The sequence below is a fragment of the Aulonocara stuartgranti genome, assembly GCF_965226115.1.
Source record: "Aulonocara stuartgranti genome assembly, chromosome: 19".
Classification (NCBI taxonomy): Eukaryota; Metazoa; Chordata; class Actinopteri; order Cichliformes; family Cichlidae; genus Aulonocara; species Aulonocara stuartgranti.
The window spans coordinates 21,116,464-21,179,717 of record NC_138955.1 but is presented as its reverse complement, the minus strand read 5'-3'; the positions used below and the strand labels follow the sequence as shown (position 1 = coordinate 21,179,717).

The 63,254-nt window shown below is 47.6% G+C and overlaps 3 protein-coding genes across 6 annotated transcripts; 1 reads left to right on the top strand and 2 right to left on the bottom strand.

Annotated features, from left to right (window-relative positions):
• The first annotated feature begins 2,628 nt into the window (after nt 1–2,628).
• On the top strand, nt 2,629–38,210 carry pxdn (peroxidasin). Of its 3 annotated transcripts, XM_082516775.1 has the most exons (24): nt 2,629–2,744; nt 5,280–5,344; nt 11,574–11,645; nt 11,871–11,942; nt 14,681–14,752; nt 18,913–18,984; nt 20,147–20,218; nt 21,422–21,591; nt 23,361–23,478; nt 23,566–23,735; nt 24,778–25,050; nt 25,134–25,409; nt 26,511–26,623; nt 26,830–26,986; nt 27,591–27,699; nt 28,357–28,514; nt 29,882–30,888; nt 31,088–31,584; nt 31,669–31,803; nt 31,893–32,101; nt 33,271–33,382; nt 33,921–34,053; nt 34,329–34,442; nt 35,136–38,210. In XM_082516775.1, exons 1-24 carry the CDS (start codon nt 2,664–2,666, stop codon nt 35,259–35,261), a joined length of 4,383 nt encoding a protein of 1,460 aa, XP_082372901.1. In that variant the 5' UTR covers nt 2,629–2,663; the 3' UTR covers nt 35,262–38,210. The 3 variants fall into 3 exon arrangements, with proteins under 3 accessions (XP_082372901.1, XP_082372900.1, XP_082372902.1); XM_082516774.1 differs by lacking the exon at nt 5,280–5,344 and having other exon boundaries at nt 2,696–3,085; XM_082516776.1 differs by lacking the exons at nt 5,280–5,344; nt 14,681–14,752 and having other exon boundaries at nt 2,696–3,085.
• Nucleotides 38,211–48,780: 10,570 nt separating this feature from the next.
• ccr6b (chemokine (C-C motif) receptor 6b) lies at nt 48,781–55,423 on the bottom strand. 2 transcript variants are annotated; one of them, XM_082517014.1, is made up of 2 exons: nt 55,227–55,423; nt 48,781–50,617 (listed from the first exon to the last, which is right to left on the bottom strand). In XM_082517014.1, exon 2 carries the CDS (start codon nt 50,606–50,608, stop codon nt 49,505–49,507), a length of 1,104 nt encoding a protein of 367 aa, XP_082373140.1. In that variant the 5' UTR covers nt 50,609–50,617; nt 55,227–55,423; the 3' UTR covers nt 48,781–49,504. The 2 variants fall into 2 exon arrangements, with proteins under 2 accessions (XP_082373140.1, XP_082373141.1); XM_082517015.1 differs by lacking the exon at nt 55,227–55,423 and adding an exon at nt 50,940–51,222.
• A 2,027-nt stretch (nt 55,424–57,450) lies between these two features.
• Nucleotides 57,451–63,202, bottom strand: LOC309694926 (interferon-inducible GTPase 5-like). The gene is made up of 4 exons (XM_082515196.1): nt 62,551–63,202; nt 59,822–59,896; nt 58,885–59,450; nt 57,451–58,784 (listed from the first exon to the last, which is right to left on the bottom strand). The coding sequence occupies exons 3-4, from the start codon at nt 59,447–59,449 to the stop codon at nt 58,162–58,164; spliced, it is 1,188 nt and encodes a 395-aa protein (XP_082371322.1). The 5' UTR covers nt 59,450; nt 59,822–59,896; nt 62,551–63,202; the 3' UTR covers nt 57,451–58,161.
• Between the last annotated feature and the right edge of the window lie 52 nt (nt 63,203–63,254).

The window sequence follows — 63,254 nt, the reverse complement described above, 5'->3', positions numbered from 1 at the left end:
CAGGAGGAGGACCCGGGGTCGACCCAGGACAGACACCTGACTGTTCCCCCCGATAAGTTTGGTTGGGAGAGGGAGGTCTGGGCTTCTGCGCTTCATCTGCTTCCCAAAGACTTGACCCTGGATAAGTGGAGATGGGTGGATGGATAATTTGGCTCCTGTCAGCCTGCAGCTGACAGTGAGGGCTGTTTCAAACTGTCACAGTAAATTGAGTTTCATTGTTTCACATTAGCTGCAGGCTAATAGCTCCACCTGACAGTTCGGACTGGATAAGACTGGCTGCCCCTCAGAAACATAAAGTGTGATTGTCAGGCTGGTGGGGCTTCTTTACTGGAGATAAACATGTTAGCAGAAAGGATCAGAAGTCTGATGTGGAACTCAGCTGTCTTCAGTGTTTCATCTTTGCAGTTGAAACCTGATCAGTGTTTCTGGACTCACAGACACGTTTGTTTTAATGTTTGATGGGAAGTTCACGGAGCCCGGAGAAACCATGCTCCTGCTGCGAGGTTATTCTAGAGACTGAAACTGGACTGGAACTAAACCGAGGCGTTTCACTTCCAGGAAATAAAAAGCAAAGGAAACTTTTGAAACAAAAAAGAGGAAATTCAAACACAAGCTATCGATTTTCTAGAAATAAAGGTCTGATGTTGCTGTGAAGTCGTGCCGCCACATCCTTCATGGCTCGTGTCTCCGAGTCTCTGAACTCTGGGAGCGACGGCCCTGCGGTTTGTTGCTGCTGTAAGTGAAGCTGGTCTGGGAGTTCTTCTCCAGCTCCTTGGCCAGGTTGGAGCTGGTGGCGACACTGTGCTTGTAACCAAACTGTGGAAATAATGATTGGTCATGTTTTAGCCAAACTCTGGGTTTAGTTAAAAAGTGGGCAGACAGAAGGCATGATGGGACGAGTCAAGGAAAAAATGATACTGTAGGTACATTTACGAGGTGCATGAGCAATTCTAAGTTACCCTTAACTTCAGGTGTTTTACAGGAAAAGAGACACAAATTCTTCTGTAACAGGTTTTAGGTACTCTGTAATTTCCTGGTAATTTAACCAAAAAAACAACAACATATCATATGTATGCTGTACTTTTTTCATCACGGGGCTTATTATGAAGCATCTGAACCTTGTCTAACTTCTGGGTATTTTACAGGTAAGGAGACGCAAAGCAGTAAAATTACTTACACTATAATTTGTGTCTCTTTGGCTGGAAACCACAGAAAAGATAGTACTACATAAAATTACTTATACACTTAAATCACAGTATTTCTTTGTTTCCTGTACAAACCTGAACTATACCTCCTTTTTCTAGTGCACACTTGTTAAAGTATTTGTTGGTAAATATAATTATACTGTCATTTCAGATGAAATAAGTTGACGTTTTAATTACAGGGGAAGTACGCCCTCAGTCGCAGGCTTTAAGGTCCTGAAGGACCCTCCACGTCGTCTTCTTACTGTGGAATTTTGTTTGAGTTGCCACTAAATAAGAAACGAAGAATGAAGGACAGTAAAACTGAAACTAATAAAAACGGAACAGAAAAAACACTGATTAGAAAGAAAAGTAATAAAGCTGTTCGGCTGTAGGAGCACAGAGATCACTGCACAGACACTGAGCTCATTATTAGGAACTTTAGTCACGTTTAATATGAACATGCATAATTTGGAAGAGCGGATTTATGAGTGGAAATCAGAAAATAATTAATATTAGCTCAATAAAAACACATTTAAAACACCCGTAATAATAACTGAAGATAGTGACGTCATTACTTGCTGGTATGTGCTGTAATTCGTGAATTTTCCAGCAGATGTCAACAAAGCCAAACGTTTAACCTGTGGCTGCTTCACTGTGCCGATAACACAAAGATGAATAGAAATAATGGAAATGACATGAATGTGTCGTTTATGGTTGACAGAGCGGGTGTCCACTAACTGTGGACAGATTCAACGCCTTATTTTCAATCATAACTATAATTAATATCATAAAATAAAATGTTCCTTTACCATCATCATCATTTCAGCCTCGGGAGTGGACGTCCCAGTTCAAACCAGGAAGAAAAACCCTGAGAGCCCGTCTGACTCTACAGGCCTCAGTCAGCAGGTTAAAGGTCAAAGTTCATGACAGCACAATGAGAAAAACTGACCCTGCAGGAGAACGCCTTTTCCTTTAATAAGAACATGGCAGCACAGCCTGGGTTTGCAAAGCTGCACCAGAACAACATCCTTTGGACTGATGAGACCCGAGTGGAGACTTTTGTCCAGAAGATCAGCAGCAGAGAAGTGTAGACAACACCTGACCTGCTGCCTTGTTGTTCGTGTTTCCTCTGCAGCTCTGTGTGTGCATGTTGTACAAATACAGTTATGATTATGAATGACTGTCTCCACATGCTGAAGTCTTTTCGTGCACACAGTGTTGGTTTAAAAAGTTACTACAATATAAAAGTTGCTGGAACATAAAAGTTACTACAATATAAAAGTTGCTGGAACATAAAAGTTGCTGGAACATAAAAGTTGCTACAATATAAAAGTTGCTACAACAGAAGTTGCAGGGATGTTGGAGCCGTGAGCTCGCTGAGCGATGGTACTGCTGCATATGATCTCCTTTAGAAGAAAGCGGGAGGACTGTGTGTGTATCCGGCTGTAAACATGTTTGTTTCTGCTGTGAAGTTCTAACATGCGAGTGCACGGGGCGGACTCCCTGCTGCCCCTGCCGGTGGGCAGAGAAACTGCAGCTTTGTCCTGCTCAGAATCATTGGTCGGTGAAACTTCAGAAAGTTTCCTTCATTGTTTCAGGAGCTCCGCTCAGAGAAGGACAGCCGGGCTGCGAGCTTCCAGCCTGCGTGTGTGTGTGTGCTGCCTCTCCTCCTCCTCTCTGAGTGTGTGTCTGTGTGTGTGAGGGGGCAGCTGGTCGCTCGGCTCTGCTCGGTTAGAAATGGCGCTGCGGGCTGCGCTGCTCTCCTCTCTGCTGCTGCTCTGCGCGGTTCGGCGGTTCGGCCTGTGCTGTCCGAGCCGCTGCCTGTGTTTCCGGACCACGGTGAGATGTATGCATCTGAACCTGGAGACGGTGCCGGCGGTCTCTCCGCAGACCACCATCCTGTGAGTACTTTCTCCCGGCGGAGAGCGGCTCGATCCGCAAGCCTGCGGAGGGGGAGGCCCGAGACACGGTCCGAGTTAGTGTTAGTGAGGGTGGAGGGGGACGTGTGCACACCGAGCCGTGCTGCTGCAGGTTCTGGGGATCAGAGAGTGCAGGAGAGGCGCTTTTAGGGTCTCCGAGCTGGAGAAGAGGAAATCTTTCAGGACACCGCAGGCTGAGCTCAGGAGGAATCCGATGGATCCACCTTAAAAGTCGATCTGTGAGGTCACAGGAAGCCTGCAGGTCTTTGAAAGAGGTCCAACCAAGCTGGTATGAAGCTGAAGTTAGATTCTGGGGCTTGTGTCCCCCTAAACTGTCCCAGCTGGTGTTTTAGGGACACATCAGCAGATCCTGGTGTTGCTTTTTGCTTCTTGTGTGTTTGCATTTGTACACCGGAGCCAATCAGGGGTCTCGCACCGTTTGTGTTCTTCATATTTGTCCCAGCGACGTTTCCAAAAACTGCAGTTATGTGATTTATAGTTTTTCTGAGTAGAACAGCTCTGACGCTTTGTTCACTGTAAATATAAAATAAATATGAGAAAGATAAACACAGTGAGGGTGGGGGTCAGCTGATGTCCGGGTGGGTGTGGTCGTTTTCTAGCTGTGACGTCAAAGATCTTTGCTTCAGTTTTTTATTGAAAATGTAAATATGTGAGTTATAGATGTGATTATTCTGCTGTGCTTTCATTCTGGGCTTTGTTGAGGCCTGAGCTCGTATCTGACGCTGAGCCCGACCTTCAGGCCGGGTAGGAAGGTTTGGGTCAGAGTATTGGGCTAAAAAGTCCTCTGGGGGGGGCGTTCCCTCCCCAGCTGTTCCCTGCCCAGCTGTTCTGTGAGAGTTCAGTTCTTCCTTGTTTATTGTTTATTGATTGTTTATTTATTTGTTTATAATCATGGTCTCTGCATGCACCTGAATCAGACGTTTTGCCATACCGAGCAGCTCCTCGCTGTTCGGTTGAGGACAGCCGTCCCTCAGCCCGAGTGTGGAGAAGAAGAGCCACGCTGGAAGCAGACTGCACATCGGGAGCACGGACGTTTTTCCACGCTCTGACGGCCATTGTGACCGGGCATCAGGAAACAGGTGGTCTCAGAATCTCTGCATCAAGCACGACTGTCTTACAGCCTCAGCAAGGAGCACAACATCTGATGGAGCGTCCGAGGAGAAGAAACCACAGAAGAAGGATGGAGAGGGCGGAGAGACAAAGACTTGAGAGAGTTTCAGCGAGCAAGGGGGCGCAAACTCTCCCTCTGCTTTTAAAACGGAAGCCTCGCCTCGCACATCTGGATCTGCTCGCTTTGGCGTGTTTGGAGGAGAACCACTGATGCTGTCACGATGCTGCGTCTGCGTGCGGCGCCTCGTGGCGTTTCAGAGACACGTTAGAGCGGCGAGGATGAGTAAAAGAAAGATGAAGACGATTGTGAGCGGCAGCGCTGCTGCCCTTCCTCGTGTTGGCTCGTTTCTCCACAGTGAGCTCTGACCCTGTGGCGGGCCTCGTCAGCACCGACTCCCAGCCTGGGTCAGCTGACCTCTCCCAAACCGAGGCCCTCACGCCCACAGCGTCCTCGCCGTGGCGTAGTGCGTCTCAGTGACCTCCCCTTCCTTCTCTGATTGTCTTTGGAACTTTTTGTTGTTCATGTTTTTCTTCCTCTGCCATGAAAGGACGGAAATTCTCCGGCATGCGCTGGTCAGCATGTCGTAGCGGCTCGGCTCAGCGGGAGAACACACAGCTCCACATCTGTCCGTCCCAAACATGTGGCCCCTTTGTCTTTAAGCGGGCACGTCATACGCCGCACTATAAATAGCTTCATCCAGGACAAAGGGGGCAACTCAGCCAGGCGTGCCAGAATTAGCCGTTCCCTGCCCGTCAGCCCTCGGCGGCGGCGCTGCCCACATACCCCAGAGGAGGCCTTTCATCTGTGTGTGGCCACAGATGAAAGGCCTGTTCAAGCGCTGATCTCAGCAGGAAGTCGCGCCTGCTGGTCGAGGTGTAAATGCATCTTCAATGCTCAGCACCGGTCATCGTCACCGCTGCGTGTGAGGCGACGAGCCCTTCATCTGAAACTCTTTCACAGTTTCTACCGTGAGCTGTGAGGTGGTTTCAGGACGAGCTCGCAGCTGCTGCAGATTCTTTCTGACCTCCGTCTGTGGCTCCACAGGAACGGCCCCCGAGTCCAGCTGGCGGCGTGCCGTGGGAGGAATTTAAAGTGATAATATCACAGAGGTGGGAGATGATGCTTCACGTCAGCCCGTGTCTGTCCTGCTAAACCTTTACTACCTTGGTATTACAGCTCTGTTCAGATATTTGTGATTAGTCGAAACAGCACACGTGCTGTTCACGTGTTTATGTGAGTGACTGTTAGAGATGATGTTGCTCTCCACGAGCTCCTCCCAGCACCGATTGGTCTGCTTGGTGTGAAGGTGTGGGCTCAGCTGGAGGATGATGATGTTAGAGTCGCAGAAGCTGAAGTTGATGATGTCATGTAAATATCAGGCAGAGCTGACTTTGTTTGTTTAGGCCCGCCTGATTCGATGATGTCACAGCCACGTCAGAGCGTGCAGCGCTGTTTTTTGCATACTTGTCACATTTAAATGTTAATATTAGACAAAGATAACTGAGATAAATACAAAGTGCTGATTTCCTTTATGAAGAGGAAAGATGATCTCTGTGTGAAATGTCTTGTTGAATCTGGGTCACGACACAAAGACCGTCCTGGTTTTGTGCCCGCAGCGTTCCTGTTTGGCTCTCGGGCCTCCACACATGGAGGTTTGTGTGTATTTGTCAGCTGTGTCCTCTGTGGACGCCTGTTTGAGACTCACGGTCTCTGCACATCTTCTCAGGGATTTGCAGCAGTGGGACGAATGGTCCTGTTTTGCCAACATGGGGTATAAACTGGTTGTTTTCGGTATTAGTGGCTCACACAGGGATGTGCGCTGTGAGTCAGCTCGGCGTGCATTCGTGTCACGGGGCTGAGACACTGGTAGTGTCCTCTCCCCAAACGGCCCGATATCTGCCTGCGTGACGGGCAGCGGCGCGGCCGCTGGAATGTGCTGTAGTCAGGGTTTGTGGGGCTCGGTGTCAGCAGCACAGTGGAATGCAGAGCCAGAAATCCCCACAGCTTTGCTCGCTCAGGCCGACCGGCCGAGATACAAACCAACTCCTTGGGTCTCGTGTCGGGGCACAAACCTGCAGTCGCTGAGGGTTTAACCTCGCCTCTCACCGCGCTGCAGGACTCCGCCCTTAAACTTAGAAAGCAGTTTTGAACTTCCTGTTATTATTGGAGTTTGTTTTTACTGGATTTTTGGTTAATTTGAACAAACATTTGCACAGCCGGGCTCTCCGCTGGGCCCCCACCTGCAGCCACGCGATTCATCAGTGGGTCCGTATGGTGCACGTCTGTGATTGGCTGTTTTGGAACACGCAGGCTGATTGTGGATTGTGTGGGGAGCGTGTCGGTCAGTGCACGTGTGCACAGACGCCTCGTCAGGCTGAAGGATGTGTTTTACTCCCAGCTTTAGTTCTCTGCAGGGAGCTGTAACTGTAATCACATTACATCTTTTTGTAACTACACAAACCAACATGCCAAACATGGCAGCTCACATGTTGTGACAGGTCACATTCTTGTTTTTGTGACTGGAGTCTGAAGGCTGCAGTGATTCTTTCAGGTATTTAAAATCATGGGGGCGTGGCCTCCTGCTACAGGTAACGCATGCATAGAGGCTGAACTCAACATCCAGCCTTACGCGGGATGTTTTCCAGATAAATGTCACGGCCATGTTTGGAGCTCCTGCTCTGCGAGGAGGCCGTTATGTACTCGTTTAACTCTGTGATTCGTACAGGCCCGGCAGCCGCTGGCAGCTCGGCATGCAAAGCCGAAGAGCCCGTCGAGCATGGTGAGGCGCACACGTGGCCCTCAGATGCTGGAGGAGCTGGGAGGCAGCCAGCTCCGCTCGCCGTCCGGCTCACGCCACATTCATAGAAACCTGAAATCCTCCCAGCTCAGCGTCAGAGCTTTAAAGAGGCGAACAGAAAATAAAAAGCCAGCAGGTCTGCGAGTCGGTGCCAGACGAGCTGCAGGTTCCTTGAGTGACCTGATCTGGGGTCAGATTACAGGTGCGTGCAGCAGCTGCGGGGCAGACGCCGCACTTTCACACAGGACCGGTTGCTTTTGTCTGGGTTTGTGTGCCCACCAAGTCCTGCATGATAATTGGCTTTGCCTCGTGTTTGTGATCTGGACGCCGGCCACGTCGGCCCCGTTCACACCGCTCGGCTTCTGCTCCTGCAGCTGATGTGCAGCCAGACGGGCGAGAACGTCGGAGGCTCACATTTACTCACCTGTGTGGCTCAGCGGCTTCACCTGGCTGCAGTGCCAGACCTCCACCTGCTGCAGGCCCTGGTCTCATGTGTTCGTGGTCTTTGTGAAGCTGTGAACTGATTTCCTTTCTTCGCAGGAACACCGTGCTTCACTTCCTGCGTGTCTTTGACTGTTTACATGTCAAACGGATCACAGCAAACACAATGACTTCCTGTTACTGTGGCAGAGAACTGTGAGTCGCATTATCGTGGAAATGATTCACAAATCTCAAAGAAAAATTCTGATTAGTCCATGAAACTGGCTCGGTTTCCATACCAACCCATCCAGGGTCACCACAGACCTGCTGGAGGTCATCCCAGCATCTCCTCTGATTACTGAGCGCGCTCAGAATGAACCGAGCAGAGCCGACGATGGTCAGGGTCAGAGGAGCGACTTTCAGAGACTTGTCAGAGGACGGGTGGCTGGATGAACATATCAGCTGCAGTGATTGGCCGAGTCGGTGTTTCTGCCTCGTTCCTGCTGTTTTGCTCGTTAGTCGTTCCCTCAGAGTTGGTGTGATGTGAGGGGACAGGCTGTGTGCAGTGTAGCATACATGGATCTGTTTGAGTGTTTCAGGTCGTTTGATGGGAGCAAACTTAGAAGTTCAGCAGTGGATGAGATCAGGATTTGCCTCCCTGCACTTGTGTTTGTGTACCTGAGTGTCTGAGTGAGCCTCTGTGTGGGAAATGCCGATCTTTTTCCACGCCTCCCTGCCTTTGCTCCCATTGTTGTTCATTTCCCTTTATCTGTGACCTGGGACGCCGTTCTCAGACTTGCTGTTGTGTGGGAGTTAGCCTTGCTGTCTGCCGGTTCCTCGAGGCGTGGGACCGTAATGGCTGTTATCTGACTCATTAAATCAGCTCTGCCACAAATAGCATTAAAATGCTGCGTGTGGATTTTGGGCCGGCCTGCAGCGCTGCGTGGACGTGCATGTCTACAAACACTGTTTACTGAGCGTGCTCCGCACTGTAATTTCCCCCTTTATGGACTGACTCACTCGCCTCCCCTGCTTTTCTCCGGTTTCTCCTCTTTCTAAACTATCGAGCGGCTCCAGAGACCGCCGTGCTCCTCGGGCGAGTTATTACATCCTGTTTGATTGTGTTGAGACAATTGAGGTTTTTGCTTTCGTGCTTGCAGAAGCAAGGCAAGGCAAGGCAAGTTTATTTGTATAGCACAATTCAACAACAAGGTGATTCAAAGTGCTTTACAGAGACATTAGAAACAAGAACAAATAAAAAGCATGATTTAAAATTGAATAAAACAAGCAAATAAACTAACTAACTAGTTAACAAACAAACAAACAAACAAACAACAGTATATAAAATCAAAACAGATAAAATCAGAAGCAGCGTCGACGTGCACGTTGCAAAGCTGCCTCCTCTCTCCGAGCGGGGATTAGACGTGGTTGTGGTTATGATGGATGGGCAGCGTCGGGCTTTGGCGCTCACGAGGGTTTCATTAACAGATCTGCAGACAGAACGAGCTCTGACACAAACACACGATCCAGCTGTAGGACAGCCAGCTTTCAGTCTGTCTCCTCCCGCTGCATTGGAGCGCTTGTCGGGGCCTCGGGGCTGATTTCACCGCCTCCCGTCCTTCCAGGACATTCTGGTCAGCTGAGCCTCGACAGCTGATGCTTTAAACACACCCGCAGACAAAGCTCTGCTGACCTTATTTAGCCTTCTCCACAAAGAGCCGCAGTCATGCCAGCCATGAAAGCGGCACACACTCGCACTGAGCCAGAATAACACAGCCACCGAGCAGGACGCGTTAAATCCGGTCCAGTTAACGACCTCACAGCCATCGGCAGCTCTGAGGGCGGGGTCGCATGTACGATATGGGCTTTTCAGACCTCCTAACAGAAGTTCATTATAAGGAGAGCTGCCTGATCCAGCACGTAGCCCCCCCTCCTCCTCGTCCTCACAGCTGGGGGCGGTGTAGGCGCGACGGCCTCGGCGTGTCTGGACAGAGCGCTCTGTGGGTACCGTACCTGCTCTTTCCTCGTGGACCCTCACGGCTCTGTCTTTGAGCTGCAGAGCAAACCTTTGGTTTGAGACTATGCCTGTCCTCAAGTCTCCGTTACATTTACTCTCACATGCATCACAGCACAACAGCAGCAGGTGTTTGATTAGACTAGAGGTGATGGTCTAATATTCACACATTAACTATAAAAGAATAATTTCTGGGATTATTAGACGTGGTATATTTCCTCATGTCTGCCCTGGTAGGATGTAAAGCAGCGCTCAGCCCTCATTAAACAGCAGAGATGGAGGATGCTGCAAACAGTCAGGTGTAGTTCAGTTAAAGACGGGAGGTCCTGCACCCGGCCCGGTCCCAGCTCTCTGGAGCGGGTCCTTTAAATATTGGCACGAAGGAATTTGTGAACAGGAATGCTGACAGGAGCCTTCAGTTTACCCAGAATGCACCCTGTGTAGATTTCTTCAGTGGAACTGATCAGATTTCAGGTGTAAGCTTTTGGATTTTCAAGTTTTTGGATTTCATAGGATGAGTCTTTAGAGTTGGGGGGGCTGTCGGGCTCTCAGCAGCCGGATGTCTGTCAGTTTGGGTCTGAATGACCCAGATGACTTCCTCTGCCAGGTCGGCGGATACGAAGAATGCTGGGAGCTCTGCCGGGGGAGGAGTTCTTCTAGAGGAGGAGGAGCGTTGATATTTTCCTGTCTCGACTCTCAGCTCCGTGACGATTCGGCCTCGTGGATCCGTCCTGACGCTCGTGTCTCTGTGGCGCTGAAAGAACATCACGGCTCAGATGTCTCAGAGCCAAAGACACAACGTTCAGATTTCACCAAGCTGGAGGAGCGGCGTGTTTTCAGCTCGTCGCACCGACGGCACGCTCGCTCTTATTAAGGCTGATTAGTGCCTGAGCTCATTACGAAGCCTTCTGCTTGTTATCTTTGGGGCTGATGTGCTTTAAATCGGTCCTCGTGATTAAAGCTCGATAAGAGCATTCCTGCCACATGAGTAAGACGCCCAGACATGCCTCAGGATGAGAGCGTGGCGGCTCTGCGCTGGACTTTATGGTCCCTGTTCAGCTTTTATCCAGTACTTACATCCTGCTCTCCTGCATGTTTTATTAATGAAGCACAGCTTTGCATTCATAGGTTTGCTGATTTTGAGCCTTCATAGAAGTGCTGCTTATTCATTTAGCTTTTTATTGATCGATTGATTTTCCTCCTGCATTTTCTCTGATCGTCATTTGGCAAAACTCATTATTAAAAGCAGCATTTAAAACAAAGATAAAGGTCGTTATTATTATTGATCTTTATTCATGCCAGTGCATTATTATTTATTCAATTATTCAGTGAAATAAATGAATGAATAAAGTCCAAGCAGACAAAATAATTAATAATAATAATAATTAATAAAGCAGGAAATAATTATTTCCATTTTATTTGTTTCTGTATTTATTAACTTATTTTACACAGATGCATAAAAAGAAAAATAAATGACACACAAATAAATGAAATGAGTGATATTATGTAATTTCTGGATCAGTTTCGTGCTATGCACATGAATTAACAGACGTTTACACTCAGGTCCATAAACACTTGGACAGACTTGGTTCTGTCTCAGTGAATTTGAATGAAACAGCTCAGATTCAGCTTTAATTCATTTGTTTACAAATGTGAGGATCACATGTTTAACAGTTCCTTCATCTCAGGGGCTCAAAAGTAATCTGACAACTTAAATAAGTAAAAATGTCCACGTCATACTTGGTTAAAAAGCCTCTGCTGGCACTGACAGCCGAGTCTTGAACTCGTGGGCATCAGCAGGTTTCCTGTCTGTCTGAACTCAAGTCAAGTGGCTTTATTGTCATTCAGCCATGTGCAGGTGTACAGTGAGACCGTGGTGCTACATATGACAGACAGTCAACACGGGACTACATAACCTGCAAAAATGGCAAAAAAACTAAACGAAGACGGCGCAACAGAAATGTGCAAAATGTGCTGTGTAGATGTTTTATGGTCCAGTCTTGTCTTTTTAATAGAAATCTCCCAGAACAAACTGGTCTGAATGGATAAATAAATGTTATGCTCGGCTCGTGTTCCTGATTATGAACATGCTTTCTTCTATTTTCAGAGACCTGAGGTTCAACAAAATCAAGGATTTACAGCCGGGTTCCTTCAGGCGACTAAAGAACCTCAACACCCTGTAAGTGTTCTCCAGCCAGACGCACGAGCTCAGCGTGACGACGGAGCTGAAAGGTTCATGCTGACAGTCATGCCTCGTTCTGCTGCTTTCGCACGCGTGCAGGTCGGCTCGAGGAATTGAACGTCTCACCTGAGCTCGCTTTGCACCTCTGACCTGCTGCGGCTCTTTGCTAAGCTAACACAGTACAGGCACTGACACTGAAGCAGTTTGTTTGTTTCCCCTCAGCCTTCTCAACAACAATCACATCCGGAGGATCCCCAGGGGGGCGTTCGAAGACCTGGAAAACCTCAAATATCTGTGAGTTCAGCCGTCACTTCCTGTGTTTGCTGTGTCAGACTGTTCTCAGAAGCTTTTCGCTCAGTCAGCAGAAAGGCGCTCGTGCTGGAACAAGCCTCGCCGGGCGCTTCAGAAGCCGTGGACGGCTGAGGCTGCGTTGCGGAAATTGTGCGAATGAAAGGCCTCCTTTTGTCTGATCCTCTGTACTTATGTGTCTGGATGCGGTGACCTGCAGGCGTGTGAAGCCTCGGGCTTGGCTTTGTGAGTCACGCGCGCGATCATCCCGCGGCCTCAGCTGAGCTCGCAGCCGAGAGCTCAACTCGACTGTCAGCGCCAAACATCGGAAACTTAACGCCATCTTTAGTTCCCCTGCTCTGATCCCAGATCAGCCCCGCTGACCGCTCTTTAGTCATGGAGATGATGGAGCCCAAGTGACCTGAAACATGTAGAAACCAAACGTCCCTGATCCCCCCCCACCCCACCCCACCCCACCGCCGTTTCTACTCAGTAAGCCAGAGAGCAAACATACACATTCCTGAAATACATGCCCCCCTCCACACACACACACAGACACAGACACACGCTCACACACACACACACACACAGACACACGCTCACACACACACAAACACTCACACACGCGCTCACACTCACAAACGCTCACATACACAGACACACACTTTCATGTTGTAATGAAATCCTCAGCTGCTTTGATTACAGAGCTCACTTTAAAGCACAGTGGAGGTGAAGAACTGACCCTTTGAAGATGCCCCCCCCCCCACACACACACACACACTCTTCTCACCTCTTCACTTCCTTACAACCGTACAGCACCTCCCCCCAGCACTCCTCTTTATTTAGTCCTTCTTCAGCTCCGTCCTGTAAGCTCTCTCTTTAGTGCTTCATTTTGTTTTCTTTATTATGCATATGTGGAGAACCTTTGGAGAACCTGTGGAGTCCGGTCCCGACTCAGCAGCTTGTAGCTCCTCCTTCAGCAGCAGTAACCTGCAGTGATCGGTCTGTGTCATCACTGTGGGCGGGCTTTGGGCCGCTCTTCTTCAGGTCGTGCAACCCTACGCTGCCATGTTGTTTTAGAGAGAGTCTGAGGTCTGACCTCAGGGTGAATTTTTATGGGACGTCCACTCCTGAGAGGATTGTGAGTTAACACAGCAAGACCTGCAAACTGCCAAAACCTGTGCTTTCATAGAGGAGCTCATGCTGATGATGATGATGACTGTAGAGGTTGGTGCGCACCTCGATAGTTGGCTGTGTCAGTAGGTAGCGAGGTGCTTGGAGGGGGAGGTAGTGTGTTGTCCACTTTAGTGTTTAGGAGGCGTTTTACTGCTTCGTGCAGCAGAGCAAAGCTGAGTGCAGAGAACAGAGGGGGGGGCAGCAGGGTGGGCCCTCATTCTTCCCCACAATCATGTTGTGCTATTAAACTCATGAGGCAACCGCGCACGCTCCCACCGCCGCCGCACTGCCAGCGGTCGTTACACAGCGATGTAACACGTGCTCATTAGCTGTTAGCATAACCAGGACTGTGAGTCTGACAGGCTACTGGTCCTCCCCTCTGTCCTCCACACTGTGTCTTCCTCTCTGTGTCCTCCCCTCTGTGTCCTCCTCTCTGTGTCCTCCTCTCTGTGTCCTCCACACTGTGTCTTCCTCTCTGTGTCCTCCCCTCTGTGTCCTCCACACTGTGTCTTCCTCTCTGTGTCCTCCTCTCTGTGTCCTCCCCTCTGTGTCCTTTCTTCTGTGTCCTCCACACTGTGTCCTCCCCTCTGTATCCTCCCTTCTGTCCTCCTCTGGCCCCTCCCCCCTGTGTGGGCGTGAGCAGCTCTGATTGGGACAGAAAGCAGATCTGAGTTCTGACGAAGTCCTCACCGAGATTATGGGCTGAGATGGCGTTCCCATGAATCCTCCCGTAAATTCCAGTGAAGATTGAAGGTTTTCCTGCGGGAGAAAAAATTCTTCCTGATTTTATTACTGTGATAAACTCAGCTGTCGAGCTAAAGGGAGCAGCCGGGCTGTGGTTCTGCTTCATTTCCATGAAAACGATCACTACAACAACAAAGTCCAATGAACGCAGCTCGGGGAGACGTCACTGCCGAGCGGTGGCGTGAAGCCCGACCGACACCGTGAGTCAGGCAGACGTGCAAAGAACAGCTCGTCACGAGTGGACTGAGGAGGGAGGTGAAAGGTCAGGCAGTCATTAGCTCTTATTTTTTGTCGCATTTCTTTCACATGTGCCACGGAGAAAAAACATGCACATGTCAAAGGTCGTGCAGCACAGGAACAGGAGACCTGAGAGCTGTGAGAACCAGCACAGCTCCACTTCCCCTGCCTGTAAAAAGTTCATGTTTTTAAGTTTTCAGGTGAAAAGTTGTAATGCTGTCATCAACGCTCATCTGTCACTTTGTTCCCGTTACACGCACACAGGCCACACCCCCCACCTCTGCAGTAGTAGATGTTTAGGATCAGGATCAACCGTGTCGTAAAACATCTCAGAGAGTTTAAGAAAGCTCGCGTTGCCGGGCGGTGCTCGCAGAGATCGTCTCACCTGAAGCTTGAACCGTTTGCTGCCCCAAACACTCACCTGCTGACCACACCTGTCCATGTGAAGCAGGACGGGCTCCGCCCCCGAGACACGTCTGAATACTTCTACAGACAGCAAACGTTTATCCTTTCTGTGTGTGTGTGTGTGTGTGTGTGTGTGTGTGTGTGTGTGTGTTACTAATGATGCTGATTATCTCTCCTTCCAGCTATTTGTACAAGAATGAAATCCAATCAATTGACAGACAAGCATTTAAGGGGCTTGTCTCTCTTGAGCAACTGTAAGTGACCTACTTCCTCTTCCACCTTTTCCTTCTGCTCGCAGCACCACTCCTCCTCCTTCTCTTCTCCAGCTGTAAATGCCTCCACCCCCTCCCCCCTTCCTGAAAAACAAACACTCCATAAAGCCTGGCAAAGTCTCCGTCATGTGACGTGTTATCTGCGAGCATGTTCTTGTGGCATGACTGCAGACTTTGCAGGTGTCATGTTTCCCCCACAGTGTGCTACGCCCACCCTTCATCCACCTTTCTGCTGCCACCGTGCATGCCGTGACTGCAGCCCCCTCGCAGCTGCGCTTGCCTCCCGTGACCCTTTCTGCATGAGTCACCAGTGTTTCCTCCACAGCTGCCCCCCCCCACCTCTAACACAAACCGAAGGATGGACTCCGCCTGTTTCACGTGCACTCGTCACAGTTCCTCCGTTGGCCCTCAAGGGTGAACGTCGTTAGGTTTACTGAAGCCGGATCACAAACTCAGATCCCGACTCAGTGTGCGTTCTTCAGATCAGCTGATCTGAGCATTAACAACCACATGTACTGTGAAACCTGGACATGAGTGGGGGAAACACTGGCTTCATGCCGTGCGGTCAGGATGGCGGCGACGTTGCACCCCTCCCTCCTGTGAAGCTTGCAGCATGAATTCACCTGCGCTGCTGGGACGTCCAGCACGGCTGCTGTGGAGCAGCGTGTCTGCACGCCACAGCCTGACTCGCTTCTGTCCCGCTGCAGAAACAGCTCCTGCTCTGATTCGCTGTAAATTTGCTGTTTCTTTGTGTGAAATCTGCATCGTGTGTGTTTAATCTGTGTGATGCAAATCCTGCCTGTCAGAAACACGTCGAGCTCCGTAAACCTGCATGTCCGACAGACGTATGTGTGGCTGTACACGAGGTCGTAAATGTGCCGATGGTCTGCTGTTAGGCTTCTGCTGCTCTTTCTGCTGCGTCTGCTGAGAAACTCAGGCTCAGTAATCTGTGAGGAGCCTGTGACTCACTGTTCTTCGCTGCAACAGAGAACAAACGGCCAATTCACCAAGTGCACTCCAACATCTGTTTTGAGTTTACGTATATGTGGGTTTTTAGTTTTAATGGTCCTGCATCATCGGGCGACGCATGCCAAAGGCTGAAGAGTAGCCCAACAGCGCGCGCCGTTCGAGTTTATCAGCGTGCCTGCGGTTTGTCAGGGAATCGGACCTGTGACGACACCGGAGCGAAGAAACCTCAGGGCTGAACGCGTCACAGCCCAGAGAGCCGCGGATTCATGAGTTATCAGCTGATCACCGATGACATCAGCCCGTCGGCAGACGTGATGGGAGTCACGTATCGGTGACAGTTTTTCAGTCAAATCTAGAAAAATGAAATTTTAAAACGCCCAGAACATCATCGGTAACTCCACCGTTTTATGTCATCGCTGTAACTGAGCGTGCTCAGACGGAGAGTTACTGATGTCCCCGTGTACGCGAGGGTGCCTGGATCGTCATCGTAATGTTGGATATCACGCTGTAGTGATGTCATAGTTTTGCATCATCACCCCCCACCCACCGAACTTCCAACCCTGACCCCGACTCGGACCTTGAGCGCCCAATTTTTTAAAAAATTTTTCTGAGTGGACGTAAGCAGTTGCACAACTATGACATCACAGCAGTGTGACTGTTAGGGCTGCCACGATTAGTCGACTAGTCACGATTACGTCGACTATCAGAATCGTCGACGACTGATTTAATAGTCGACGCTCGTTTGAAGCTTTGTAAGATCACAAAGGACGCAGGAATAAGTAGTAGGATTTAAGAGTGTAATAACGGACTGAAACAGAAGATGGCAGCACTGCATGTACAAGGATGCCAGCTGCCGTTAAACTCCGAAGAAGAAGAAGCTGTGTCCCAGAATTCATAGCGCGGCCCAGCTCAGTTTCCAACAATGGCGGCAGCTAGTTAGTTTTAATATTACTCTTATTATTCTTTCTGGGTCACAAAATAAACGTTTAACATATTTTCAGGCGAGAATGTAGCTGTGTAAACCTCAAATATCTGCTCAGTTTATCAGGACACCACATATTTTCAAAAGCGCTCCGACATTTTCGGAGACGTCTGTTACCCACTAGCTCGATAGCGAGCCGGGGCAAGGCTCACTAGAGCCCGTGAGAACACCGGGCTCCCGGCTTCAAACCCACCGCCATCTTTCACTACTCAGGTTAAACATATATAAGTCACTTAGATAACTTCAAAATGTTATTGTTCCTGAGTAAATCGGTTTGGCTGAGATTAAAGTTGTAGTTTTTACACAGCTGAATAAACGTCAAGCAGACAGCTGATTATCAGAAGTGTGAGATTCTCGAGAATTTACTCCGGTGTCCTGTTATATTTTAGATAGCAAGGAGTTTATTAAACTTCACCGAAACAATCTGCACATTTCATTAAAATTGAATAAACTATCATCTTGTCTTTATTTTTAGTTAGCACAGACCTTAAACACTTAAAGCTGTAAGCTAATGATGGTTATATAAGAGCAGATGCTGCTGGTGCAATAAGCTGTATGGATGATGATCTGATTAGTCGACTAATCGCAAAAATAATCGGTGACTAGTCGACTATCAAAATAATCGTTTGTGGCAGCCCTAGTGACTGTGCACTTGAAACCTCGACAAACATGAATTGTGATGATCCACAAACCAACACTGGGACATCAGGTGCCTCGGACGCCCGCTGCTTCCTTCCTTCAGTACAAGGAAAGCTTGAATGAGCAGTGATAACCTGCTTTCAGCACTGACCTGTGTCTGAGTTTCTCCTGGTTCTGCGTTTTGTTCTTTGTATAAAAGTGAAACGAGTCGCGCCTCAGACAGCGACAGTAAGCTCCTCCCTCTCTTCGGCAGAGCTGACAGGCTTTCGCGACACGTTCGAGGAAACGTTTCACCGAGCTAAATATTTCCAGCTCGTCTGCGTTTGTTTGGTTCCCGTAGCAGCCACACTGGGATGGTTCTGAAAGCGTGACGATACGATCGGTGCGCTCGTCTGGAGGTGTTTCTGTTCTAAACTCAAAGGTGTGGTGTACATGACGTCTGCTCTGCTGCTCTGACCCTCACCCGGCTGAACCTCACAGCTGTTGGATTTGTTTACCCCGATCTTGTATATGAGCTTCATTCTGTTTGCTCCCCAGTAAACAATCAGCGTCCCTGCTTTTCACTCAGAATCAATGATAGAGAGTCACACAGACAAACACAAGGGGGTGTCCAACTGCAGGCCTCGAGGGTGTCCTGCAGGTTTCAGACGTGTCCTCGATCCAACACAGCTCAGTTAACCTCGTCTCTAGAGGCTGGTAATGAACTGATCATGTGACTCTGGTGTGCTGACCCAGGCTGAGAACTAAAACCTGCAGGACCCCGGCCCTCGAGGCCCCTGCTGTAGACAAAGAGCCAGATTTACTAAAGACTGCTTCAGCTTTAAAAAGTACTTTTGTGATTTACAAACGAGTGTCGGTGGCGTTTGTTACACAAAGGTCTGGGTACAGTTAATTAATTGTTCCACTTGATTTAGAGCATTTAAACCACACAAAGGTGCCTTGTGAAGGTTTCCATCAGGCTGCACCATCGCAGCGTCACGGCGTGCTGCGCTGGCTGTAATCTGTGATTTTTCAGTCTGTTTGTTGGCCACAGTTGGCTGTGAGTCAGATTCCTTCCTCTGACTTTAATAAATCCCTGCGGCCTCATGCAGCACGGAGAGAACAATGACAGCGTGCACGCTCATGCACGTAGCGCTCTAACGTCATTAACACACGTGGGTCTGACAGTAATGCTCAGTGTTCTTCTTCTGCACATCCTGCGGGATGGCTGCCTGCTGCCCAGCCTCAGAGACCCCACCAGTTTCCATCAGTTTGCCCTGATGATAAAATCATTGATTCTCTCAGAGCTGCCTCCATGATCCTAACAGGCGGCGGTTTCCAAAGAGGCAGAGACGAGTTAACGCTGCCCTGTGTTTGTGTGACCTCATCAGACCTTCTTCATATTACAACCCAAACCTTTGCTCTCCCTCTGTAGCATCTTCATGGTTGCAGCCTGCGCGAAGTAAATCTGGCCCTGTAGCTTTAAGATAAGAGCCGGTGAAGCTCATCAGGACACTAAGATCACATAATCCAGTTTTACTCTGCTTTATCTACATTCTGCTCTCTTCTGCAGGTACCTGCACTTCAACAACATCGAGTCCTTGGAACCAGAGTCCTTCACTCATCTACCAAAGCTGGAGCGACTGTAAGTTCATCCTGCCTGAGCGTTCACCAAAAGCTTTTCCGAACGGTAATTTTAAGATCCGTGGAATAATAGAGCCACCGGTGCGACTGGATTTACTGTGACAGTTGATAGAAACCAGAAAGCAATAACTAGCATGATGTAGTTGGCGGGGAATGGAAGGAATGGCTTGGAAACAAAGAACGGAGAGGCTCGCGGAGCCCAGATCTGAATTTGAAGCAGACGGTACATGCCAGGAAGCGCTCGAACATCCTTCAGCTGAAGGAATGTGGACTGGAAGAGCGCTCAGACATTTCACTGATGTCAGAGGCTGCAGGACGGTTACTGAGGAACGGCTGCAGGAAGTCGTGCAGGGTTGGTAGCACCGTCGCTCCCTGCATGTGTGTGCTGCAGGGTGTGCAGGGCTGTGTGCTAAGCCCCTCCCCCTCCACACACACACGGTTTCAGGACCTCGACTTTGGCTTTCACTATTTCTTCAGCAGTTTTGAGACAAATCAAGTGTGATTATTTTTGCCTGACCAGTTTTGACCATCAGTATTATGGGATACATCCCAGTTTAACTATCCTGCAGCAGTGCACTGCTTGTGCTGTGCACACTGTAAGCACCTTCTTACAGTGTAAACGCGGCGCGCACAGACGTGTGCCGACTTTCAGGCGTGACGAGCGATCGGCAGCAGGTGTCCTGATCTCTTTCACTGTTTATGAGCCAGCAGGGTTTCCACTCCTCCCAGTCTCCTGAGTAAAGGAGAGGAAGGACACCTGCTGCACGGGGAAAACACCTGAGGGTGGAATTCCCAGGCGCACACTCCGGTCATGGTTGGGAAATTTCTCTGCGGTCAAAGCATCGAGAGAGAGATGGAGAGCAGGATGGCGTTCCTGAGGGCGGGATGGAAAATTAATGTAATTTTGTAGTATTAAAAATGTGTTTGGCCCGAGACTCGTGTACACAGGAAAATGTTTTCATGCCTGCGTTTTAGCCAGCGTGAGTCATCATCTGGGAAAACGATCATATTTCTTCTCCCATCCCAAAAGATGCTATTAAAGGCAAATATGTCCTGTTATTAGTCGAGCAGATCGATTTTGGGACTGTGTGAGCCCTCAGTGTTTCCTCACTGAAACGACAGATTCCTGCTTGACGACTGTGATGTTTTTCTGCCTCTCTCAGGTTTCTGCACAACAACAGGATCACCCAGCTGGTGCCGGGAACTTTCTCTCATCTTCAGGCCATGAAGCGACTGTAAGTGGAAAAGACAAGCTCACAAACACATGCGAGACTCTGTGCTCACTATCAGACAGGCGTGTTTATCGGTTAGATGCCATGAAACCGCAGTGCGCTGTTCTCACGCTCGCCTGCAGCGCGCTGTTCTCACGCTCGCCTGCAGCGCTCGGCCCTCCCACAGCTTTTCCTCCCGTTGAGCTGCAGCAGATCTGAGTCCATCTGAGACGTCGCTCATATAAATGACTCCATTTAAGAGAATACGAAGTCTTAAGAGTTTGTGCTTTTCTTTATTTTCTGTCGTGTCTCTCCGGCTCACGAGTAAGTGTTCATAATAAACACGTTTCTGTGAATCCTCCTGAGCCACAGGATCTACATGATGTCATTAGGAACAGACATGCTTACATGGTCGCACAGCCCCGCCTACCGCTCTGCATATTTTCCTGGGTAATAACGATGTCATCACAGCATGTTTGTGTGTCTCAGAGGACTCTGATTACCAAACAGAGACTTCCTGTTTGCTTTAGTTACCAAACAGCCTGCAGCTCTTTGATTCCAGACGTCACGTTGTGCCGCACGCCGTTTACAGCGCTGCCGCCATGTTGCTTTTGTGGAGCCAGAGGTGACCAGATGATGCAAGCAGACATGTATCTGTGTCCAAACAGTGAAACTGGAGCTGCTGTTAGTACAGCAGCGATGTTATTGGTCACATGACATCGTTAAAATGCTCCAACAGCACAGACACTGCTCAGAGGTCCTGTTAGCAGACAGCGAGCTGCTGCCACCTGTGTCACCAACCACCTGTCAGTCAAAGAGGCCACGCCCCCAGTTTGCAAACTTTAAGCCTTATTAAAATTTAAGCAGACTGACTCACTGCTGGAGCCCCTGCTGGATGCTAGAGGTACTGCAGCTGGCTCAGACATGAGCGGAGGAGTTTGGGTCTCAGTAATCATGATGCTGATGTAGAGCAAATAAACAGAGCTATGAGCAGGTGGAGGAGGCTCCACAACAATAACCAGGTTTCCTTTATTACTTATAAATGAGCCTCGGTCATTTGTGAAGTTTTAGATTCAAATAAATATTCGAGAGCCTCGTCCCTGAAAAACCTGTGCTCACGTCAGGAAGGGGGCGTGTCCAGTGTGAGGGAGGGTTTACTGCTTATCCAGACTGCGGGCTCCATCTATCCACACATGCCCACTTGTCTCTGTGTTTCTGTGTGTGCAGGCGACTGGATTCCAACTCCTTGAACTGTGACTGCGAGCTGCTTTGGCTGGCCGACCTGCTGAAGCAGTACGCCGAGTCGGGCAACGCTCAGGCTGCTGCCACCTGCGACTACCCGAGCCGCCTGCAGGGCAGATCGGTGGCGACGCTCACCGCTGAGGAGCTCAACTGCGGTACTGAGAACAGTTACAGAATGAGTTATAGAAACAGTCTCCCCCCATCACTGGCTATAAAGTGGAGAAGTTACAGCTGTTTAACAGCAGCTGGATGTGCAGCTTGCATTCCTGGTTTCCTGAACGTCTCCTCTCATCTCTGCTGGACAAAGGAAGCAGAAAGCTTCAAGACTTTGGAGCCTAACAGGAAGCACGTCGGAAGTCATGCGTTACACACATCCACTTATTTTTATAGCCAAACTCTGCAAACTCTCAGACAGCCCCCCCAGCCCCCCTCCCTGCAGGTAAGCTGAGACACACACAGGTGTATCCTCTCTTTGTGTCTGCAGCCCCCACTTCCATCCTTCACACACCACAAACAGTCTGAGGGCGAAGGGAGCTCAACGTGTCTGTGGGCCCTGCGTCAGACCACCAGCAGCTGCTGAGATGGGCTGGCTGATAGCTGTGTGTGTGTGTGTGTGTGTGTGTGTGTGTGTGTGTGTGTGTGTGTGTGTGTGTGTGTGTGTGTGAGGATGGAGGCCCACAGGAGGCCTTTGTCCTCATTGTGAGACACTTTAGTTTGAGAAGTGTTTAGTCTGGTGTGAAACCGTCATGTTAGTATTTTGCTTGTTTTTCTCATCAGTCGACACAAAAATTCATATTTTATTTAAAGTTGTTTCATCAGTTAACAAGTGAACTCTGTAAAGTTTCATTTCTGTGCAGCTGAGTGCCGTAAAACAAAAGAGAAGAAGAAAATCTGTTGAGCTCTGTCACAGAGAGGCTGCTTCAGCTCAGGTTGAACTGCTTTTCCTCGCTCGTCTGTGTCCTGATGTTCACCCGGTTTTATGAGCAGCTGTAAATCCCGCCGTCTCAGTTCTGCGTTTCCTGCGGCCATGGCTGCACGCTGAGCCGGCTGGCAGCTGCTTGTGTCTCCGCCACATTTAAACCTCAGCAGCTAATTCGATGGCCCCCAAACGTGCCCGGGCCTGCTTGGCGTGGCCCTGTCTGGAATGTCTGCCTGAAAACGCGGTGGAAGCCTTTCCACGCCCTCCTCCCCCCCCTGCACGGTGGGTGGAGGAGCTGTCAAAACAAAGCAGTGGCTGGAGGTGAAGTGCCATCTCCTCACACGAGCTGTTTCTGGTGGGGACACTCGCCTCCTGTTGGTGGAGATAAACAGGAGGGCGGTGTGAAGTGTGTGGAGGAGGGTTTCCAAAATAGTCTCCTTTATGACTTAAATAATGACCAAAATTGACGAAATGAATCCCCAAAACCAGCATATCTGTAACCATGAGGGTCGCCCCCTGGTGGTCTGTAAATAAAGTGCAGCTTTAAGGAACCTGGCTTCACTTTTCAGATCTGGACGTTCATATATCATCCCGCTTGTGTTTGGGAGCTTTGTGTCTGTTTGTGCTTCAAACTCAGCACAAAGTCTCCTACCAACCAAAAAACAGGAAAAAATGAGGCCCTAATATTGAACCCTGGGGGACTCCTCCACTGGTCTCCATGTGCAGCTGCTGAACGAGTCATTCTCCGCTCTGTGGGTCAGAATGACGATGATCTTTGAACAAAAAGCCTCATGAAGTTTGCATCGTCCCTGTCCGACCTCCCTCTGGATCTGGATTTTAGCCCTGATATTATTGAGCAGGTTCAAAAAGACGAGACATACGAAAGACGAGACATACTCAGCAGAAGCTCGATTCAGTAGGCTAAGAAATACATATGAAGAGACGTGTGATGCTGTGTGCTTGCTTATACATTACATCGGTTTTCTGTCTGATCTTCTCCTGCAGAGGTTCCCAGGATCACGTCGGAGCCTCACGATGTGGACGTGACGTCGGGAAACACCGTCTACTTCACCTGTAGAGCCGAAGGCAACCCTAAACCACAGATTATCTGGCTCAGGAACAAGTAAGGCTAACGGGTGGGTGGGTTAACATCGAAACGCATCGCACGCATTTACGAGCTCTGGTTTTTATCGGTGCGTCTTCCTCGTAGCAATGCGCTAAACATGCGCGACGACAGCCGTCTGAACCTGCTGGAGGACGGGACGCTGATGATCCAGAACACCAGGGAGACGGATCAGGGAGTGTACCAGTGCATGGCCAAAAATGTGGCCGGAGAGGTCAAAACGTCCGAGGTCACGCTGCGATACTTCGGAGCTCCGTGTAAGTGTGCGCTCCCGAGCCCGTTCACTGTGACAGCCATAAAATACACGACATCCCACTGAGACGTTTAAAGACGGTGTTTGCACCAAGAGTTCCGAGGTCAGCAGGTCAGGTGTTACAGAAACATTCACAGCTACAAACTCTCAGCCACACATACAGTCTGATTTCATTAAGTTTCATTACTTATTACTAGTTACTTCCTGTCAACGCTCCAGACTAATTAAAGTTACTGTGGTTACCTGTTTGCGTATCATCTTCACACTGATGTCAGTGAAATGTAGGTGCCATGTTTTTTATGTACTCTGTGCAGCTAAAGCTGTGGATGCAATGCATTATGGGATGCAGTCCTGTTTGCCTTTTTTCATTTCTGTTTATTCTTTCATGCATTTTATGGTCATGATTGATGTTGAGGCTGGTTTCTAAACGCTTTATGAAACATCAGTGAGTTTCACATCTGGTTACCAGAAGAATCAAAGATATCGTTTCACTTTTATCCCAGAACCAGTGTGAAAAACTTCAGTGCACTTCTGTATATGTGAGGGGCTTTTATTGTGAAAAGAACCAAAAGGAAGAAGCCGTGTGTAGAATAACCAGGTTTCCTGTATGGATGTGGCAGCAACAGCAAGTCTGGAGTTCATGGCTGACTTATTTAACCTGCATCAGATTATCTGTCATGTTTCCATGACAACTGAAACTACAGCTAGCTAAACTGGTATTAAAGTTGCAAAGCTTTGGGAAAAGGCTGAAACCACATGAATGAGCTAAAATCTGAGCTGAAGGTCACGGCCAGCCTCTGGGAGCAGATGTTGTGCATTTCCTGTCCCTGTGTGGCTGTAAACCTCAGGTCCCCGGCTGTGTACACACTGCTCTGACTCCACTGTAATCACTGCCAAATAAGGACAGGGCACAGCTGCGTGCCGTGACAAACGGGGATGGTTTCAGAGTGGCATCATCGATCCCAGCACGAGCTGCCGCTTCACATCTTCAGATCTTTATTTTAGAAAAAGTGAGGTCACCACCGTTCCCATGTCTGCTCCTCCAGCACGGCCCAGTTTTGTGATCCAGCCCCAGAACACGGAGGTCCTGGTGGGGGAGAGCGTGACCCTGGAGTGCAGCGCCACGGGCCAGCCGCAGCCTCGGGTGTCCTGGACGAAGGGTGACCGGACGCCCCTGCCCAACGACGCCCGCATCACCATCACCCCCTCCGGAGGGCTCTACATCCAGAACGTGGAGCAGGCTGATGGAGGACAGTACACGTGCTTCGCCTCCAATAATGTTGATACCATACACGCTACGGCGCACATCATCGTACAAGGTAAATCAGAAGATCGATGAAAGGTGTGGGTGCTGTGTGCCTTTGTTGACCAATTAAAACATCATTTCCTGCTCTGCCTGTAGCGATCCCTCAGTTCACCGTCACGCCGCAGGACCAGCTAGCCCTGGAAGGCCACACGGTGGATTTCCCCTGCGAGGCGACCGGCTATCCTCAGCCGGTGATCGCCTGGACTCGAGGGGGCAGCCCGTTACCCTCGGACCGCCGTCACGTGACCCTGCCCTCCGGCACGCTGCGCATCACTCGGGTGGCAGCCCACGATGAGGGCCAGTACGAGTGCCAGGCAGTCAGCCCCGTGGGCACCACGCGCACCGCCGTGCAGCTCAGCATCCAGCAGAGAGGTGAGGAGGGGGGCGGAGCTTTAGGCTCTAAGAGCAGGTGGTGCATAGATGAAATATGGCTGCCAATCACAGGCTGTTTGTTTGTGTAGGTGGAGGGGAGGGTGGGAGTGGTGTGCAGCGTTTAAGTCACAGCTCATTGGAAGGTGTGTGTGTGTGTGTGTTCGTGTGTGTGTGTTTGTGTGTGTGCGTGTGTTTGTGTGTGTGCGTGTTCTGCAATGACAGGCCTGGCGTGGCACAGGAAAACACGGCAGCCTGTAATCCTGAGGTGACGCCATGTTTTTCCATGTTGTAATGCCTGTTAACACGCTGCAAAGTACTAGTTGCGTAATGGTTGCACACTGGAGCACTGTGTGAGCCCACAGCTGTTTCATGGAGAAGCCGACGTAGAGAGCGTGAAGTGACACGAGCGCGAATCATGAAAGCAACGGGAAAGTCCCACGTTTATCCCGTAGGATCAAGCCGTGTACAGTTTTTAAACACGTTTTAAAACACATTCATGTTTTATTAGAATTAAGAATTAAGAATATCTGTTTGCAAAAATATATATTATAAATATAAAACATGAATATTGGAAAAGACCTGCAGTACTGTCAACGACCACCGGGGGAATGCCTGCAGAGGTGACCTGTAAAAATTAGAAAACCTCAAATTCAGCCGTTAGCAGCACGCCGGCGAGTGTGGGTCGGGTGAACACGCACAGAGAGAGTTCTTCATTCTCAGGCACAAAGACTTTCAGGTGTTTAGATGTCGATGAGTCTTTGTGTTCGTGCTGCTCGCTCTGCACAGGAACCGCAGGGGGCGGGGTCAAGACTCTGACAGTGACGCAAGGGTTCAATCAGAAATCTGTTTGTATTTATGTAATATGACTGTCTGTGTGTGTGTGTGTGTGTGTGTGTGTTCTGTCTTGCTCTGAGCTTCACATTAAGCTGATTGATGCTCCTGTGTGTGAGCAGAGGGAAGCAGCAGCTCTGGTGAAGCACAAACACTGTGACAGTAAAATGTTTGATGTCGGCTGTGATTGATTACAAAATGCACTTCACATGTGGACCCTTTGCTGCCCGCTCATTAACTTGTGTGTGTGTGTGTGTGTTACTCATTCAGTGACGCCTGTTTTCACGAATGCCCCGAGGGACCTGACGGTGGAGTCCGGGCAGGACGTGCAGATTCCCTGCAGCGCTCAGGGCCAGCCGCAGCCGGTCCTCACCTGGAACAAGGTGAGCGGGTAAAGAGGCGACCTCAGTGCAGGTGCAGAGGTCAGGAGGTCAGGTCAATCAGACCGAGAGGGTCCTAACGCTCAAACCAGACGCTGAGAGCCTTTGTAAAACTCAGACGTCTGTGTCCTTACACAAGCATGCACCGAGGGCTTAGTTCAGGCACCAGCTCTCAGCACCGTGACCTCTGACCTCTGTCTGTCTCTCAGGATGGCGTTCAGGTGACAGAAAGTGGAAAGTTCCACATCAGCCCCGATGGTTACCTGGAAGTGAAGGACGTGGGCACGGCTGATGCTGGACGCTACGAGTGTGTCGCACGCAACCCCATCGGCTACCAGGTGGCTAGCATGGTGCTAACTGTGACAGGTAAGCAGTGATATCAGAGCGCCGCCGGGACCAAAGGTCTGTGGCGCTGCTCGGTGTGTGTGATCTGCTGCTCAGCCGATGTAGCCGCGCTGTCGGGTCTCGGAGTGTGTTGCTGTTTCCTGCTGAGACTTTTGGAGGTCAGCGCTCTGCAACCGAACCTTAAACTGCATCAGCTGCTGGATGTTTTCAGTGGCACACGAAGACGAAGGAGCGCCAGAAATCACTCAGGAGGGAAGAGCTCACAGGATTTCAGTGAACTAAAGAACACCGGTGAACTGGAGCTGCTTACGGCCGTTACTTAAATGTATGAAAGATGGACACGACTTCCTGTTGGGTTTAGACCGCAGTCTGCCTCACGGCCTTACTCGGATATACCTCCGTACTTTTATTTTGTGGCTCTACTGGAGCAGCTCTGCACGATTCATTGTTTTTATCTCATAACAGGCCTTTGTGCAACTTTGTGCATCACTGTGGGGGAGGTGGGCGGGGCTTGTGTTAGGGATGACACCAACCTCTTTATTGAAAACTCTGGTTCTGTTTGAGATGTAAACCCTGGCCGAGCTCTGCTCGTGCTTGCTGATGTTCCACCTGTGTGTCTCTACAGTGCCCGCCATCAGCAGGGAGGGCGACACCTTCGTCAGCACGTCCATAGAGCAGGCCATCCGTACTGTGGACAGCGCCATCGAGTCGACGAGGAGGCGTCTCTTTGACGGGTAGGATATGACAAACACGCGATATGAGACTCTGACCCTCACGACGGCCTCGAGGATAAAAACCTGGAAGGCTCTGAAGTGTCTCCATTTTCCTACGCCACCACGTGTGTCCCTCTTCCCTGAGCCTGATCTTCATCTTGTCGTTATTGCTGCAGTGCATCATGGGATTGAGTGTAATGGTGAGACGTATGATGGGTCAGGATGAGAACATGTGTACCGGTGAGGTGTCCTGGGGTCATGTGACCAGGTTAGGAAGTCCTGCTCGCCAACAGCGCTGGCGTTGACGGCGGCGGTGTGATCGTGGCTGCAGCACCTCGCTGAGTTTCAACAGCCCGAGGCTCAGTGCAAGTTTAGAATAGCTGTGCTGAAAACCACCGAGCTGATGTTTGGGAGGAAGCAGGAACGACAAAGAGTGAAATGATGGCGGCGACTCAGCTGCGCAGTGACTCAGACGCTGCTGCGTGTTTAAACTCTCCGACCTGCACTGGAGAAATTCCCGCCTGATGTTCTAGTCCTCGAGCTCTAACGGAAAATCCCCAAAGACCGGAGCAATCTTTCCTCCTGCTTTTGTTTAACCTGTCTTTGTCTCTTACTTCCACACTTACTGTCTCTGTGATCTGTCATATTTATTGTTCCCTCTCCTCCCTCGCCCTGCAGTCAGCCTCGCACCCCCGGGGAGTTGCTGGCTCTCTTCCGGTATCCGCGGGACCCCTACACCGTGGAGCAGGCGCGGGCCGGAGAGATCTTCGAGCAGACGCTGCTGCTCATCCAGAACCACGTCAACCAGGGTCTCATGGTGGACACCAACGGCACCGGTGAGCAGATTCAGACTCGACACGCTGCTGAAAATGCAAAACCACACCCTCGTGAACACTGAGCGCGCTCGCTGATCGGTTTAAACTGATCGGTCATCTCTGCTGTGCTGATATTTTGGGCACATATGCAGTTTCAGACTTTGCAGAATGAAGCTGCTGTTCAGCTTTCCTGAGTGGAGTCTTGTGGTGCCAATAATTTAATTCTGTCTATGAATCTCTCGTTGCTGTGCACGCCTCCATCCGTGCGCCATTTTCTCCTCAGCGACAGCCGAGGGACGGACACGTGACCACGGCCCGCTGACGAGGAGCCGTAAACACTTTTATTAGTCCTCGGTTGGCCGCAGCGCCTCACCTACGTGGTTTGTGTTCACACTGGGTCAATTATACCTGCGCGTGGGGGGAGCACGGGGGGATTTTGATGTTTATGTGCAAAAGCATGTGGGGGGGTTGTTTTAGTTTCTGGCTCATGAAGCAGTCGTTGTTCTGGGGGTTTAATTTTAACAGCACGAAGGTCAGCTGATCTACATTTCACCATCAGTGTGACGGGAAATTGAGTTTTTCTTAGTTTTGAAATTAAATTTCTGGCTTTAATTCTCCTGAATCTGCAAGTTCTTCTAAAAAGTTTTGTTCATTTTTTTGTCATATTGAAATGTGTCAGTGTTTCCCTCATAAATCTGCAGTTTTCTCTTTGCAAGATTTTTATTTTAGTTAATTTTTTCACTTCCTGTTTTTGCTCTTTGGGATATTTTCATCCTTGAAATGATAACAAAGGCTGAGTGTAGTTGACGCCTCATGTGGTGTAAATGTAGTGAGACCAATAGTGACAGTTTCAGGTTCACGGGGAAACGCAGGAACAGCGATGAACACAACAGACGGCGAGTTTGAACAAACGTTCGTGGAGGGAAACGCCGGCTCCCACGTTCTCCTTTTAACTCCCCAGTAAACAAACACGCAGCAGTGATGTGTGGGAACGTTCACACAGGAAGTCTCACCTCACACACGCTTGACACTTGCTGTCATGCATAAGTGCAACGCTGCACTGCTAACACACCTGAATGTGCTGTGCTCTCATTTCAAAGCTGATGGAGGGCGCCCTGTGGCCTCTGTGGGAGGGGCTCCAGGGCCTGATCCTGTGGATTACCTGATGAATGTGAGCAGGTCTCTAACCCGCGGCGTCTCCAGGAGGCGCTGTGGGCTGAAGCGGGAAGTGATAGACTGTATATAAAAGATGGCCATATCCACCGTGACATCTTAGGCTTTGGTTTGGGAGGTGTTGGCGTTAACAGAGGGGGCGGGGCCGAGTGTAATAGCCGGGCTGCTATGATTACTCTGTGATGGACGTCTAAGCGTGTGTTTCCTTTCCGCAGCGTTTCGCTACAACGACCTGGTGTCCCCCCGCTTCCTGGACATGATCGCCAACCTGTCCGGCTGCACGGCCCACCGCCGCATCAACAACTGCTCGGACATTTGTTTCCACCAGAAGTACCGCAGCCACGACGGCACCTGCAACAACCTGCAGCACCCGATGTGGGGCGCCTCGCTCACCGCCTTCGAGCGTCTGCTGAAGTCCGTCTACGATAACGGTTTCAACCTTCCGCGAGGCGCCACCGACCGCGTCCATAACGGCTACAAGCTGCCGCTGCCGAGGCTGGTGTCCACCACCATGATCGGATCGGAGACCATCACCCCCGACGACCGCTACACGCACATGCTGATGCAGTGGGGTCAGTTCCTGGACCACGACCTGGACTCCACGGTGGTGGCTCTGAGCCAGTCCCGGTTCTCCGACGGCCAGCTGTGCGCTCAGGTGTGCACCAACGACCCGCCCTGCTTCCCCATCCAGTTCCCGCCCAACGACCAGCGGCAGCTGCGGAGCGGCGCCCGCTGCATGTTCTTCGTCCGGTCCAGCCCGGTGTGCGGCAGCGGGATGACGTCTCTGCTGATGAACAGCGTTTACCCGAGAGAGCAAATCAACCAGCTGACCTCCTACATCGACGCCTCCAACGTCTACGGCAGCTCGCGGCACGAATCGGAGGAAGTCCGCGACTTGGCGAGCCAGAGGGGTCTCCTGCGGCAGGGCATCATACAGCGGACGGGCAAGCCGCTCCTGCCGTTCGCCAGCGGGCCGCCAACCGAGTGCATGAGGGACGAGAACGAGAGTCCCATTCCGTGCTTCCTCGCCGGAGACCACCGAGCCAACGAGCAGCTGGGTTTGACCGCCATGCACACCGCGTGGTTCAGGGAGCACAACCGCATCGCTACAGAGCTGCTGAGGCTGAACCCTCACTGGGACGGGGACACCATCTACCACGAGGCCCGGAAGATCGTCGGCGCCCAGATGCAGCACATCACCTACAGCCACTGGCTGCCCAAGGTAACGGCTCCGAGCTGATGGCGCCCGCGCTGCTCAGCTGATCATCAGGTGAGCTCAGGGTTAGCATGAGTGTGACAGCCCGGGACACAGAGAGAGGGAGGGGCTCACTTCATTCAGCTGTTTAATGTAAAAGTTGCAGCCAATGAAACGCTTCTCTGATGATGTCACAGCAGGCAGACTAACCCTCCTCTTCTCTCAGATCTTAGGTGAGGTTGGCATGAAGATGATGGGGCCGTACGGGGGCTACGACCCCAACGTGAACGCCGGCGTCTTCAACGCGTTTGCCACCGCCGCGTTCCGCTTTGGCCACACCCTCATCAACCCGATCCTGTACAGGTTAGATGAGGACTTCCAGCCGATCCCGCAGGGCCACATCTCGCTGCACCGGGCCTTCTTCTCGCCATTCCGCATCGTGAACGAGGGCGGCATCGACCCGCTGCTTCGCGGGCTCTTCGGCGTCGCCGGTAAAATGCGTGTCACCACGCAGCTTCTGAACACCGAGCTGACGGAGCGGTTGTTCTCCATGGCCCACGCCGTGGCTCTGGACCTGGCCGCCATGAATATACAGCGAGGGAAGGACCACGGCATCCCGCCGTATAACGACTACAGGACCTTCTGTAACCTGACGTCTGCTCGGACCTTTGATGACCTAAAGAACGAGATTAAGAATCCGTCGGTCAGAGAGAAGCTGCAGAGGTGGGCGTGGCCTCAGACAGGCTCAGTGTGACTCGCCAGAGTTATGGTATGAGCTCAGCGTGTTTCTATTTCCTCGTGTTGCAGGCTGTACGGCACGCCTCTGAACATCGACCTGTTCCCCGCCCTCATGGCTGAAGATCTGGTCCCCGGCAGCAGGCTGGGCCCCACCCTCATGTGTCTCCTCACCACTCAGTTCAAACGCGTGCGTGACGGCGACAGGTAGGTCAACCTTTCAGTACCGAACTGTCGCCGAGCGTCACGTGACCGCAACAAATGAATCCTATTTCTCTCCTTCCTGCCGTGTTCAGGTTCTGGTACGAGAACCCCGGCGTGTTCACGCCTGCCCAGCTGACCCAGCTGAAGCAGGCGTCCCTCGCCCGGGTGCTGTGCGATAACGGCGACAACATCACGCGCGTACAGCGCGACGTGTTCAGGGTGGCCGAGCTGCCTCACGGCTACATCAGCTGTGACGACGTCCCTCAGATCGACCTGCGCATGTGGCAGGACTGCTGCGAAGGTAAGAGTCAGCAAACGCTCGCTTTATTCTTCAGTTTACTCGACAGCTCAGATCACGACGACCAGGATACCTTAGCAGACGTTTGTTGTTTTCAAAACACAAACATTTATTTTAAGCTTGAATAAATTAAACTCCACTGAATAAATCACTGGTTGAATATTAGCATTCGAGTGTATCCCAGATGTGTTGAACAGCTGCAGCCCTGAGCAAGCGCAGAACAACAAATAGAACAGCCTGCAGACCCGTGAGGGCGAGAGGAGCTTTCAGGACGTTGTTTGGTTTTGGTTGTTTTTCTGATCTTCGCTGAGACAAAGTGGCTCTGTGGTCACAGAGGTCGCTGTCTCTGCTTCAACCTTTTAAAGTTTATTTTTGGCCCGTAGTGTGAATTTGTTGCACAAATCTGATCCCAGTTTTATTATTTTATACTGGTGCATGAAAACAAACCTCCATTATTAAAAAGAGGTTTTTATTGTGGTTGGAGTGATCTCAGTGTTTGATGTAAAGGTTTAGTCAGGAGTTTAATCACAGGATGGAAACATGTTTTCTTCTTTAAAGAGGAAGCAGACGCTGGTGAGGAGTCTGCTCTCTGACTGCAGCCTCTTACATACTGCACATATTCACTGTATGAGGAGAGCAGAAACAATAAACAGAGAATATAGCTGCGTTTGCTAACAGTGACACGTGTGTGTTCGCTTTTATGTGTCGGCACAAGAGAGGAAGTGTTGTTGTTCTCGTCTTCTACACGCAGTCTGTGAATCAACCGCAGCTGAGATTTGAGCGTTTACATAAAGACCACAGCTTCCAGGCTCGTAAACCTGGAAGCTGCGTCACTGTGACAGTGGAGAAGGGTTTGTCAGTTTTTTCATCCTCCAGGATGACAAAAGCGGGATCGTTAGGGGGGTCGCGGTCGTCTCCCTCACAGCTCGATAAATGGGTGAGTCATCTGCATAGCAGAGTCTAAAGGAGCCGATACAGTGCAAGACGAAGCACGTCAGAGAAGATTTAAACAACTCGCGCTAAGAGATGAGGGTACCGTGTGCTCCTGTGGTTGATTCCAGCACTTCAGCCTAAAAGCACTGCAGTCAGGTCATAAACGGTCCTTCTGTTGGCCTCAGCGACTCTGTTTTCTTCTTCTACTGATTTTCAGTGTGTTGTGTTTAACCCACCAGACTGCAGAACTAAGGGCCAGTTCAACGCCCTGTCGTACCACTTCAGGGGACGCCGGTCAGCTGAGCACAGCTACAAAGAGTACAAACCTGCCAGCAGCTCCCAGGAGAACAGGTAACAACACCTGTAAACTTAAACTGCTCCAACAGCACAGACGTTGTCCAGAGGTCCAGTTCAGGGACTCTGGTTACCCGAGTCCAGCAGATAGCTAGCAGGGCACGCCCCTAATCATGCAAACCTTCAGGAAGTATCCATGGAGACCAACCAGTTTGTGTATCAGGCTGTAAACATGTTTATATGTGCTGTAAAGTTTGAACATGGCTGACTCACTGCTGCCTCCTGTGTAATCTTACAGCGTTCCCTCGGTGTCAGCGGTCCTGGAACGTGGGAAAGTCTGGCATCAGTTTTTAGGCCAGAAAATTCTTGTTTTACAGCAAAAATAAAAACACTTGTAGGCCTCAGAAACCTGCAACATACACTTACAGATGTGTGAGTCAGGTGACCTGCGATGTGGCGAGGAATGCTGTCCTGACAATACCTCGATAACAGATATTTGAGGTGTAGAATAAGTAAAACACTCATTTGTGCATCTTTGTCCTGTAAACTGTTAACTGTGAACATCTTCAGTCATTTGGTTTGTGTGTGTGTGCAGCTCAGTGGAGGAGACCCCGGGCAGTCTGGGAAATGTCTCTGCGACTTCCAGGAAGAGCACTGAGCCCTCCATCAACGACTTCCAGGATTTTGTCTCCGACATGCAGAAGACCATCACCAGCTTACGAAAGCAGGTGTGTCTGCATCCACAGACAGATGTTTGCAGCTGTTCTTTATCCTTTAAATCCAGATGGTGACGTTTGTGATCAAAGTGTCTGAAACTTCTAACCATCTTAAAAACGTTGCCATGTCTCACTGCTCAGAGCACAGTTAATTCCTCAAGAAGGGGTCGGCGTGCCGAGGTCGGTGTGCTGGCTCCGCCCTCTGGTCAGCTGCAGGTGTCAGTGTGTTTGGGGAGGTGAGGTGTGTGTTCTGACTTTTAAAATGTGTTGTTCTCATGTTTCTGCAGATTAAAAGACTTGAAGCCCGTTTGAGCACCACTGACTGCACTGACAGCGAAGGCCGCGAGCGAGCGGACGGCGAGCGGTGGAAAAAGGACCCGTGCGCCACATGTGAATGCAGAGTGAGTGTAGCGGGCAGGGCTGTGGGTTAACACGTGAACACGTCCTCTGTCAGACGCCGTTTAAATGTTTCTGTGAGTCTGGAAGCGTCTCGTCTCTTCGAGCAGATCTTGGCATCATGTTCAGTTTTCGTGTCTGACTGTGTTGCTGCTGGCGATGGCGCTCCGGTGTCAGACCTTCCCACCTCCTGCAGGCCTGGCCTCCACGCCGCTGTGTTGCCATCTTTCGCTCTCCTCTTCCACACCTCTCTGCATTCAGAGGGATGTTTGCAGTAATTGAGCTTGGCAGGCAGAAGCAGACGAGGAAGACAGTCTGCGAGCAAACAGAGCAGTCTGTGGTCGTCATGCACGACGACACAGCGAGCATGACGGGCAGGTCAGTCCCAGGTCAGGTGGTCCTGGTGGCAGGAGGCGGAGTGACCGGCTGAGGGTCACATGGTGTTATTGTCACATGCAAACAAACAGAACCCAAAATCAAACCTGGGTTTGAACGCGATCATGTCGACCTGCCCTGGTTTGCAGCCGTGTGATTGGCTGTTGATCACGTGAGCTAAATGATGTCAGTTCTTATTGAACAGTTTAAGTTTTCTTTCCCGTTTTGGTGTTTTTGGCGTCTTTTCTGTCAGTTTCGCCTCACATCTCACACGTAACGACGTCATGACTTGTCGCCCTTGTTGTGTTTTCCCGCCCCGACAGGACGCCCAGGTGACCTGCTTCGTGGAGTCCTGCCCAGCAACCGAGTGCAAACGGCCCGTCAAGCTAAAAGGCAGCTGCTGCCCGGTGTGCCTCGAGCAGCTGACGGCGCCCGCCCGCCGCCCGTAACGACCCTCAGGACTCCCGCAAACACGCCCTCTGGCGTCTGAACGTCACACGCTCGCAATCAGACGCACGGAGAGGACATGAGACTCGTGAAATCGCGCGGCTCCACCGCCGCCAACAACCTCGACAGACCCAACAGCCTCGTCTCAGTTTTTTGTTTTCTTGACCCAGGGAGGGATTTTATTTTGTTTCCTGTTTGTTGCACCCAGCGGCGCGAGGCTCGCTTCGAAATCCTCCGGCGACGAGCCGCTGTCACTACGTGGATTTATTTCTGACCCGCCGGATGGACGAGCGGGCGTGAGACGGGCCGGCCTCTCCTTCCTCCCTGCGCCGAGGCTCCCGAAGAGCCGCGACCAGCCGCCGTTTGCCGTCCTGCTCCTCCCGCTCGACGATAAATCACAGGACAGGGAAGTAGATGGAAAGGCGGTCGCCATTTTCTTGTCTCACACAATATTCTCAGGTTAGAGATGCCGAAAACTGGTGCTATCCCCCGATTTTATCACAGTTTAATCACTAAACCTTCAAAGTATTTTGTTGTATATGCAAAGCAGCCTATATACACTCAGTATGTCCTTAATGCTACATCACAGTTGAGACGACTGTTGTACTTATGAGTAGAGTTACTGCATCTTTAACCCGCGGTGCTTTTTATCATGTTATTCTCTTCTTTTCCCTTTTTGTATAAATTGTTGCATATGAAGAAAATGTGAAGCCCTACAAAAATGTTTGTAATGCAAAAGAAATGTCTACTGATCTCTGCTCGTCGGTCCACTGACGACTCCCTCGCTGTGTGTGCCGGACGCTCGGCCGGCTCTCGCTCCGGCGCCTTTGAAAGAAACCCTGTTTGTACCACTGTGTTCACGTGCCGCGGACTTTATTCCAGTATTTTCCTCAGTGTTTTAAAGCCAAAAGTATGATTTTATGAGTTTATGTTTGAATGTTGTCCTGGTTCAGTATTCTCACTTTGACCTGCTCATGTTCGGACCGGTGCTTCTGCAGTCGTGGGAAGATGAGCTCAGTAATTTCAATGAAACAAATATTTGACTGGATCTGAACAAGTTTTAGCACAAAGGCTTAAAGCCAAACAAACCAGTGTCTGTTTATTAAGTAGCTGAAACGATGCTTACCTGCCAGAAACACTCAGCCACAGTCGTGTGCGCTAATATCAAATATAAACAATTCGATTCTCATCAGGTGTCTGAATGAGGTTAACACAACCTGTTATCATCTATCCTGCAGACGCTAATGCAAAATGCAGAAACAACGTGATAAACCGAGTCCACTCTTAATGCTTCTGCAGGAGTCAGCGTCAGCGTGGAGCTGCCAATCAGATGCATTGATTAATTAATCATCATCATTATCACCAGCACCTCTATAAAAGCAGGAGCTGTGTCAGTTTGCAGGTCTGGATCTTCACAGCAGTGGACGTCCTAGAAAATTCACCGTGAGGTCAGACCCAAGAGTTCTGGCTCAAACTCAGCTAGCATGTGAAAGGTTAAAGGTCACGACAAGCAGAAGAAGACAGAACAAGCATGGGTCGTTTGGAAGCTGAACAGAGGGCAGATGTTTGTCCACCAACCTAACAGCTGGACCATGAACTCCAAAGATGCTGAAAACTCACAGTGGAGAGACCGACTGAGGCGGTCACACAGGAAACTTCCAGTGCTCCTCCATGAATCACAGGCTGGACTCGCATACACGCCGTCTGCATGAATAATGAATTAATGTGTCGCTTATTCCAGGTCGTATTTACCTAATTTTACAGACTTTATTTTGCCCTGATATGTAAAACAGAGAAACTTTTCTTTCTCTTGATTACAGTTATAAAGCTGCACATTTAAAGGTCAGCGTGACAAACAATGAACAGCTGAAATATAACAGAAATGGCTGCTGTCCATAACAGACTTAATGCTCTAATAAGTAGCAGAAATATTGCTGCCAGTTTGTGTATTTATGGACAGTTTGGCTAAAAGTTGTTTAGATCCAGTTTAAAAGAATAAAGTGAGAGGTGCTGGGGGGGCGGGGTCACAGCCTGCGGCTCCGCTGGCGCCGACGACACCGTTGGAGGACTGCGAGCAGCTCTGCTCTGCAGCTCTCTCGGTCCAAGGACACGCTTGCATTCCTTTGTCCAGCAGCCCCCCTCCTCGCTCTCTCTCCCCCCCCGTTGGGTGTTTATATAGGTTAGGAATGCTCTGAGATATGGAGGATGACGCCATGTAGCCGAGCATGTGTGGCGCGGGCCTCTGACCCTCATTCCTTCATAATTGAAGCCATATGAGAGAGGAAGTGATGTTGGGGGAGGGGCGCTCAGGGTCGGGGGGGCTGTTTGTCAGACCGATTTACCGCCTTTCACACGTACTGTACTCCTCGTACTCTCCGTGCACTGACTCGCTCCGTGCGACACAATTCCCGATCTCGTCTTCCTGTTTTCCTCCGATTGTGTCGGAGCGTGTGCAGTTTTCCTTTCCTGTGTTTTCTTCTTCAGTGGTAACATCCTGCGAGCTGAGGGGCTGATCGGTGACAGTAAAGATGTCAGAGCACCAACAGTCACACTGGTAAACAGTATCACCTCATACTGGACGAACTGTGTTTACAGTGGTGTCTCCTTCTCCTGCATCACCATGTCCCCGTGTCTCGGTCACAGCTACTAGCTTTGGCTTGCGCCCCGAAGCTCTGTGAGCTCTTTGCGTTACCCGTCTGTGTGTGTTGATAGATGTGTGTATTTGTGAGTCCCTCTTTTTATTTCCCCTTGAAAAGGTTCCCAGTGTCAGTGGAGCGCACTGCCCTGCAGTACTGAACGTGTGTTACCTACACTGTCCTAACCAGTGGTCATTGTGGACAACCTAGTGCCTGTCATGACAGTTGTATTGTACCTTTGCCAAAGAATGGTTTGCACTGTAATGTATGCCTCTCAACAGTAATAATAAATAAAAAAGCCACATTTGAATTACAGTCACATGTTGGTGCCTGTTCTTTGTCAGCTCATCATTAATGAGAGGACTTTTTTATTTGCTCATCACAAAATGACTTTTGTTTCACTGAACATGACTCGTCTGATTTAGTGTTCTGGTTTAAAGCAGATACTTGATCAGGTCCAAACTACAGAGCCTACAAGTTTGCATTTGACTCTGATTACTCTCAAGTTCCTGCACTTCCTGTTTGGTTTGTTAGTTGGTCTGTCAGTCATGACTGGATGGGTCCCATTACAGTTTTAGACCCATCCATCCCACTTATCCTTGGGGGGGGGCTGAAACCTATCCCAGGACAAGACTATGTGTCTGCAGACATCGACTATCAGTACGGTGAGTCCACCTCCATCCATACCTGTGAATATTTAGCCCTTTAGGAAATTCATCTTGACCACGACTCTCACGTGCAACAGGAACTCTGCAGATCTGTCCTCACATAAACTTCCTGCTGAGGTTAAACTGTCATCTGCATATAAAATGAAACCTGTCAGTAGATTTGGGGCTAACAGTAGTTAACCCTTTAGTGTAGTACCCACCTGGTCTAATCTCAGAATCATCGATGACCATCGGTTTTTCATTTGTCCTCTTCTAACTGCTGAAGTGCATTTCACTCTTTGAAATCAATCTGCTTTTGGAAACTGTGACCAGCAGACAAAACAGGAAGTCTTGGCTGAGATATCTGCTGCTACAGCAGACGCTCCAGAGCGGACCCAGCAATTCTTTGCCCCAACAGCCACATGAAAAACTGGGACTGTTGTGGAGGGTCGCACCAATAAGCTCATAAAGGGCTGAAAGTGGAGCTGAGCTGAGTTCAGTTTATTGGTGTGACTCTCCAAATGTGAACATCATCTCCTACCCAGGCTCCAGAGTCAACGGCCAATTCATGCAGCAGATGGAAGAGGACGTCTCGGCCCGAACATCTGATCGTCTCTGAAAACTCGTCTGCAGGTTAAAAGGCCTCAGTCACGCAGGCCTGCATGTTTCATGCAAACATGGAAACTGCAGTAATCTGCAAACATCCTAAAACCTCACAGGAGCTGTTCTGCTCTTTGCTACCTTCAGGCTCCGGTTCAGTAAATAACCTTCTAACCTGTGCTCCACTGTGTCAGGTTAATCAGACCCATCCTTTGCTGCAGTCGCTCACCTCAGCAGGGACACCGCCTACTCTGTGTTGCTAACAGTTGCTCCACCTGTTGCTACCGTTCACCGTGTCACTGACCTTCAGTGATCGCTGGTCACTCTGGCAGCTCTGTGGATGAGAGCAAATCAGTAACACACCTGCAAACATGAAGGCGACAAGACTGAGCATGCTGTGCCTTTAAACATTAGCATGTTAGCACACTAACTGCCAGCTTTTGCCAAGAGCAACAACAGCATCTAAACTATGTGCAGACAAGCAGAAAGCAGCTGTGAGGGATGTTTGCAAGGTGAGTAATATTAGCAGCTTCAGACTGCTGGCCACATGTGGGTTGAAGTAAATGAACTCTGCTCTGGGAGTTGTCTCGTTGAACTCTACGCCTGGTCTTCCACGCTTCTCCCCACAGACTCGGCTCTGGCAGCCGGACCGGAGTGGACAGAGCCTCTGGAAGGAAAACCGGACAGGGAAATGAGGTTTCCAGTGCTGCACAGATAAAAGAGCCTCAATCTTTGGCAGGAAAACACATTATCGCCCTGACAACAAGGGACCTGGCTCACTTGGAGATCCAAACAGGAATACACACATGGACTGTGTCTGGTTGTTTCCTTGTCTGCTGCAGAGTTTAACATGAAAGCCAAAGGTCCAGACTGAGCGATTCAGAGAGAGGTGGAAAATCTGATTATGTAAGTGTTGTGGACGGGCTAGATTAGACCAGCACGTCTCACACACACACTCAGCAAAGCAATGCAGACCTACAAAATCTAAAGCAACCCTGAGATCTGGATCTCCATGCAGTGTGTGTCAGAGTTTGAGGCAGAGCACTGGAGCTAAACTTCAGGGTTTGAAAAGGACACGAGTCTGCAGCTGCACAGTCCTGGCTACCCAGCGAGCCGCCTGCTTCCCACTCATCACATACTGGAATTTCATTTAGGCAATTGGCCCTCAGCGATGCACCTCTCGCTCGCCAAGGTGGGGGATTCTTTCCCCTCGCTAATAGAACGTCATTCTCATTTCCAGAGCGGGGCGGATGAAAGCCAGAGAAGTGGTGTCCTGCTGAGGGAAAATGGGTTTTGCATCCCAGCACTCAAAGGACTGCGGTGATGGCTTGTGACCCCCGGTGGGTAGGAAGTGTCATGAGATGGATTCCCGCTAGCGTTTTTGGCTCTGACACATGAGGCAGAGAGTTTACAGGGCAGGTGTTTGCATAAAGCAACTGCTGAAATCACAAGAGATGCAGTTTAATGTGCTTCACCGAGTTATTAAGAATTACAGGCGCTTTATTTCATGCAGACGTAATCTTAGTCCTGCTGGAGGCACGGGGGGGATCTTTTTGAGAGCTCGTGGACTTGCAGCTTCCTGTGAGCGTCCTGCCAGAGTCCAGACAAGCAAACTGTAAGCAGGTCTGTGCTGATGGACTGCAGCTGAGTGTTTATCTTTTCAACAGCTTTTCAAAAGCTCCACACTCTCAGCTAGGCTCTCGTCTCTCCCCTTGTTGACATGAGCGACCCGCCCATTTCCTGCCTGTATGTTCACTTTATTCTGGTTTATTACTTTTAGTCTATTGATGTCATAATGTCATTAGTTATACGACAGCTTTGTTGGAGTTTGCTTCTGCTGCCTTGAAGTAGATCAAACGTTTATTTCAGGTTTACAAAAATACATGTAAATCATCACGATACCATGTGTATGAAGTGTAATCACAAAACTGGAAAATACGTCTATAAAAGTCAAAAACCTGAAACCTGACCATGAGGTGCTGGCCTGTCACTGGAGCATGCTCAGTTAGAGACTGAGGCTACCCATAATGCACCAGTAAAAAAAACAAAGGAAAGCAAGCAACCAACACAATCACTCCCCACATGAATCACTCATCACATCTCTCGGCCTGTGACCTGTCCCACTTCCTGAAAACGAAACTCAAACTGGAGGATCAACGGTTTGACTCGCGGGAGGCGGTCGAGCATCCGTCACAGAGAGAAGAGTACAAGAATACACAGCAGGACTGCAGGAAACAGTTCACACTGCGAGGACGCGCTGATGTGCAGCGTAGTCTTCCTGCACACGGAGTGAACCTGGATGAAACTGGTGGTTGGGTTCAGACTCGCGCTGTGATTCTTGTCCTGAGAATTCTAGCTGCAGACGCCATGAGTGGGCGTGTGCTCCGGTCCTATCTGCCCGCCTGACTCGTCTCTGTGGTCACAACAAACTGGACATATCTTTAGGTGCTGGTTCAGAGCCAGGTCTGCCTCACTGCCTTAGTGAACAGATTATAATCACGAGCAGATGTTGGAATCTAAAGGCTGCATCTGCTGTGTATTGGTTCCTGTGGGAGCCCGTCCCGTAGCCACTCACATGAGTCACTCAGACTCTGTGTACAGGCTTTTTACAGGTTCCAGGTTTAAAACCAAGAACCCATCAGTCAGGGAGCAAATCTGCTGTGAGCCCCACAGAAAAGTTCTCATCCTTCCATTTTAATCTCAGGTGATTAAAGTTCCTGTAAATGTTCAGATGTTCTGACTTCAGTGCACAGATTATTAGTCACCTGTGCTGCAGTGCTGAATGCAGGATTGGGCAGATTTTACTAAGACTGCATGTAAAGTTCACAAGCAAGCTTCACTCTAAATGCTTGCGTGCTTATCTGCCAGCGTTAACGATGGCAATCCAGAGCTATCGTAATGGGAGACAGTGACGAGGAAATGTTTGCATGCTCAGTGGAAAAGTTGTGCTCATCAAACCTGGCAGAGAGCTTATTGGCCTCATTTGCAGTAACTGCCTCTCAGGAGGTCTCTGTGGAGCTTCAGCCTGATGTCCTCAACGTTTCTGTTTGTATCACATCTACTGTGATGTTAGCATCAGCAGCTAACTGCTAACAAAGCATCTTTTCATTCAGCATGATTACTTCCTGTTCTTTGTGTCCAGTGTGCTTTGGACTGGACTTAATTCATCAGTGGCAGTGATACTCAGAAAACACGAGGCATGTTTGACTCATTTATTCCTTCCAGCTGCTCGATGATCTCCGACATGTTTGTGAAACTCGTGTTTTTGTCCTGAACGCTCGCCTCGAGCGCTTTAAAAAAAGTGAAGCAAGCACCTCCTTATGTCAAACGGCAGCCTTCCATATTTAGACTCGTGAATCTGAGAGGATGCTCACGTTGATAAGTATGGCTGCTTTACACGCACAAAGACCTCAGTTTTATTTATAACTGGTAACAGATGGGACCACCACAAATATGCATCTTGCACAGAGGCGCCATCAGCAGCAGAAAAGGTAATCCTAACAAGCTACTGCAGATGTGTTCAGGCATCGTATCCTCAAATAAAAGTGTCGTCTTAACACTGGAAGCATCGTGCATACATGACATAATGATTCCTGTGCACTGGAGGGGATGGGATGGCAAACAATGTTATTTATGTACAGTCACAGCCGAAATAATCAGCACCCCTGAAATCTTTCCAGAAAAAGCACCATTTCTCCCAGAATATTGTTACAGTTACAAATGTTTTGGTTTACACTTTATTTCGTTTATTTGCATTTGATCAAAAAAACCCAAAAGAACAAAAGTCACATTTGAAGCGTTTCACACAGAACTCGGGCTGGACAAAATTATTGGCATCTTTTCAATATTGTTGGTGAATTGTCTTATGTCAAGCGTATGACGCTTGTTTGAAATCACCTGTGGCAGGAAACAGGTGCTGGCAATGAAGCAATCACACCTGAAGCCAGTAGTAGCGTGAGTGTGCTGCACGGAGGACAGAAAGGAGAGCAGAGAGCTGTCTGAGGACTTGAGAACAAAATATGATTTTTTTTTTAAACTTTTGCTCACTTTAGGTTCAGGAACATTTCATCACTTGGTGTAAAAAGATTTCCTTACAGGCAGTAAACTGCTCATTGGGCCATGATGAGCTGAGAGTGACAGATTTGTCTCTGTTGCTCATGCTAAAGCACACGGCAGCACTACCTGCTGCCCCGCTGGCTGGTGCTGCTCTCAGTCCCTGAACTCGGACCCACTTTCATCACATCTTCTGCAGACACGAGTGGCTCCGGATGAACTCCACCACACTGCCCTGCATGTTGAAAACAGATGCTGAAAGGGTTGAAGCCTGTGTGGTGTTGCTGCATTAGTCTGTGTGAAAGTGAAGGCTGGGTTGTTTGTTCCTCTTTCCTCCTCAGTCTCTGATTTCATTCTCAGCTTTGCTCTTTTCAGCTTCCAGCGTTTAAGTTACACAAATTAGATTTACAGCTGTAACTCGACGCCAAATAGAGTGCTACATATGACCCCCCTCCCACCAGGGGGAGTCTTTCCCCCCTTATGAAAATACCAAACTGCTTTCCCAGGTCTGTAAAGTGTGATTGCCTAAGCAGAGTGTCTCCTGTGGCTGAAACGCAGACACAGATAAGAGGAGGTTTGATCGTCAGTGTTCTCCAGGTTAGATACGATTATTTCAGGCGTGTGAGTGCTGGGCAGAGTAACGGTTGCTGATAGAGAGCCAAGCATGTGAGGACTGGCCGAGTGCCTTGCTGGCAGATGACTGACTGGCAGATGGGATGACTCGGTGCGTGACTGACTGATCGGCCCGCTGGTTGATTTGCCCGCATTCCTCGGTGGACGCCAGCGGGGTACAGTCTGACCCAGCGTGATAATCCTCTCCTCGCCTCCAGGACCCCCTAATCGGCCCTCCTTCAGGCATAAAATGGGCCAAGCACACACTGGAGGAATGTATGTTCACAGGCACACAAACACAGACTGTGACGCCAAAAAGAACCATCTGTCTGCATCTCTTAAAAAAGAAAGATAAATGACCTGTCTGCAGCTTTCTTCACAGAGCCTGGGAGAAAATAAAACTCTAAATCAGCAAAACCACTGAGAGACACTTGGATGCACGAGGAATCAAAACGAATGCATGTTGGTTTTCATCGATGGAGTTCATCTGCGACCGTATCTCTGAGGCCTGTCGGCGCTGACGGGCTGATGTCAGGTGCTCAGTGAGGGGGGAGGGGGGGTGTCTGCAGCTCAGGGTGTTGCCCCTCGGTTGACTACATGACAGCGTGTTAGCATACAAAGACTTGGACATGTCTCCTGGTCCTGGTCTCAGGGTTTGAGTTCTGCACTCCTGATTGATGCGATTGAGTTTCTGTTTGGATTTCTTGGCTGTTTCAGTGCTCGCGGCTGTTTGTTCACTTGGCTTTTCACGTCTTGTTTGAGGTTTTTCTTCATACTTTGTGTTTCTGTGCCCAGCCGTGCTGCTCTTGGCCCTCACCTGTGTCTAGTCTTCAGTCAGTTCTCTGCATGTTCTCCATATTTCGCCCCGTTTCTTCAGCTCTTTGTCAAAACTTCAGTTTGTTTCGCTGAAGTCGTGCCCTGTTTGTGTGTGATATTCTGTTTCCTTTGGTACTTTGTTGGTGGATATTTGTCTTTGTCTCGTCTTCACACACCTTTGTGTGACACCACGGTGGAGGCTCAAAGAGTTTGGGGTCTTTTACTAATCTGTTGAAATCGCTCTCAGAGATCTAAAAGTGAAAAAATATTCATACGCAGATGATAAGACACTTTTTTTGTTTTTACTTTCTTAAAGATTTGACACCATGACAGCCTCCGCTGTGGTGTACACACAGCAGACCTCAAACATAAGGATCAGGGTGTGGATCCATCTCTCCGTCAGACCTGTTCCTCGGATCTTCAGTTCAGTTCTTGTGTCATTTTCATACATCAGCCTTTGCTCCTGTTTCCCTTCATTAAGATTGACTTGCTGACAGCCGTCCTTCACTGAGAGAGTTTCTGATGAAGCTAGGGTCAGGGGTTAGGGTTCACTAACCCAGGCTTCAATGAACAGAAGATGATCGGCTGAAGGTCCAGATCATCTCTCAGGGCCTCCGTCAGATTTCTGCTGGATCTTTTGCTCTTTTCTAAAGAACGTACTTTCAGATTCGTCAGCTGTAGATAATTGTTCTCAGGCCTTTTCTCCACAAGTTTTCAGTTCTTCAGGAATCACCCTGTTGGTGCAAAAAATATGCTGTTTCACTGTGTTATCTTTGGGATTTTTAAAAAAAATGCAACTAAAGAACGGTGAATACATGTGTTTGTGTGACAGGCTGCTGATGACAAAGAGGCCAAAGATGCAGCTCTAAGCTAAGCTGTGACAACACAACACTGGAATGATTCATAGCTCAAAAACACTCCTCTGAAAACGTTCAGATACAAGTGAACAACATCTGGAAATGAGTGAAAAACAGCCAATGTCCAAAAACACCATTGAAAGACTTCAAAAATTGCATTTTTGTTTACAGCACAGTCGCCCCCTGCTGGACATGAGAGAAAAATACAGGTTTAAGGTACTATGGCACTGGCTTCACTTTTGTAATCCGTGTAAGAAATGTTGCACGTCTCCAAATTTAACTTCTAATCAACCAGCAAAGGAACTCAAAGTGTTATTAGCTGTGATTTGTCTCATTTAACCAGGTGTAGATTTGCTAACTAGGACCAGTGCAGCCAGGGCCGGCCCGTGGCATAGGCCGTATAGGCAAATGCTAAGGGCGCCGTCCATCAGGGGGCGCCACGCCAGTGCCACAAATGTTGAAAAAAAAAGAAAAAAAGTTGGTACTATTATTTCTAAATACAAAAAATAATCCCACGTTAATTAAAATGCAAAGTAAAGCTTATTTAATAGAAATATTATTTGTTACAACATTACACTACACTGCTGATGTAGGGGGGCGCCACCTAAAATCTTGCCTAGGGCGCCAGATTGGTTAGGGCCGTTTCTGAGTGCAGCTCCAGTTAAAGCTCACAGATAACCAAATGGGCCCCCACGATGCGTCAGTGACGACTCCTGAGAGAATCACTCAGCTGTAAGAGAGAAACCAGTGCTTTCGTTATCAGGTACCAGATGTTTTGACGTTCCTCATGAAAAGGCCGCACAGGAGAGACCTCTCTGAGGCCCTGAGGTATCTATCTATCTCAGCTCATCCATAATAACTGAAAAACATAAAGCGAGTCATCTGGAATGAGCCCGGGGCTGATGGGCTCTCTCAGTCAACACGCTAACGTTTTACAAGCTGCCATTTCTGTGACGAGAGGTGGATGCTCATAAATCAGCTGATGCTGTGAGTCCTGACCGCAGAGACCGCTGCCGTTCCCTGCGTAGACGCTCCTCACATCCATGAAACTACCAACAAAGCTAGGCATGCAGTAATGATCCTATCCTGCCCCCTGGTGGTCGTATGTATGTATGCATGTAAGCGGACAGCCCGCAGTGGCTGCAGCTGCGTTTTTCTACAGTGCATGTGTCTGCTTGTTAGAAGCAAAGCAGTGGAAAAAGAAAAAGGAGCCGTCAATTCTACATGTGCTCCAGTCATGTATTTCTCTGCAATTAGAGAGTCTGTGTAAACATCTTGGTATCAAAGTAAAGCGAACGCTTGTGAGATTTCTTTAGAGGTGTAAATATTACAGCAGAAGTTACTGTGTCAAAGTTACCGAGGCTGGAGCAAAAAGAAGTAAGAATATTTTTTATCACCTAATTTGTTTGTATTATATTGGTTATAAACTCTTTGAAAATATGCACAGTGGACAATAAACTCCAGGAAACCACATATGAGCATCATCTGTGCAAACACAGAAATTACACAGTGGGTTTAATGAGGACACAGGCCGGCGTTTGGCACATTGTGACACATCTGTGAGTAGAAATTTCTGTTGAACAGCAGAAATGATTGAACTTTATTTACAGGCCTAAAAAATGTTTGTTGTTTGAATATTTTTTGAAGAATTACCAACACTCTCAGTATGATGGGATGGTTGACGTTGTGCCCCAGAGTTGATTAAATAGGCTGAACTTCGGCTTCTATTGGCTGATTTGCATGGCTGACAGTAGAATCACAGTAACGTCACTACATTTACATCAGTCCCACAAGTCAAAAGTTGCAAGGTGAGAAAAACGTGCTGTAAAATTTACAACAATTTACGACTCTCTAACTGGGCTGGAAATGGCGATTTGATGTGAACGGCTCTGTGTTGGTGTCCAAGGTGGAGGCCTCACAGAAGGGTCGTAGCAGTTTTGTGGAATCGCTTCATGTTGTAGTTTATCGAACGTGAAACGTCTGCGGTTCGGAGCGTAATGAAAGCGTCGTCTGATTTGTGACGTTCGCTCCAGTAAATCTGAGCTTCGGTTGTTTTTTGTTTCCATACAGTTGGTGAAATGATGCTCTTTTAATTGTTTGTTATTTTACCTGTTTGATGGTCGTAGAAATATTTTTATGAGCTTTTATTTGAGATTCAGGGTTTTTGTGGCTCCCACACGACTGTATTTACATAACAGGTCACACAGACGCAGTCACCTTTGTCTGGATCGAACAAACAAAGCCTGGATGTAGTTATGTGACCGTGTAAGGATTGAGAAGCTATGGGTAAAACTTTAACAGTAATAATTCAACAGTGTTACTAGTGCACATTTGCCTGTACTGTAGTAATGTGTTCACAGTTCATGCTGATGCAGCAGCTTCCAGCAGAGCGCTGCCATTGTTCAAGCGTGGACTGATCTTGTTGTTATAGAGGTTTCTGGAGCAGTGACTGACACAGTTTGGAGTTTCAGTTTTAGGTCAGCCAGCGTTTGATAAAGTGCTTTATGTCTGAGGTACAGCTGTTCAAACACACAGTCTAACACTTTGTGATACTTTTTAAAGGTTTTACACATTTTTCTGGTCAGTACGGCAGCTTTGTCCTCAGTGTTTTTTATCTCTATGGAAACTTTGCAGAGGAACTACAAACGCCAGCACAGAGTTTGACTGAAACTAATTTAGTGTATTAGAGACACAGTTTCCTGCTCCAGTGATCATAATTTCTCCATTAATGACAGTTTCATGTGTCATTTCCTGTCCTGAGGCCTTTACGTGGCACAAACAATGACATGTGAGGTACAACATGAACTCACACATCAGTGCTCAATAAAATGTTTTATGTGTGCTTCCAAAAGTCTGACCTGCACAGAGGTCCCTGTCCTCCACAGCAGGCTGCAGGAGCATGAAACAGCTGGATTATTGAGCACACTATCTGTGCTCGTGTCTGTAGCCTGTGAAACCTCTGCTTATCAGCACATCTGAGAAAGTCATTGTTGGAAACCGCACACGGTGTCACAATCTGCTGCCACACTTCTCTTTTCACTGTTAATCTGATCTACATCTAGTTTTCCCATCTTCCTGTTTCTCCAAAGCCCAGTTTAGCTGTGGTGTTCCCCAGAGCCCCGTGCTCGGCCCACTGCTCTGCTCGGGTTACCCACTTCCTCTCAGACATGATACTCAGAACTGTACGATGATATCTATCCACAGAGAAACCACGCACACAATATCTTAAAAATACATTTTAGTCTGCAAACTTTTGGCACATCCAGTTAAATTAATAATTAATATTGATTAAAACCCTGATATTTTCATACAGTTTTATTCAGATAATGCAAAAACAAAACAAAACACAGGTCTACAAAATGCCAAATATTAAAAACAGCAGGGCAGGTGTACAGCATGCTTCAAGAAAAGAAGATGAGGTTCAAGTGACAGTTATGGGAAGATCCAGAAAATGAAGAAGTTTAGCTTCTTATCTTTAAAAACAGCAGATTTAATCATCATACACAAAAAAGAAGCTCCTGCTGGTGACACGAGAACAGGAATAAACGCCTCGACTGTAATACCAAATTATTCCAACAGGGCGCTTCATTCTCAGATTGCAGGATTATGTGTTTACATGTTCATGTCACAGAAAACCGACCTCGATGTCCCAAACATCCAAACCTGCCCGTTAAAAAAAGTACATTATGTTTAGTTCAGTTAGAGATGCAGTTTATAGCATCAAACTTCATTAGCAAAGAGTACAGTTGCAACCTGCACGACACAGTTACTTCTAAATCACAAGAACAATACGTGAAGTCAAAGCGTGAGATTCTGCTGCTGTGTTTTTAGTTTGATGGATAATAAGCTGCTGTGGTCACCTGTGTTTCTGAGGACAGCTGTTGGACTTGATGTCGAGTTTTGTGTCATATAAACTGGATGCAGTAGATGAGAACATCTCACAGTCTCTATGATTAAAGCACAGTTTCATAGCAAAGCTTGAGAGCGATGAGCGCCAGACTGATTTCCCTTTATAGCTGAAGTGTTAAGCGCTGAATGACGACATGTTGTTGGAGCCTTCCGACAACTTCAGCCCTGACACGCAGATCTCGGACGTGCCACGTGACGAGCGAGCGGTGTAGATGTACCTTTTGCTGAAGCACCAGAGGTCCAGCATGATCTGGCGGAAGTGGTTCCTGAACTTGACCCCGACGAAGGCGTAGAGGAAGGGATTGAGACAGCAGTGCAGGTAAGCGACGGTCCTGCAGATGTTGAGAAATTTGAGTTTAAGGTTCTCGGCGTCGCAGCTCCTCTGCTTGAACAGAGACAGCATGTGGATCAGCAGGGTCACGTTGTACGGAAGATGGCAGACGATGAAGACAGCAACGACCGCCAACACCACCCGGACGGCCTTGTGCCGCTGGTTGCTCTGCGCCCTCAGCAGCGTGTAGATGATGCAGGAGTAGCAGAACGCCATCATGCACAGTGGCAGCAGGAAGCCAACAGCCATCTGGAGGCTGGGTACCAGCAGCTTCACGAGCGCCGCAGTTTCAGTCTGGTTGAAAGACATCTGACACATCACGGTGACGCGGTCAGACCCCGGGGAGTTATCTTCAGAGGGTTCAGTGTAGATGAGCGTGGGGAGAGTTAACGCCACTGCAAACACCCAAACCGCCAAGCAGATCAGGCGGCTGTAGACGAGGGCACGGGAGCGCGTCCCAAAGGAGCGCGTCGCCCGAACAATCGCGATGTACCGATCGCAGCTGATACAGGCGAGCAGCAGCATGCCGCTGTAGAGGTTAATGCTGTAGGACGACCGGAGCACCTTACAGGCCACCCTGCCCATCGACCAATCGTGCTGCTCGTTGTATATGACGAACGGAAGTGTAGCCACGAAGATCAGGTCGGCCACGGCCATGTTGAAGAGGTAGACGTCCGTCATGGTCTTGGTTCTCTTGTAGAAGCTGTAAGTCACCATCACCAGGACGTTGCCAATCAGGCCGAATCCGCAGATGATGGAGTGGATCAAAGTCTGGGTGATGACCTCACTGGCGTCAGGATCCATGATGCAGAAGCCGTCGTCATCGATATATGTCTCAGTACCGTTGTCATAGTCACCGAATGTCGCGTTTGCAGGACTCTCCGTCATGTTTGCGACCTGGAGAAGAAAAGAAACATGATGAGTGAAGCACTGACTGGAGACATTTGCAGAAGGACCTGAAACACGCTGTCAGTGAAGCTTTGATCATGTGATGTTGTTCAGGTTGAGCAATGAGAAAAGAGACTTCAGAGAGGATCTCCGGCCTCCATTGTTCCCAGTAGATCTGACGTGTTATTTAATGCTCCACCGCTCACAGAAACCAGACGTTGTACATTGTAAAAAACGCTTGTTTATAAAGAATTAAAACACATAAATTGTGAATGTTTCCTGAAAGCTGTCCAGCTGCTGCGCTGCCTGGGTTCGCCGTCCTGGAGCCGACCTTTCTCGTGTCTTTGGGTCAGTCATGTTGACATCAAGGATCCCTCCAGCGTGAAGTGTCTGACGTGCTACATGAGCTGAAGCCGCGGCGTCTGCTTCCACCAGTCAGTGAAGGTCTCGCAGTCACATGTGGGTGTTTTGGTCTGTGCCTCTAATAGCTTCCTGTTTCTGCCACGTATCCACGTAAAGCCGCCACAGCAGCTCCGACCTTAAACTTCAGCACAGTGTCTTTGGTGGTTTTTGTGTTCCTGTCTGCTCTGTGCCACATAACGATCTCTTCTCCAGATGAGTCTGTCTCATCCATTTAACAGCAAACTCAGCAGAACGAGTCTGAGACGCAGATGCAAAAGTTTCAGGACACTGAAGTTGTAAAAGTTTACACACCGCCTGATTTCTAAATGTATGATCGTGTGACGAATAATATTGTAATAATAATTTTTAACATTGAACCAATTTTAATTTGAATCAGATCCTTTGATTTGAAGGAAAACTTTGTAACATCAGTTGTGTTGGGTAGTTTGTGATGTGATTCTCACAAACAGCTGAATTACTGTGATTTCTGTCCTGATCTAAAGCTGCAGTTTTACTTCCAGATGTAGAAATCTGTGGTGCTAAATCTGTGGTGCCAAAAAAAAGGCCAAAATTAATCATCTGTGTGATGACACCAAAGGAAAGCCCTGTGCCATCATTAGAAAGCAGGTTTGACCTCTGACAGACCACTGCGCTGTCTGATGAAAGAAGATATGAAGAGTTCAGCACCAACAATACAAATCAATCCAGCACAGCGTGCACCCTGCACACACCGGGGGTTGAGACTCCTCACACCTTTTCTGGTGGTTTCAGAAAATAAACCATCGTTCTGTGTCAGCTGTTCCTCTGGTTATGAATGACCCACTTTCAGCCCGAGGCGACGCCTGCACAGGTACGCCGTGCTTTGTGCTTCGCTTAGAAAATGATCCGATTGTTATCAGAGGGCATCTCAGATGTAATGAGGTCAAAAAACAAACACTAAGAGCCAAACTGAAGTGAGAAAATCACAAAAAAGGGAGTGCAGAGGCTTTGTGTCTGCAGAACTGCACTTTTTTGCATTGTTCAAACACAAACGAAGATTCTCTGAATCAGATTCTGATTTCTGAAGAAGCCGGCGAGCTCTAACCTCCAGTCCGGATAACATTTCATTCACTCGTTAATTTATTTATTTGTCAATAAAACTATGCTGTCGGATGAGAAGTTAAAATCGGTCTAGATGCAGACAAACCAAATATAATGATGTCAAATCCAAACAGTCAGAATCTTCACAGACTGGCTTTTACTGCTGAGTTTAACTGTTTAGTATTTAGTATTTATTTATTTATTGTCATTGTCAGAGAACAATGAAATTGTTGGGTCAATTTTAGAGTTTTTATGCTTCATTTCAGTTTGTGGCTGTGAGGTCGTCACATCTGTGGCTGTAAAACTGTTTCAGAGCTCGTTTGAATCATTACTAACATAAAAAACAAGATCAGATTTATTATTGTTATTGTTGAGAATCAGAGGAACTAACGTGATGAACTAAACGTGTGGATAAAATGTAACAGTTTCAGATTCACTGAATCTAGATTTTATCACCTCGCTGTTAAATTTTGTGCTTTTTCCAGGAGAAATCTTTAAACTATTTTTAGTAAAAAAAATAAATTTTGAAGTTTTTTTTTTTAATAAAGCATTTTTACTTGAGATCAAACCAGGCCACATGTGGGCCGTGACCTACAGACAGTGTGTCACCTTGATGAGATTAAAGTACCTCATTTGACCTTCTTTGAAATCCTTTCGCAGAATTAAATCATCTAAGACTTCAAACGTCACTTCTTAAACACGACGACTCAGAACTGTTCACAGTTTTTCTGATCTGAGCTGATATAAAGCAGCGAGGGTGGGAGAGTGTGAGAGGCAGAGGAGGATGAAGGGAGGAAGATGGAGGGCAGCGCGTACAGACAGTCCTAACCCATATAAAAAGCAGAGGACATGCAAAGTGTGAGATTTAAATGTCTCACTTTTGATGCATTCATGAACGTGGGTCTGTGCAAGGATCCGTCTGCAGGCTTTGAAGCTGTTTCCCACATGAGCTCGTTCATTGTGTCTTTGAACAACGTGTGATTACAAAACTGCTAAAATACAGATAATTAAACAGGAAAAGTTTCATTTTTAGTTCCTCTCCACCAACAGTAGTGTTTGAGTTAAACATGCCTGTAACCCAAATAAGCCCACATAACAACAACAACAACAACAACAACAACAACAACAACAACAACAACAACAACAATTATTATTATTAATCCCAGAAATTACATGAAATGAAAACTAAAACTTATAAAGCAACTAAATAAAAAAAAATCTGTTTAAATTTAACTAAAAAAATCCAACATGATAATAATTCTGCTTGTTCAGCTGTTTATAATGAAAACAGCAGGAAACGGAGAGAGCTGACCTTCAAAGTAAAAACTTTTAAGCAGCATTAATAATTAATATTATGTGTTGTTTCTTTGTTAAATTTTAATTCATTGATCTGAGGAGACTCCTGTGGGTCCTGAGGTCAGGGCCCAGCAGTCACTGGGACGCCGGCTCACATATTTCACACCTTTTCACGCTTCCCACCAAATTAAAATGCTATGTTTAACACATGAAGCTTTACATGGACATGATAATAATAATATTTAAGTGTGGGCTGAGTGTGCCGGTGCTCTGGTTTCCTCCTGCAGGCCACAGACTTGCATGTAGGGTTAATTAGTGGCTGTAAATTAGCTGCAGGTGTGACTCGTCTGTAATCTGAGGTCCAGCTCTGCTTTTACTTCACGTGTTTGTAGAATTGCTGTAACACGTTTCTGTAGCTGCGTTAACAATGAAGCCTCTGCAGCGCCGTCATTAGTCTGACTGACTGTGTCTGTCTCCTAATGTGTGGTTTGCCAATAAGACAGTTTTGGTGCATTGGTGAGGTTTGAAAGTTGAGTTTGGGGTTTAGAGATTTGAGTCACAGCAGTTGTGGAAAAACCATCAAAGCAGATAGAAACGAGGGATGGAAAGAGTTTGGGCGAGCGAGAAGGCGTCAGTTATTTCACATGAAATCAGAGCGCGATGGATCCGTACGAGAGGAGGAAGCATCAGGACAACTTAATGTTCCAGTCACTTGTCCTCGTTTGCTTTTCCCTCACACAGCATTCGTGCTTCTTATAATTATGATAGATGACACAAAAAAACAAGGTCATGGCTCCTCCCACCCGAACGCCTCAGAATCTTTTTTTTTAGGTACATTAACTCGTTTTTTTAATGAAGCATTATTATTATTGTTTTAATGAAACATTGCTACACTTTACTTTCATACTGTGGATGTTTTCTGAGTTCCAGGCCCTGAAATCCACAGCCAGTGGGTTCAGATTTAAGCATTGAAAAAAAATTCCAGCATTTTTTAACAATGTCACAAATCCATCAGATGTTCACATGAAATGTTCAAAGCTGAGAAACACATTGAAGCTCTGTTTAAAAACCAAAGTGTTGGAGCCACAAGAGTCCAGAGCTACAGATGGTTTTCGCTGACAGGCCGTGAGCATCGGTATAAATAAACTGCAGCGGTTTGATATCTGTGACACAGAGGAGCAGAAACCAACCTCAGTGTCCTGATGTTTGATCTGTTTCTGATAAATCACAGTGCATTCTGGGTAAACCTTCGAGGCTCGTATTAGCATGTGGAGCAGGTAGCAGTCAGATTAATCTGTATTTGACCCCACGATCGTCTTAATTACGTGATTACCTGATATGTATCGTTCTGTTTCTGGAATGAGGAGGCAGGACATGGATGCTGTTTTCACAGCTTTGAGGAAACACATTTAAGTTCTGAGTAAATGGACCCTGCAGCGCCGCGATAAAGACACAAACAAGAACTTGAACTTCTTTAAAAACCTGCCGTGAGGAACAAATGTGACAGGCTGATATTGCTCTCACTTTACCTCTTTCAGTTCTCACTACCCTCAGTGAGGCTGTTATTAATGAGAAAGGCAGTAAAGAAAAGACAACACCTTTCTAAAAATGCAAACTGGGAACAAACAGGGTTTCATGTTTTTGCAGAACTGGCAGTTCTCCAAATATGAAATAATATCTGTGAAAGGCATTTTATCCTTTAAAGTCTGATCATTTCTTTAAAACTTTAAAATTAATTCTGTGTTGCATCTAAACAAACGTTTCTTTAGATGCAGCACAGTGAAAACAGACACACTAAAATCACAATGCAGTGAGACAGTAAAGTGTAGAGCATGCATACCTTGCAGAGCGTTCTCCCTGAGCCGATATTTTTCTGACTCCTGACAGAGCGGCGGCTCTTTAACAGCTCCTCGCTCTGTGTGGGTAAGAAGACGGTGATGGCACCACAAAGAACAAAACCTCAAAGCAGGTGCAGTCAAAGCCACGTTCTCTCGGGCTCGATGACTGTGAAAAGCTCCTCTGATCTTCGCACTCACACGGAGCTTCCTTATCTGATGGTTTGATCAGCAAAGCCGTCACCAGCCGCGTGGGGACGTTCTCCCTACGCGATTTACCCGCCCCCACAAAGGTCACGTCTGACACGAAGGATTTCTCTTTTTTGTGGGAAACTGTAACATTTGATTTGCTGGCTTTATTTAAAAATGCTAATCTGTTGCCTTAAAACAAACAAACAACAACTTTAGAGTTATGAGATACATTAGTTAAATAAACCCGGCCTAGATTTGGAAGGAGAACCCACAATATTTGCATTGTGTGTCATCCGTGTGCTCCATACACCGCACTGTTACAGTAACACCAGTGACAGTGGTTTGTTACAGTAATAGTAAAAATAAAGTACACCTTTCCTCTATTCTGAGGTCTTTACATATCAGGGAATCATGAAATTCATCCTTTATCAAACACAGCAAGAACGATCTTCTTTGGACAGACGAGACCAGCGTGCAGATGTTTGCAGCACCAGGCCTGATGTGAGTCATAAATCCTGTGTACATCAAAGTAGTATTTACTCATCTGTGAGGTCGTCTGTTCCACAGCTACAACTGGGACCAAACTGGGACCAAACAATCAACAGAACAATGATCCCACACAGAGGAAATCTAAAAAGCATTTCTGGGATTTTTATTAGTTATTTATTAACAGCATTATCAGTGGAAAACAGGTAAATGTACAAATAAATACTGGATACCAAATCAAACATCCAGAAGAATCCAAGTTTCTTTCTTTCTGTATTTTTAATACAGTTTTACATAATATAACATGTTATACTTTATTTAATAAAATAAATTCCATTCAAAATAACAGTTAATAAGTAAATAAACTTCAAAACATTTGAGGTTTTTGCAGGAAGTTTGCCTCCATCTCTGTTGTTTTCTAACTTTGAACAGAAACTGATGATGTCAGACGTCAGCTGCAGGTTTTCTGGGAGTTTGAGAGCAAAGCTGAACTTTATTTCTCTGTATTTACGGGATAATATCTGAGACAACAATCAGAGATTGCTCCACAAAGCACCAAGTTCACCAAACTCTAACTTTTAACTCAGAGTTTCCAGTTTCACAGAAACGCATGTAGGTGACAGGACAGATTCACTGTGGCAACGGGTAAACAACGAGCAGAGCTTCAGGGAACTGAGGAAGATGAAGACGATCAATGTGGGGCATCATCATCACTCAGTCACCATCTGGCCAACTTGTAGATTATAGATAAAACTGCAGTTCTGCCAAATTTCACATCTGAGTTTTAAATCCAAAGATTCAGCTTCACAGGGATGAAGAGCAGGTGGAAAAAACTGGAGATAATAATACGAATCAAACAGATGAGGCCGAGTTTACTGACAGACCTGTGATATTAATGTCAGTCAGATATTCACAACATCACCTGTGATTATTTTCCATCCCTGTAACTGATCACAACCCAGTAAACGATTGATCACTGATCAGCGTGTGCTCCGTGTTTAGATTTAGATTTCTCTGTGTGAATGTTCACTGCAGTGCGTCTCCTGTTTCCTCTCCTGCTGCTGTTTGTGGCTCCAAAACAAACTGACAGTATTTGGTAGTGAAATGGCGCCACCTCGTGTCTATGCGATGCATTTCACTGACGTCACAGCCAGTTCAAGTTCATCCTTCCTGTCTTTGTTACAGGTGATGAGGCTGTCATTGAAGGACTCAGGATACATCTGATGGCTGCAGTCTGTTCTGTTATTTCCTAGATGCGTTAGTATTCTCCACCATTAATCCTCATTCTGTTTTGTGCATAACGTAAATCTACACCACAGAGTCAAGGTATCTAATATTGCGTCCACCCTGCACCCTGTACATGCACACAGGTGGACGACGTCTTATGCAGAAGGTGCACTCTGAAACAGACAGGAGACTGTAAGGTGGAGTCAGGTGGAAGCTGAAGAAGGAGGAGACAGCCTCTGGGTGGTGTAGAAGAGTATCAGATGACTGAAGTGCTGAGGTAAGTTATAAATGATATAGTGGCTGACCTACACACTAACACTGATGTTTATTTATCAATAACATTTTATTAATAATAAACAGGTGTGATGGTGATAAGTAATATAATTCATATCGTTATTATTTGTGTTGTAGTTTCTCACTTTGGCCACCAGAGGGCAGTGAACACTCATCACAATCCACAGTCAACAGCAAGTAAAAACATCAAAACAACCCCTGATTCTCACATTACATCAAACAGTCTGTTTAACTCTGGAAGCTATGATGTGAAAATATAATACAGCAAAACAACCAGTTTCATCACAATTTATTCAAACAACAAGACATGTTTGAGTAAAGGTAGAAACAGCTCAGATAAATTAAGTTCAGTGAAGTCCCTACAAATCAGAGAAAACCCCAACAATCAGACATCACTCTATGACGAAAGACCTGGTGACAGAGGGAAGGAAAAACTGCCTTTAACAGGAAGGAGACCCAGGAAGTTCAGCCATCTGCCGCAACTAGTTGAAGCTGGGTCATTGTATCTCCTGATGTCCTGAGGAAGCACTTACACAAAGGAAAAAACATGACAATGACTCAGACTTCTACACTTTACACAGTTCATATCTGAATAATATGATGATGTTTGTTTCTGTATGTATGTGATGATGAGAAAAGTTTGAGTGTGTGAAGCTGACCAGCTGTGCAAGGAGACTGGTTTACTGAGTTTCATGTGTAAATCCCAGTTTCACTGAGTTTCATTGCCTTTTCCTTTCACGCTCAGACCAGAGCCTTATTTAACACCTTCTGAGCGTCTTCAACGAGCTGGTTGAGGATAAAGTTCAGAACTCTGTAGGTTGTGACGAAGGAGAGGCTCATGGCTACCGGGATTCCCACTATCGGAATGAATCTGGATACTTCCTCTGCTCCAATTAATCCAGCTGCTCCTCCAAGTTGGGCGAACACCTTCAGGAAGAGCTCTTTAGTAATTTCCTTCGCAGCCACTGGTGAAATGATGACATCACGCAGCTCAGTGTATGACACAGCTGTTCTGATAGCGAGTCTCTTCAGAGATTGGACATCGAGACCAAACGCATGTACAAAATGTGTGACAGCACCAATGAGCACAGCAACATCAACAGCAACAGAAAGCCCAGGAACGGGAACAGCTGCAGCAGCTGCAGACAGAGTGGCCAAGAGGTATAAGTGTACCTTTAAAGCCTTTTTCTTCTTGCTGATGACGTCGGGGTTGACGTTGGGCATGACATACAGCAGAGTGTCTCTCTTATCTTTGGGAAGCTCTGTCTCTAAGGTCTCTTGTAAGAGAGAGAAGTCGTACTTGTGGAGCTGAAAACTCGACATTAGGAAGACTCGTGGAGACTCGATGCCCAAGTCTTTGAGTCCTGCGTCACAGAGGAAACATGTCAACACCATCAGATTCATACAAATAAAAAACGATTAAAAACGAGATTTAAATGATTTTGAAAACTCGACCTCACTCACGTTGAACGCAGTCGTCTCTGATTTTTGTGAGAGTTTTCTCTTTGCTGGAGTCGGAAACACTTTCCTCGGCTCGGATATCGTTGTCAATCTTTGAGCGAACAAAGTAGAAATTTTTCTTCATCTTCTGAATCTTCTGAGCGAGTTTCACGTCATTTTCTCTGAAGCGAGTGTCTGAGATGATGAGGAAGAAGTCATACTTGTCAAACCCAACAAGCTTCAGGTATTTCCTTGCTGGGAAGTCTTTGGTTCCGATTCCAGGAAGATCCCATAAAGTGACGTTGGGATTATCTGGATGGGGGTACGGTGTGACCTCCGACGTCGTTTCTGTGACACCAGTAGGAGCAGCTCCCTCGTCTCTGTTCTTTATCCCCCTGAAGGCATTAATAAAGGTGGATTTACCTGCACCACTTTCTCCTGTGATGGCGATATTTAACGAGACATTGGTTTGCTTTTCTAAATATTCTTTAATCCTTTTTGCTGCTCCGGCCGTGTCGTTGTTCTTCAGGGCTTCTTTAACTCCAGGAATTTGTTCTGGGCACGAATCATCTGGATCCTCCATGCTCATCCTGACAGAAAGAAAAACATAAAGACTTTTATTTTGGAATGCAGACATATACTATTGATAATCAGTAATGTTACTGACGGCACACGGACACAGCACATGTGGGCAGTAAGTGATTAAAGGTAAAACGTTAAATGTCGGTAAAAGACGTGTTTATAAGAGAAAACACTGAGGCCACCAAAGTCTCTTCCTGGGGTTTGTTGAGTATTTTTACATCCAACATTAACATTAATTTACAAATAATATCTTTCTATAAACCTGAAACTTTTCCTTTTCCTTGACTTGAAAAAATAATTTGTGCTTATTCTCATTCTTGTTCTGATAGGACAGCAAACCTGTCACTTAACTAAGTTTAAGGTAACAGCAGGTACTCACTGGATTCTTCGTACTGTTGACACACACACAGCTGGATCAGCAACAACAGCGATCGGTGCTTCAGTTTGTTCTCACCTGGTTGTTATAGAGGTGCAGAACAGGTGAGGGCAGATCCACAGAGAGCGACCAATGAAAATGCTGCAAACTGAACCAACCAGTTGGTTTTTACTCTTTTTTTAACTGCAGGGCCCTATTTCAGGAAGCCGGTTTAGAGCAAAATCTGAGTAAGTATACCCTGAGTTAACGAAAACTCTGGGTTTTCGGTTTCACAAAGCGAGTTTAGATTAATTCTGAGTGAGTTACTATGACGACACACTCCGTGAAGCTAACCTGCCCCCTAGCAGGTTAGCTTCAACTAACCCTAACTTTCTCCGCCTCTTTGTCGGAAACCTGACTGTAGGAAGTGTCAGACATGGCGTGCCCCTTCCTTGAAGAGCCAGTAGATGTTGAAGCCCAAATTCTCCGCAGAGCTCTCCGCCGGAAGAGAGTGATTAGAGCGCGTTTGGACATTTTATCATTTCCTGATGATTTTCTGTGTGAACGTTACCGTTTTTCAGCACAATCTATAATTTCTTTGAATAACATCCTCAGGCCTAATATTGCTCATGTGACACATCGCGGACATTCTCTCAGTTCTGTACATATTATTTGTATTGCACTTCGGTTTTTTGCAAACAGGAGCTTTCTGTATAATATTGGTGACGCTGAGCACGTTTCCAAGGCTACCGTCTGTCGGGCAGTCAGGAATGTTACAGTTGCACTGAAACGTCTCCTGTACTCGTTTGTGGTTTTCCCCGGTCATAGACCCACAAGATTTATCAAAGAGGGATGCCACAAAATTGCAGGTATCAGGATGAAGAACACTTAATTCATTATATGGTGATACTTGAACTACTACTTAAATTTTACATTTATGTTCACGGTTCCCAGGCGTGATTGGCTGTACAGATGGCAATCACATTCCAATCATTGCTCCTTCAGTAAATGAAGGAGACTATGTGAACAGGAAGTCTTTCCACAGCATTAATGTACAGGTACATAGTTCCCTGTAGCATTTCAAACTAACAAATTATTTCATTATAGTAATGGATGCTAATTTGTGTTCTCTGCACTGTGAAGATCATATGTGATGCTGCCAACATTATCACAAATGTGGAAGCCAACTGCTCAGCCTCTGTGAGTGGTGGTGGTGGAGGACCCCCACCTGTTTTTCGGGCCTCCGCTTTTTTTCTGTTGGCTATAACGGGTCACATTTGAGCATACAGAGTAAGCAAATATGTACTTGTAATGTGCTCAGATAATTTCAATAAGTGCTTACAGAGGGGAAATTAATGTAGCCTCTAACTGCAATTGATTTACATCGGACAAACAGACCAAGCACTATGGCCCATGATACAATTACACCTTACCTGTTTGGACTATATTTTTATATTTCATTTTTACTTGCTGCCAGGAACGTTTGGGGCCTGTTGGGTTGCACCTGCGCTCACATCACATCACAAAATAAAATGTATAACATAAAAAATAAAATAAAATATAATAAAATAACGTGTTAAATGGGTGGAAATCCCTAGATCAATGTTTAAATTAACACTCACGCATTGACTCTGTCGGCTATGTTTTGCCATGCATGCTCTCTTTCTTTTGCAGCTGAGGCTGTGTTACTTTTTTTCTGCAAAATTTGCATGTTATCGGCATATACTGCCATCAGAATTTCGGCCTCAAGCGATGTAAAATACATTGACCGCGCCTTCTTTCCCTCCGTCTCCATGGTGACTCGCTTAATCTGTGCTCCACTAATCAGGGCTTTATGTATCCTCGTGCGCGCGTTTAACTTGGGGTTAAAGCAACTCCACGTTGATTGAACTAATTGTTATCAGCCTTTCTGAAACCGAATATTCCGAGTTGGACAGTTCGGGGTTACTCAACCCCGAGTATCGTTTTTCACTCTGAGTTTTCCAAACCGGCTTCCTGAAATAGGGCCCAGGTGTTGTTGGAAACAGAGAGGAGGGCTGTGTGTTGATAACAGAGCTGCACCTGCAAGAGCAGCAAACATCATGGTTAATGAAGTGAACCACAGACACTGTTTGGACAATTAGAGTCTAATACTTAAAATCCACGAGCACCGCCTACAGCAGAGCTCAGCCAATAAGATCACTGTGTTTGCTGCTGTGATGGGCGATGAGTCAAAACCAAAGAATGTTCGTTTTGTTGTGTTTTAAGTTCGACTGGTTGTACCTGAGTTTGGGCGGAAGTTACACACACACACACGAAGCACAGGCTGAGGAGTGGCAGCATTCTTACACTCATCAATCACCCAAAAATGTAGACGTAGTTTTAATTCACTTGAAAGCCAGAAAACTAAAAAAAACAGTTTTATTTGTTGTTATCGATCGTCCATCTGGGCCTTAGAGTTTCTGATTGTCATACTTTTATCTCATTTAGTGCTCAGTTCTGATAAAAATATTAATTGTAGATGATTTTAACATCCAGATGTTGAAAATCAGTTACAGTAGCCTTTACATTTAGAATAATGGATTACACATGAGGACTCTGATCACAGTAGGTGTCTTTCTGAAAGTGCTGTAACTAAGTTTAAGGATCTGCTTTTAACAAAAGTCTCAAATGAGAAGTGGTCATGGGCCGGCTGAGTCATCTGGATTGTTCCATGGTGACCCTGTGTTCCCGCCTCTGGGCGGAGCCCTCGTCACTACACCTGTTATACTCACCTGTGGGAGATCCAGGCCAATCTGCAGGCAGTATTTAAGACTAGAAGAGGAATCAATCTGTTTCACTGTCCCCAATTGCAGCTTCTCCATACCTCCATTAACCAACCTCTCCCTCTGTTCATCGAGCCCCCACTCCAAACATTCACTGCTGTGCCTTAGTTTTACTGTCACTGTTACACACTGAAGGAGGACGAGGTTCATCCAGGTGCACACTGAGGTTTATTGCTCTGAAACACAGCAAAACAGCAGTTCTGTGTTACTGACGGCTTTTGTTACCATAACTGTCCTGTGTTACTTTTGTAAGGGATTACTTGGCCAGTCACTTATTTGTCAGAGTGACTGTCTGCCACCTACTGGTTACTGAGTTAAAGCAGATGACTCGTAAGCTGGAGAGGAAATGGCGTGTCACAAATTTAGAGGATCATCATTTAGCCTGGAGAAATAGTTTGTTGCTTTATAAGAAAGCCCTCCGCAAAGCCAGAACATCTCACTACAACCCTAAGAACTCTAATAAATATACAGTTGGGGTATTTGTTGATTTAAAAAAAGCTTTTGATACGTTACAACATCATATTTTGATTTCTAAATTGTATAATTATGGTGTGAGATGAGTGGCATTGAAATGGTTAAGGAGTTATTTACAAAATAGGTCGCAATATGTACATTTTCTCAGTAACACCTCTGAAAGATTGAAGATTGTATGT

Coding starts and splice junctions, on each gene's coding strand:
- pxdn (XM_082516774.1), top strand. CDS start 2,922: ATGGCGCTGCGGGCTGCGCTGCTCTCCTCTCTGCTGCTGCTCTGCGCG. Junction 23,479..23,565: donor ATTATCTGGCTCAGGAACAA/GTAAGGCTAACG, acceptor TCTTCCTCGTAG/CAATGCGCTAAACATGCGCG. Junction 31,585..31,668: donor GTCAGAGAGAAGCTGCAGAG/GTGGGCGTGGCC, acceptor CTCGTGTTGCAG/GCTGTACGGCACGCCTCTGA.
- LOC309694926 (XM_082515196.1), bottom strand. CDS start 59,449: ATGAGCATGGAGGATCCAGATGATTCGTGCCCAGAACAAATTCCTGGA. Junction 58,785..58,884: donor CAGAGACGACTGCGTTCAAC/GTGAGTGAGGTC, acceptor TCTGTGACGCAG/GACTCAAAGACTTGGGCATC.
- ccr6b (XM_082517014.1), bottom strand. CDS start 50,608: ATGACGGAGAGTCCTGCAAACGCGACATTCGGTGACTATGACAACGGT.